We start from the raw sequence: 72,089 nt of genomic DNA on the forward strand, positions 1-72,089 counted from the left end.
AACACACACATAAATTCTGTGAAGTAACAGGATGCAATTTTAACCTACAAAAATCAATAACCATTTAGAAGACATAATGGAAAAAAAACTCCATTTATAACAACAAAAAATATAAAACACTTAGGCATAAACTTAAAAAGAAATGTGCAAAATCCATGTGAGGAAAACTTTAAAATATACCTGCAAGGCACAGTAGAAGATTTTAATAAATCGAAAGACATTCTTCATTTTTGAATAGAATGAATAAACATAAGAGTTAATTCTCCCTAGGTTATTATGTAAATTAGATGTGTTTGCTAGAGGAGCATTGGTGGGGGGGGGGGCTAAATGGGTGATGGGCATTAAGAAGGGCACTTACTGGGATGAGCACTGGGTGTTATATGTAAGTGATGAATCACTAAATTCTACTCCTGAAATCATTATTACATTATATGTTAACTTGTATTTAAATAAAATTTAAAAATTAAAAAAAGTTTTTTTCTAGTTATTTTTAATGTGATCCAATAAATATCCAACAAATTTTATTGCTAAAGCTAGAGAATTTCATTCTAAAGTTTACACTTAAGAATATACAAGAGAAGCTAGGAAAATTCTGAAAAAGCAGAATAATTAGTTTTACCAATTATAAACATATACACGTTTGTATAATTAAAATAGAGGGTACCATTGCATGAAAAGACAGATAAGTAAAAAAATAACATAGCAATTTTAGAAATAGACCCAAATACATATAAAAATTCAACATATGGAGACTTCCTGAGGAGATGGTGGAGTAAGAGGACCTACAATCACCTCATCCCATTGAAACAACTAGGTAACACTCACATCAGTTTAAGTAACCTAGAAAACTACCTGAAGACTGGGAGAACAAACCCTACAACTAAATTCAGGGAAGGGGCCACACTGAAGAAGGTAAGAAGGGTGGAGATGCAGTGATGAGCTATACCCTGTGGATCTGGCCATTGGAGGGGAGGAGCTGGTGGTGCAGAGAAGATCAAGAAACAGTATCACACATAGGAGCCTGCATGGGGAAGATGAAACCCCAGAGTATTAGGCTTTGAAAATTAGAAGAGATGAATTTCATGGGTTCTTACAAAAAGGGGGACTTAGGGGCACCTGGGTGGCTCAGTCAGTTAAGCCTCTGACTTCGGTCAGGTCATGATCTCACAGTTGGTGGGTTTGAGCCCTGCATCAAGCTCTGTGCTGACAGCTCAGAGCCTGAAGCCTGCTTTGGATTCTGTGTCTTCCTCTCTCTCTGCCCCTCCCTTTCTTGTGCTCTGTCTCTCTGTCTCTGTCTCTCTCTCTCAAAAATAAACAAACATTTAAAAAAACATTTAAAAAGTGGGACTTAAAGCCTGGAACTTTATTATTTTTTTTTAAATATTTTGATGTTTATTTATTTTCAAGAGAGAGAGAGACAGACACGAGCAGGAGAGGGACAGAGAGAGAGGAAGGCACAGAATCTGAAGCAGGCTCCAGGCTCTGAGCTGTCAGCAGAGAGCCCTACGCAGGGCTCAAACTCATGAACTATAAGACCATGTCCTGAGCCAAAACTGGACACTTAACCAACTGAGCCACCCAGGTGCCCCAAAGCCTGGAACTGTAAAAATCAGTGGCTTGGCTCTGGGAGAGCCCAGAGAGTGACAGGAAATTAAGTCCCTGCCCTTAAAAATATAGCATGACAAACAGCTCATGGAGATATAGTGTAGAAGGAGTAGTTTGAAAAATGCCTGGGGCATATGAGAGGGACAGTTACTTACTAAACCCAGAGTCCACTGAAGGAGTTCTCGAGGAACAAAGGAAGTAGCAGGCACCATTCCCCTCCCCTGCCTCCCCCCTGCAGGAACCAGTCCAACACCAGATTTCAGTATCTAGCTGACTTATACCATGCTTCTCCCCCTGCAGTTTGGTGGATCTACACCTTCCAGCCAGGCCTGCCTCAGCTCTGGCACTGCAGGTGTCCCCATTCTCCCCCTCATCTCCCCCCAACCCCACCAATCCAAGACCAGTGCAAACCTACCCATACTGCATCATATGACTGTGTGTTTTGCAAGGCTTTTGTCCCAGCAGCTGTAGCTGGTCACCTCATGGGGAGGACAGTGCACCTTGTTAAAACTGCATCCCTCATCATGCACTCTGCAGAGTGGCCCCCAACCATGATATTAGCAGCAGCTGTGTATCCCCTGTGGAATAGGAAAAGAGCTACCATCCCAGACTATGAGTCTGGAGTTCTCTCTTGTCCAGCAATAGAGTGCATGCAGAATTGAATACAAGAGAGGCTAATGTCCAGGAGGAGACAAGGGCCCTGAACAGGGGTTCTGTCTCCATATTTATTGAGCTCACAAGATATTACACACATGAACGTGGAAAAAACAATCAGACAGTAATCATTAACTTGGATGTGTAAAAAGCAAAGGGTCTGGGGGGCAAGTGGAGTTTGTGATCAAGGTACATTAGCACCAGATGTAAAGCAACTTCCTGCAGGTAATATAATAAGTTTCTCGCGATCCCATTTCAATATCTTGCTAACTAGCCTCAGACACTTTGACCCTGTGGTGGCGGTTTTCCTCCCTAAGTTTTTTCCTAACTCATTTATGTAAGTAGAACCTATTTCCCCACAAGCCACCTTGCTAAAAGTGCTTGCTAAAAGCCCCACCCACCACTTCAGGAGCAAGAGACATAGATGACTTTCCTAAGACACAGAAACACACACAAAGTTAGGCAAATGAGGGGGCAGCAGAATATGTCCCAAATGAGAGAACAGGACAAAAATCACAGCAAGAGACATAAATGAAACAGAGGTAATATGTCTGATAGAGAATTTAAAGTAATGACCATAAATATACTCACTGGACTTGAGCAAAGAATGGAGGACATTAATGAGATCCTTAACACAGAGATAACCAATCAGAGAGGAAGAACACAATAACAAATTAAAAACACACTAGATGGAATAAATGGCAGGATAGAAGGAGCAGAAGAATCAATCAGTGACCTAGAGGAGAGAGTAATGGAAAGTAATCAAGCTGAGCAGGTGACAGAAAAAATATGCAAAATTAGAATACACTTAGGGAAATCAGCAACTCCATCAAGCATTAACAACATTTGCATTATAGGGATCCCAGAGGAAGAAGAGAAAGAAAAGGGGGCAGGAAATTTGTTTTAAGAAATAATAGCTGAAAACTTACTGAGAATCTGGGGAAAGAGAAATTCAGATCCAGGAGGCACAGAGATTACACAAATAAATCAACCCAAGAAGGTCCATGCCAAAACACATAGTAATTGAAATGGCAAAAAGCAGTGATAAAGAATTTAAAAAGCAGCAAGAGAAAAGAAAAGTTACATACAAGGGAAACCCCATAAGGCTATCAGCAGATTTTTCAACAGAAACTTTATAGACCAGAAGGGGGTGGCATGATATAGTCAAAGTACTAAAAGGAAAAAATCTGCAGCCAAGAATACTCTATTCAGCAAAACTATCAAGGAGAGACTGAGTTTCCCAGACAAACAAAAGTTAAAGGAATCCATGACTACTAAACCAGCTCTACAAGAAATGTTAAAGGGAACTCTGTGAGTGGAAAGAAAAGACCATAAATAAAAGTAAGAAAAGTAGGAAGCACAAAAGAGGTAAAAATAAGTATACCTATAAAATTCAGTCAAGGGACTCACAAAATAAAAGGATGTAAAGTGTGACACAAAATACCTAAAATGTGGGGAGAAAAGGAGTAAAGAATGGGTTAAAACTTTGGTGACCATCAACTTAAGATAGAATGGTATGTAAAGAAGATGTTACATACAAACATAATTGTAACCACAAATTAAAACTAGTGATAGTAATGCCAAAAAAATAAAGAAAAACCAAAGTATTATCACTAAAGAAAGCCAACTTATTGGTGAGAGAAGAGAATAAGGGAAGAAAGGAACAGAGAAGATCCACAAAGACAAACACAAAATAAATAACAAAATGGTAATAAATATATACTTTGGATGTAAATGGACTAAATGCACCAATCTAAAGAATAGGGTGATATAATGGAGTAAAAATCAGACAAGACCCATCTTATGCTTCCTATTAGAGACTTGCTTCAGACATAAAGACACCTGCAGATTGAAAGTGAGGGGATGGATGGGGTGCCAGATGGTTCAGTTGGTTAAGCATTCTATTTTGGCTCAGGTCATGATTGCAGTTTGTGAATTCTGGCTCTGCATCAGGCTGTGTGTTGACACAGCTTGGAGCCTGAAGCCTGTTTGGGTTCTGTGTCTCCCTCTCTCTCTGTCCGTCCCTGCTCACACTCTGTCTCTGTCTCTCTGTCTCTGTCTCTCAAAAATAAATAAATACTAATTTTTTTTTAAAGTAAGGGAATGGAGAAACATTTATCATGCAAATGGATGTCAAAAGAAAGCCAGGGTTGCTTTACCTACATCAGACAAAATTGACTTTAAGACAAAGACAATGAAAAGAGACAAAAAAGGACATTATATAATCATTAAGGAACAACTGACCAAGAAGACATAAATTGTAAATATTTATATGCCCAAAATGAGAGCACCAAAATACATAAAATAGTCAATAATAAGTAGGAAATCATTCACAGTAATAAAATAATAGTAGGGGAAATGAACACCCCACTTACATCAGTAGACACATGGTCTAAACAGAAATCAATAAGGAAACAGTGGCTTTGAATGACACACTGGACCAGATGGATCTGGCAGATACATTCAGAACATTCCAACCTAAAGTAGCAGAACACACATTCTTCTCAAGTGCACACGAAACATTCTCCACAAGAGATCACATATTAGGTCACAAAACAAGTCTCAACGATTTCAAAAAGATCAAATTTATACCATGAATCTTTTCTGACCACAACTCAATGAAACTAGAAATCAAACACAAGAAAAAAATCTAGAAGGAGCACAAATACATGGAGGTTAAACATCATTCAGAATACAAGGAGAAGTAGATGCATGGGTCAATCAAGAAATCAAAGAGGAAATAAAAAATACATGGAGACAAATGAAAATGAAAACACAATTGTCCAAAATCTTTGGGATGTAGTAAAGTGGTTCTAAGAAGGAAGTTATTAGCAATACAGGTCTACTTTCAAGAAGCAGAAAAATATGAAACAACATAACTTTATAGCTAATGAAATTAGAAAAAGAACGAACAAAACCCAAAACCAGTAGAAGGAAGGAAACAATAAAGATTAGAGCGGAAATAATAATTAATAATAACGAAAACAACAACAAAACAGATCAGGAAACCAGGAGCTGATTCTTTGAAAAGATCAAAAAAATTGATAAACCTTTAGCCAGATGTGTCAAAAATTTTTGAAAATGAGAGGATTCAAATAAACAAAATCAGAAATGTAAGAGGAGAAATAACTAAATCCAGAAAAATACCAAGGACTGTAAGAGAATATTATGGAAAATTATATGCCAACAAACTGGACAACCTAGAAGAAATGGGTAAATTACCAGAAACATATAACCTAAAAAAATGGATCAGGAAGAAATAGAAAATTTGAACAGACTGATTACCATCAATGAAACTGAATCAGTAATTTAAAAACTCACAAGAAACAAAAGTACAGGACAAGGATTTACAGGTGAATTCTACCAAACATTTAAAGAAGAGTTAATCCTTATTTTCCTCAATCTTCTCCAAAAACTAGAAGAGGAAGAAAAACTTCCAAATTTATTCTATGCGGCCAGTATTACCCTGATTCCAAAATCAGATAAAGAAATAGCAAACCAAATCCAACAATACACTAAAAAAATCATTCACCATAATCAGGTGGGATTTATTCCCAGGATGCAAAGGTGGTTCAATATTTGCAAATCAATCAATGTGACACATCACATCAATAAGAGAGACGATAAAAACCATATGATCATTTCAACAGATGCAGAGAAAGCACCTGACAAAGTATAACATCCATTCATGATAAAAACCCTCACCAATATAGGTTTAGAGGGAACATATCTCAACATAATAAAGGCCATATGAAAAACCCACAATTAATATCATACTTAATGGTAAAAAACTGAGAGCTTTTCCCATAAGGTTAGGAATAAGACAAAGATGTCTATGCTCACTACTGTTATCCAACATAGTACTGGAAGTCCTAGCCACAGCAATCAGACAACAAAAAGAAATAAAAGGTATCCAAATTAGTAAGGAAGATGTAAAACTTTCACTGTTTGCAGATGACAAATTACTATATATAGAAAACTTGAAGGATTTTACCAAAAAACTACTAGAACTGACAAATAAATTCTGTAAGGTTGCAGGATACCAAATGAATGTACAGAAATCCATTGCATTTTTAGACAGTAATAATGAAGAAGCAGAAAGAGAAATTAAGAAAACAGTCAAATTTACAATTGAACCAAAAATATTCCAATGCCTAAGAAAAAACCTAACCGAAGTGGTGAAAGACCTGTACTCTTAAAACCATAAAACACTGATGAAAGAAATTGAAGACAACATCAAGAAATGGAAAGACATTCCATGCTCATGGATTAGAAGAATATTGTTAAAATGTCTATGCTACCTAAAGTAACCTACAGGCTTAATGAAATTCCTATCAAAATACCACCACCAGTTTTCACAGAATTAGAACAGCCAATCCTAAAATGTGTATGAAACCACAGGAGACTGACTAACCAAAGCAATCTTGAAAAATAAAAACAAAACTGGAGGTATCACAATTCCAGATTTCAAGTTGTACAACAAAGTGGTAATAATCAAAATAGTATGGCACTGGCACAAAATACCCACATAGATCAATGGAACAGAACAGAAATCCCAGAAATAAGCCCATAATTATATGTTTGATGAATTTTCAATAAAGGAGGCAAGAATTTGCAATGGGAAAAAGAGTGTCTTCAACAAACGGTGTTGGGAAAATTAGACAACTACATGCAAAAGAATGAAACTGGAACACTTTCTTACACATATGCAAAAATAAACTCAAAATGGATTAATGATCTAAATATGAGATCTGAAACCATAAAAATCTTAGAAGATAGTATGGGCAGTGATTTATCTGACACCAGTCATATCAACATATTTCTAAATACGAATCCTGAGGCAAGGGAAACAAAAACAAAAATAAAGTATTGGGACTTCATCAGAGTAAAAGGCTTATGCACAAAAAAGGAAACAACACCAAAACTAAAGACAACCTACTGAATGGGAAAAGATATTTGCAAATGACATATATGATAAAGGATTAGTATCTAAAATATGTAACAAACTTATACAATTTTTCATGCCCATTTTTGGGGGTATTGAGTTTTGTAAGTTCTTTATCCACTTTGGAGAACAGACACATGAAAAGATGCTCAACATCACTGATCATCAGGGAAATACAAATCAAACTACAATGAGATATCATTTCATACCTGTTAGCATGGCTAAAATCAACAACACAAGAAACAACAAGCATTGGCAAGTATGTAGAGAAAGGGGAACACTCTTTCACTGTTGATGGGAATGGAAACTGGTGCAGCCACTTTGAAAAACAGTATGGAGTTCCCTCAAAAAACTAAAAATAGAACTACCCTATGATCCAGCACCACCCAAAGAATACAAAGCATTCATTCAAAGGGATACATGCACCCTGCTGCTTACAGCATCATTATCTATAATAACCAACCTATGGAAACAGCCCAAATATCCATCGATTGATGAATGGATAAAGAAGATGTGGTACATATATACAATGGAATATTAGTTAGCCATGAAAAAGAATGAAATCTTTCCCCTTGTAATGACATGGATGGAGCTAGAGAGGATTATGTTGAGTGAAATAAATCAGAGAAAGACAAATAACATGATTTGACTCATATATGGAATTTAAAAAACAAAACAAGTAACCAAAGGAAAAAAAGAGAGAGGCAAACCAAGGAACAGACTCTTCACTATAGAAAATAAACTGATGGCTACCAGAGGGGAGGAGGGTAGGGGTATGGGTTAAATAAGTGATGGAGTTTAAGAAGCGCACTTTCTGTGATGAGCAGTGGGTATTATATGGAAGTAGTGAATCACTGTACTGTACACCTGAAACTAATATTACACACTGTGTATTAAGTAGAATTTAAATAAAAACTAAAGAAAAAAAGAACTTCTGCAACTTTAACACTAAATCCCCCCCCCACTTCCCCACAAATAATCCAATCAAAAATAGGCAGAAGACACAGACATTTGTCCAAAGACATCCAGATGGCCAACAGACACATGAAAAGATGCTCAACATCACTCATCATCACGGAAATGCAAAACAAAACCACAAAATGTGGTATCATCTCACACTGTCAGTATAGCTATAATCAAAAATCCAAGAAACAGGTGTTGGTAAGGATATGAAGAAGTAGGAACCCTTGTGCACTGTTGGTGGCAAGGCAAACTGGTGTAGCCACTGTGCAAGAGAGTATGGAGGTTTTAAAAAATTAAAATTAGAACTACCCTAGGATCCAACAATCATACTATTGGGTATTTACTCAAAGAATACAAAAACACTAATTCAAAGGGATTCATGCATTCCTATGTTTATTGAACTATTATTTACAATAGCCAAGTTATGGAAGCAACAACCTAAGTGTCCACTGATAGACGAATGGATAAAGATGTGGTTTATACATATATATGATGAAATATTATTCAAGCAAAAAAATGAAATCTTGCTATTTGAAACAACATGGATGGATCTAGAAAGTATAATGCTAAGCAAAATAAGTCAGTAATAAAAGACAAATACAAATACCATGATTTGACTCATGTATGGAACTTAAACAAAACAAATGAACAAAGGAAAAATAATAAAGACAAACGTAAAAACAGACTCTTAACTATAGAGAACAGATGGTTAGTAGAGAGGATGTAAGTTGATAAATGAATAGGTGAAGGGGATTGAGCACACTTATCTTGAAGAGCACTAAGTAATATTTGGAATTCTTGAATCGCGATATTTTACACCTGAAACAAATATAACACTGTATGTTAACTATACTGGAATAGTAATAAAAATTTTTAAAAGAAGAAAAAAATTCAACATATGATGAAGATGGCATCTCAAATCACTAGGAAACATGTAGCCTTTTTCATGAATAACTTAACAACTGATGATTATCATACTTCACATCACATACCAGAATAAACTCCAAGTAAGGCAGAGTGCTACTGTAAACTACGAAGCCATACAACAACTAGAAAAGAACAGGTGAAGGTTTTAAATAATGGCCGGGTGAGTTTTGACTCAAATCCAGATACAATAAAAGTTTGATACATTCAATTACATTAAGAAATACTTTTAAATTACCAAAACCACCATAAAGAAAGGCAAATAACAAATGGAAGACAAGGAGAAAATATTTGCTACCTTATTGTAGATAAAGGGATAATCTCTCTAATATATAAAATTTTCTTAAAATAGATTAAAAAAAAACCCTTACAACCTAATACAAAATAAGCAAAAATATAAGCAATCGGTTCATGGAAAAAAAATATATACAGAGGCCCTCAAATATATAAAAAGTTCAATAAGTTCTCTAAGAAAAATGCAAATTGAAACTACATTGAAATACTATTTATTTATTAGAACAAGACTTTAAAATCTCAATAACATATTTTGTATACAAGACTACAAGAAACAAGTTCCCAAATATTGCTGATGAGAATTCAAAATGATATAGCCTCTTTGGAAGGGATTTGGTATTATCTAGCAAAATTACTTGACACAGCAGCAATTCTCACATGTAGGAATTTAACCTGAAGATACACTTTCACAAATGTGAGGAAAAAAATATGCACAATGTTATTCATTGAAGCATTATTTGTAATAACTATTGGAAACATCCCAAATGCCCAACCACAGGAAAGTACTGGAATAAATTATGGTGCACTCACACATGGAACACTATTTACTGTAAAAACAAAAGATTAAGGAAGAATTCTATGATTTGGTATGAAATGATTTTCAGGCTACATTGCAATTTGGAAAAAAAACAAACCCAAGTATATACAGTATACTGTCTTTTGTATAAGAAAGATAAATGAGGCTATATACATACATTCTTATATTAATATAGATGTGTGTATTGTAAAACAAATACAGGAATGATAAGCCAAAAATTAATACAAAATTTTACCCATAGAAGGTAGGTGGGAATGCAGTGGAAGAATGTGAGCCTCCTCGGAATATATAAACTTTTGAATAATGCAAATGCTTTGTATATTCAAAATAAAATAAAATTTAAAAGAATTTTAAAAAGATAAATCTAAATGGATACAAATAGAAACACATGAACCTAACTGCATATCAAATTGGCGATGTAATCATATGGAAAAAAGAAATTCATTCAAGTAAATTTTAAACATATTACCTTGACTATATATCATAAATGGGGTTTTCTTGAAGTAAAGAAAAACTGGAAAGAAATCCTGAATGTTGTTTTGTTATTGATAATGGTATCAGTTTAGTAATACTATACATATTTTGTGTATATTGTAGAAAAGGGAAAATTAATGAATATATTGATGTGGTTGGGATCCAATATTTTCACTGTGAAAGAAAAAAGATACTAATTCGAAATGGGTTTAAGTGTTTAGATTTGGATTGTAGCTGTCAGTGTGAACTCCTGACTTAAACATATACATATATTTCTTAGTTCTGTCCACTAAATGGGTTTAAAGAACGACCTCCCATTTTCCAACAACACACCTTAACATTCCAATTTCAGCTTCTAAATACATTCCCAGCTAAAAGAAATCAAGAGGACTTCCTGCAGAAATACCTGATTGTGAGAAGGGATTAAGAAAGTGCAAGGTAAGTCTGGGACATTTTTCATCAGAATCATGGGGACTTATTAAAAGGACCTAAAGCTGTCTTAATAGAATCCCACTTGTCATGCCTGGGACAAATAGAGAACTGAAAAGAATAGCGTAGGTAATGGATTATAACACAGCTAACCAAAGAAAAACCCATGAATCCATAGTAATACCCATAAAAAGGCAGAAGGGTATGAAAGGCAATTCTTTACAAAAGAATGTCAGCTAATTAGTGTAGAAATAATAATAGAATTAGAAATTTTCCATTTTTAAAGCATCAATATAATAATTCATTCAGGCAAAAATCATGAATGGATGGTAAAACCATTGAGTGAAGATTTCTCGGGCATGAAATATTAACATAGACCTTCCAACTTATTATCTCACAGATGACATAGTAATTTCAAAATGTAAGAGATTTCTTTACAATGTAGACATCTGGGGAACACCACCATAACCAAATGGCCAACATTAACATTATCAATAATGGTACAAACTAACATTTTATATTTCCTGATGTGAAGCAGTGGGAAATATATCTCAGTAGTATCCTTGCGAAAATGTTTAACATGAATTATATCATAAAAAAAACAAATTGAAATTTGGGACACTTATAGAAGACAATTGGCCCAAGTTTTTTGTTTTTTTTTTTAAGTCAATGTCATAAAAGGCAAAAAAAGAAAACAACAACAACAAAAAAGGTGAAGGAGAATATCCTAAAGGAAGCTGAGTAGAAATGAAAACTACTGAACAAGTGATTCTTTTTTTTTTTTAATTTTTTTTTTTAACATTTATTTTTGAGACAGAGAGAGACAGAGCATGAACGGGGGAGGGGCAGAGAGAGAGGGAGACACAGAATCAGAAACAGGCTCCAGGCTCTGAGCCATCAGCCCAGAGCCCGACGGTGGGGCTCGAACTCACAGACCGCGAGACCGTGACCTGAGCCGAAGCTGGACGCTTAACCGACTGAGCCACCCAGGCGCCCCTGAACAAGTGATTCTTGATTAGGTCTTAGAAAAATAAAATAGGTATAAGAGACATTTTAGAATAAGGTAAGAAATTCAAATATAGATTTCAATTTTGATGATATTACTGTATCTGTAAATTTCCTTATGAGTGATAATCTTGCGGTATTGTGGTTAGGAAGAGACTATGGAAAGGAAGGGAAGTATCTGTTTGTAGGTGATACATGCTAAAGCACTCAGAGCTGAAGTGTCATGAAGTCTGCAACTTATTCTCAAATGGTTCCAGGTGGCTGTAGGGGAAGACATAAATAGCAAAAAAAGGAAATGGTAAACATGGCAAAATGTTAATAATTGGTAGATGTAAGTAAAGAATATACGTTTATTGTATTATGCTTTTAACGTTTTTTGTTTGCCTTTTTTAAATAGAAAATTGAAGTAATAAATAAAACAGCAAAAATGATTCTTTTTCTGAGTATGTTTCTACTCTATTGAGAATCCTAAGACAATTTTACAACATTTGCATTCAAGTGGTAAACATTCAAGCATAGCAACATTCCCTTAGAGAATGCAATCAGATTGGCCACATTCCAAATTACAGGAGTGGAATTTACATTTTCATTTTTCTGCTTCTATTTCTCAGTCCTTCACCTCTTCCTTCACAGAAATACTTCAATCTTAAATGCCCCATTCTAGCTAAGGAGGAAAACTGTGTAATAGGATTTCCTAAAGTCACAGAACCTTCCTTTCTTGTCATGCCTCCTAAAAGGTTTTACATTTTTAAGGAGACTATAGAAAACATAATAAATGATTCTTACATTGGAAAACTATTTTGAGTGGGGCTAACTCTTCTGTGTCTTGAAACAAAATACTCACATTTGAAGACTTATTGTAAGGCAAGCATTGATGTAAGTATTCTTGTATCTGACTTATTTTTTACCCCAGGTGCAACTAAAGGTGGCTAGATTAGTAATTTTCACTTCAGAAAATCATGAACTACTACCTGGCAATTTATGGTCTTTAGATAGCTTGCTTCTTTAACTTAATTTTTTAGGGTTTTTCCTTCAATGCTCTCATTACTTCTCCAAATGGCAAAATATATGACTTGACGTGTCAAAACTTATGCAAGCTTTATAACTAACCACTGACCAAGGCCAAATTTGTCTGGGGTGGAGGGGTGGGGGGGAAGTGAGCCATCATTTTGTAATTAGAGACCACTGGTCTGACCAGTAAGATGAAATACCAGGAGAGAGACCACACTGCAATTTTTTTCCTTTACCAGTTTTTCTGAAACTCAGTTCTGTTCATCTTCCTGTGAGAAATTAGACATTCAAAGCATTATTACTGTAGGGTAATGATTTCTATTCTGTTAAAGCTGACAGCTTCCATTTCTGTAAAATAACATTCCAAAGCATATGGAAAATGGAAAGAAAGTCTCTCTTATTCTCCCTTGTAATATTTATCTTTTTGTTCATGATGGTACCTAACTAAAATTAGAATGTCCATCAAGGCTGGTAGAGCTGTGTGGTCACCAGACACTGGTTTTCTAGGGCCTGAAATTGATATGATTTTTATGACCCATTTTAAGAAAAATCATAAAAAGTTAAATAGTCAAGTACAAATATGAATGTTATGAATGTTATGAATATTTAGAATGAGAAAGAAGTGATGTTTAAGAATAACTTTTAGGGGCACCTGAGTGGCTCCATTGGTTAAGTGACTGACTTTGGTTCAGGTCATGATCTTGCAGTTCACGAGTCTGAGCCCCACATCAGGCTCTAAGCTGATGTGGAACCTGCTTCTGATTGTCCTCTCTCTCTCTCTCTCTCTCTCTCTCTCTCTGCCCCTCCCCCATTTGTGCGTGCACTCTCTCTCTCAAAAATAAATAAAAACATAAAAAAAAACTTTTAAAAAGCTAATACCACAAACAGAAAAATCCTGAAAAATATATTTTTTATTAATCAACTGCCCAATGCATATTTTTATTTTTTACTCTAATCTCTTCATCACCTTTTACATGAAATGTCAATTTTGTGATAATTTTTAATAAATAAAATGAAAAGATAGTTTAGTTTTTCACTAAGCACTGCTGATTAAAATTTATAGAATACAATTTTTCAAAAATATTTCTCCTTCCATAATTTGTTATTGGTAATACCATGAAATTTGAGAATTGTTGTCAAATTTGGAAAAATCTCTACCAAGTTTTTTTCATATATGAATGATAGGATTTCAGATCATTATTAAGTACACTTTCAATAGGAGGCAACTGATTACTCAAGGAATCTTCCATGGACTAACTCATTTTTCCATATAGTTCAAGCTTCATTTCTCCTTCAGTACCCTCCTAGTTCTAGGACTAGGAATTGTGGGCACCTTTGTGTAACATGCTGAGTAGAGTGGGCGCAGGAAATGGTAGTTTTTCTGGGAACAAATTTTATGCAGAGTAGCTAGCAGTGATTTGACAATGCATGGAATTAACTGTGAATCATTGAAGTGTATTCCCCTGATCTCAACACCACATAGCTGCTCTAGGTCCTCCTGGCAGAAGGGATAGTGTGAGGGTGAAGCTGCTGTAGAAAATAATAGTCTTAACCGATTGCAATAAAATTATCTTACTTTTGCAAATTTTTCTAAAGCATATAACCCTGTGCACATATTACTTGGGATTAATCTTCATTAGTTTCATGGTAAATCCATCTCTGGCCATTACTACAATACAAACAAAGCTGCCCTTTTCTAAGTCTTTAGTAGAATCTGTTGAAAAGCCAATACAGGGATCATGCTTTGTTGCCCTCTCCATCCATCCCATGCCATGCACATCTAAGTAAGAGCAAGAAGAAAAAATATTTTTACTCTTTGGTTAGTGCATCTTTATATTTAAATTTACTCACATGCAGAGGTAGGGATGAATGAAATTAGAAAGCTTTTTTAGGTACATAGTGGTTATATGGCTTAACAGAACATTGTTCAGAAACTTTTAATTATAGAATCAGTTAAGTAAGTATCCAATAATTATACAGAAAAATATTTCAAAGAACATTTTCAAAAGTAATAAAGGTTTAGGATTTAACTGAAAACTTACTAGGTGGAGGGACTAATTATGATTTCAAAGGAAATGGGAGAGGTTAAATATGATGTCCACAAAGGCAAAAGTATATTAGCATAACACTAAAAAAATCCAACAGAAATATTTGTAAAAAAATAAATAAGGGTAAATACCATTCTGTGCATTCTCCCTCCTCCTAGGGAATTAGTTATTTAGGTAGGGCAGAAAATTTGGTGGGAGATTTCCTTTATGAAGGAGATAGCAGGTGGCTGTCTGTTGAAGGGTGAAAAACAAGTAGAATCATTTGGATGTAATTAAAAAATAATTAATCAAATGACAAAAAATACAAGCAGAAAATAATTTTCCTCTTCTCTTGGAAATTTCTCTATGCAGAAATTTAGGAAGATATTGGAATTAGAAGAGACAGTAAACTATGAATCTAAGAAATTATAATTGCTAACAAAAAAAGAAAAATTATTTGGTAATTTAGACAATCAAAAGATTTTTAACTTTCAAAATACATTCAATATAGTTTTCTTCTATTCTTATGGTTTTAAAAATCATTTATACACAAGTCTTCCAAGGAACAACACATGCAATATTGCAATATTTTCTAATTACAGCCCAAAGAAACTAACAAAGATCTTTTTTTTTTAACCTGAGCCCAGTAGAGTCTGATAAAAAAAAAGCTTTTTCTTTTCAAAATTTAATTTAAATTCTAGTTACTTAGCATACCATGCAATATTGGTCTCAGGAATAGAATTCAGTGATTCATCACTTACATACAACACCCAATGCTAATCACAAGTGTCCTTAATATCCATCACTCATTTAATCCATCCCCCTACCAACATCAGTTTGTTCTCTATCTTGAGAGTCTCTCATGGTTTGTTTCCCTTTCTCTTATTTCTCCCCTCCCATATGTTTGTCTGTTTTGTTTTTTCAATTCCACATGAGTGAAATCATATGGTATCTGTCTTTCTTTAATTTATTTCCCTTATTTTCCATTTTATTTCCATTTCCATTTTCCTTTATTTCCACACTTGTTCCATTCACATCCTTGCAAATGGCAATATTTCATTCTTTTTGATGGCTGAGCAATATTCCATTGTGTATACACACCACTTCTTTATTCCCTCATCAGTTGAAAGACAGTTGGGCTCTCTCCAAATTTTGGCTATTGTTGATATTGCTGCTATAAACATCGGGGGTGCATGTGTTCCTGTGAATCTGTATTTTTGTAACATTTGGGCAAATAGTGCACCTAGTAGTGCAACTGCTAGATCATAGGGTAGTTATATTTTTAACTTTCTGAGGAAACCTCATATTGTTCTCCAGAGTGGCTGCACCACTTTGCATTCCCACCAACTGTACAAGAGGGTTCCCTGTTCTCCGCATCCCAGAAAACACCTCTTGTTTCTTGTGTTGTTAATTTTAGCCATTCTGACAGGTATGAGGTGGAAGCTCATCATGGTTTGATTTGTATTTCCCTGATTAGTGATGTTGAGCATCTTCTCACGTCTCTGTTAGCATGTGGATGTCTTCTTTGGAAAAGTATCTATTCATTTCTTCTGCCCATTTCTTCACTGCATTATTTGTGGGGTTTTTGGATGCTGAGTTTGATAAGTTCTTCACAGATTTTGGATACTAACCCTTCATCAGATACGTCATTTGCAAATATCTTCTCCCATTCTGAATGTTGCCTTTTAGTTTTGTTGATTGTTTCCTTAACTGTGCAGAAGCTTTTTATCTTGATGAAGTCCCAATAGTTCATTTTTGCTCTTGTTTCCTTTTCCTCAAAAGACATATCTATTAAGAAGTTGCTGTGGCCAAGGTCAAAGATGTTGCTGCCTGTGTTTCCTTCTAGGATTTTGATGGTTTCCTATCTCACATTTAGGTCTTTCATCCATTTTGAATTTATTTTTTGTGTGTGGTGTAAGAAAGTGGTCCAGTTTCTTTACTCTGCAATGTTGCTGTTAAGTTCTTTCAACACCATTTTTTTCCATTGGATATTCTTTCCTGCTTTGTCGAAGATTAGTTGGCCATACATTTGTGGATCCATTTTTGGGTTTTCTATTCTGTTCCATTATCTATGTGTCTGTTTTTGTGTCAGTACCACACAGTAGTCTGGTGGTACTTGTAGACTTGTAGTCTTGGTAACTACAGCTTTTTAATATAGCTTGAAATCTGGAACTGTGATGCCTCCAGCTTGGTGTTTCTTTTTCAGGATTGCTTTAGCTATTTGGAGTCTTTTGTGGTTCCATACAAATTTTAGGATTGTTTGTTCTAGCTCTGTGAAAAATGCTGGTGGTATTTTTATAGGGATTGCATTAAATGTGTAGATGGTTTTGGGTAGTATAGACATTTTAACAGTGTTTGTTCTTCCAATCCATGAGCATGGAATGTTTTGCCATTTTTTTGTGTTCTCTTCAGTTTTTTTCGTAAGTGTTTTATGGTTTTCAGAGTACAGATCTTCTACCTCCTTGGTTGGGTTTATTCCTAGGTATCTAATTGTTTTTGGTGCAGTTGTAAGTGGAATCAATTCCTTGATTTCTCTTTCTGTTGCTACATTATTGGTGTTTAGAAATGCAACAGATATGCCTTTATGATGTTGAGGTATGCTCCATCTACCCTTACTTTGTTGAGGGCTCTTTTTGATTTTTTCAATGAAGGGGGTGTTTGTGTGTGTGAGAGAGCTTTCATACAATAGACTGAGAATCTGAAAACTTATGTTTTATTTCTACTTCTGTCACAAACTAGTTCCTTTGTTGTAGGAAAATTACTTAAGTTGAGCCTCAGTTTTTTTCACCTGTGTAATGAAGATTGGAATATATAATATCTAAGATTTCTTTAAGTTCCAACATTCTATGAGTCAATGTGTGTCTGATGCAATATTCTTTTACTCAGGTGAATGGATCAAACAGAATTTAGTCTACTGAAAATGAATTAAAAAAATCAATTAATAATAATAAACATAATAAAAAAATAAATAATAAAATAAATTAATATCCATGATATTAATGAAACTAGTTTGTGAGTACTAATGACCCTAAGATTATATTGGGCTTTTGCCTAATGCTGCCATAGCCTTTTTGCTGACAAATTCCAGATTCACATAACCAGTATAGACCCATTTGCACTCCAACTTGTGTAAGGAACTGACTACATAACTATTACTTGTATATTTCTCAGATATTCAAATTTAGGACATATAAAGTCAAATTCTGGACTCTGCCTCTACCCCTCTTAACTTGGAAATAACACATTCCATTCTACTTCTCTCTATGACCTACCTGATCCCAGTAGCTTGAATGGGAACTACAGCATCTGCCCTGACTCCTCTTCTGCATACCACTACCATTCAAGCCTGTGAGTCCTGTTTTTCCTCCCTCCAAACTATGTCATGAATCAGGTCACCTTTCTTCATTTCCATTGTGAGCATCCTAGCCCATACCACCCTATTTTCTCACTTGGGCTTTTGTAATGGTTTAGTGGCCTCCCTGCTTCTAACTTTATTTCTTCACAACTCCCATTCTCCTCCCAGCATTCAGAGTATGCAATAATATTATTGTTATAAAAGTGATAAAAGACATGAATTATTCAAGGAATACAGAAAGGTACAAAGAACAATGTAAAAACTCTCCTCAAACCCCACCATTTGGAAATATTGGAAGAATATTACTGTAAACATCTCTTTATACATCACTTTAGATAAATGAATAGAGAGAAATTATTTTATAAAAAGAGATACCATTTAATAGGATATCTTTCTACTTTTAGATTTTTAATTTTCTGAATTGGTTGGTCATGAGACTTTGGGTTATCTATGTTAAAAACTGTGTATCAAAACGGGGAAGATGGCAGCGTAGGAGGACTCTGGGCTCACCTCATCCTGCTGATGGCTTAAATTCCACCCACATCTGCCTAAATCACCCAGAAAACTGCCAGAGGACTAGCAGAATTGACTCTCCAGAGCCAAGCATAGACAAGAGGCCCACGGAAGAGGGTAGGAAGGGCAGAAAGGCGGTGCACACTACACGGGCTGGTGGGAGGGAGCCAGGGTGGTGGAGGGGCAGCCCGCCCAGCAAGGCAGAGCCCCTGAGTCTGGCTTGCAAAAGCAGAGGGGCTGGACTGTGTGAGTTCTGGCAGCCAATGGGACTTAACATCTGGAATGTTAAAAGTCAACAGCTCTGCTCGGAGAGTGGGGAGGGCGAGAGGACACTGGGAGGGAGAGTTGCTGAGCCCTGGAAGAGAGCTCAGCTCGGCAGGGAACAAAGGCACTGGCAAGCACCGTCTCCCTCTCCCATCCTCCAGCTGAAATTCCAAAGGGAACTAGTTCCCCTCACCAAACTTGCTTGCACCATGCAAACACCAAACGCTGTGCTTCTGTGGATTCATTTCTCCCACAGGTGTGCCTCCCTCCTGGTGCTGCAGGGCCCCTTCCGCAGGGGAACAGCGATGGCAAAGCGAGCTAAGCCTGCCCCTTCCACCCCTGTGCACCTTGCGGATCCACCCCTACCAATACACCAGATCCCATTGAAGCAGCACCACAAGCCAGGCAGTGTGCAAGTAGCCCAGACAGGAGCCACACCACTCCACAGTGAGTCCTGCCCCTGGGAGAGGGGAAGATAAGGTACACACCAGTCTGACTGTGGCCCCAACGGTGGGCTGGGGGCAGACATTGTGTCTGACTGTGGCTCCGCCCACCAACACAAGTTACTCCAGACAGCACAAGGGAGGTGCCCTGAAGTTTGGAGCCACTGAAGGGACTACCCAAGATGATGAAATGGAAGAACTCTCCTCAAAAGAAACTCCAGGAAGTAGCGACAGCTAATGAATTGATCAAAAATGATTTAAGCAATATAACAGAAGAAGAATTTAGAATAATAGTCATAAAATTAATCGCTGGGCTTGAAAAAAGCATAGAGGACAGCAGAGAATCTATTGCTACAGAGATCAAGGGACTAAGAAATAGTTATGAGGAGCTAAAACACGCTATAAATGAGGTGCAAGATAAAATGGAGGCGACCACATCTCGGATTGAAGAGGCAGAGGAGAGAATTGGTGAATTAGAAGATAAAATTATGGAAAAAGAGGAAGGTGAGAAAAAGAGATTAAAAAAATCCAGGCATATGAGGGGAGAATTAGAGAACTAAGTGATGCAATCAAATGGAACAATATCTGTATAATAGGAATCCCAAAAGAGGAAGAGAGAGAGAAAGGGGCTGAAGGTGTACTTGAATAAATCATAGCTGAGAACTTCCCTGATCCGGGGAAGGAAAAAGGCATTGAAATCCAAGAGACACAGAGAACTCCCTTCAGACATAACTTGAATCGATCTTCTGCATGACATATCATAGTGAAACTGGCAAAATACAAGGATAAAGAGAAAATTCTGAAAGCAGCTAGGGATAAACAGGCTCTAACTTACAAAGGGAGACCAATAAGACCAGTGGCAGACCTATCTACTGAAACTTGGCAGGCCAGAAAGGAATGGCAGGAAGTCTTCAATGTGATGAACCGAAAAAATATGCAGTTGAGAATCCTTTATCCAGCAAGTCTGTCATTTAGAATAGAAGGAGAGATAAAGGTCTCCCCAAACAAACAAAAAAAACCTGAAGGAATTCATCACCATAAACCAGCCCTACAAAATATCCTAATGGGGATTCTGTGAGTGAAATGTTGCAAGGACTACAAAGTACCAGAAACATCACTACAAGCATGAAACCTACAGACATCACAATGAATCTAAACCCATATCTTTCAATAGTAACACTGAAGGCAAATGGACTAAATGCTCCAAGCAAAAGACATAGGGTATCAGAATGGATAAAAAAACAAGACCAATCTATTTCTGTCTACAAGAGACTCATTTTAGACCTGAGGACACCTTCAGATTGAAAGTGAGGGGATGGAGAACTATCTACCATGCTACTGGAAGTCAGAAGAAAGCTGGAGTAGCCATACTTATATCAGACAAATGAGACTTTTAATTAAAGGCTGTAACAAGAGATGAAGAAGGGCATTATATAATAATTACAGGGTCTATCCATCAGGAAGAGCTAATAATTATAAATGTCTAAGTGCCAAATACGGGAGCCCCCAAATATATAAAACAATTTATCACAAACATAAGCAACCTTACTGATAAGAATGTGGTAATTGCAGGGGACTTTAATACTCCACTTACAACAATGGATAGATCATCTAGACACAGGATCAATAAAGAAACAAGGGCCCTGAATGATACATTGGATCAGGTGGGCTTGACAGATATATTTAGAACTCTGCATCCCAAAGCAACAGAATATACTTTCTTCTTGAGTGCACACAACATTCTCCAAGATAGATCACATATTGGGTCACAAAACAGCTCTTCATAAGTATACAAGAATTGAGATCATACCATGCACACTTTCAGACCAAAATGCTATGAAGCTTGAAATCAACCACAGGAAAAAGTCTGGAAAACCTCCAAAAGCATGGAGGTTAAAAAACACGCTACTAAAGAATGAATGGGTCAACCAGGCAATTAGAGAAGAAATTAAGAAATATATGGAAACAAATGAAAATGAAAATACAACAATCCAAACCCTCTGGGATGCAGTGAAGGCAGTCCTGAGAGGAAAATACATTGCAATCCAGGCCTATCTCAAGAAACAAGAAAAATCCCAAATACAAATTCTAACAACACATCTAAAGGAAATAGAAGCAGAACACAAAGACACCCCAAACCCAGCAGGAGAAGAGAAATAATAAAGATCAGAGCAGAAATAAACAATATACAATCTAAAAAAACTGTAGAGCAGATCAATGAAACCAAGAGTTGGTTTTTTGAAAACATAAACAAAATGGATAAGCCTCTAGCCAGGCTTCTCAAAAAGAAAAGGGAGATGACCCAAATAGATAAAATCATGAATGAAAATGGAATTATTACAACCAATCCCTCAGAATACAAAAAAATTATCAGGGAATACTATAAAAAATTATATGCCAACAAACTGGACAACCTGGAAGAAATGGACAAATTCCTAAGCACCCACACACTTCCAAGCGCAAACAGGAAGCAATAGAAAACCTGAACAGACCCATAACCAGCAAAGAAATTGAATCAGTTCTCAAATATCTCCAAACAAATAAGAGTCCAGGACCAGATGGCTTCCCAGGGGAATTCTACCAGACATTTAAAGCAGAGATAATACCTATCCTTCTCAAGCTTTTGCAAAAAATAGAAAGGGAAGGAAAACTTTCAGACTCATTCTATGAAGCCAGTATTAGTTTGATTCCTAAACCAGACAGAGACCCAGCAAAAAAAGAGAACTACAGGCCAATATCCCTGATGAATATGGATGCAAAAATTCTCAATAAGATACTAGCAAATCGAATTCAACAGCATACAAAAAGAATTATTCACCATGATCAAGTAGGATTCATTCCTGGGATGCAGGGCTGGTTCAACATTCACAAATCAATCAATGTGATACATCACATTAATGAAAGAAAAGAACCACATGATCCTGTCAATCAATGCAGAAAAAGCATTTGACAAAATTCAGCATCCTTTCTTAACAAAAACCCTCCGGAAAGTCGGGATAGAAGGAACATACTTAAACATCATAAAAGCCATTTATGAAAAGCCCACAGCTAATACCATCCTCAATGGGGAAAAACTGAGCTTTTTCCCTGAGATCAGGCACACGACAGAGATGTCCACTCTCACCGCTGTTGTTTAACATAGTGTTGGAAGTGCTAGCATCAGCAATCAGACAACAAAAGGAAATCAAAGGCATCAAAATTGGCAAAGATGAAGTCAAGCTTTCACTTTTTGCAGATGATATATTATACATGGAAAACCTGATAGACTCCACCAAAAGTCTACTAGAACTGATACATGAATTTAGCAAAGTTGCAGGATACATAATCAATGTACAGAAATCAGTTGCATTCTTATACACTAACAATGAAGCAACAGAAAGACAAATAAAGAAACTGATCCCATGCACAATTGCACCACGAAGCATAAAATACCTAGGAATAAACCTAACCAAAGATGTAAAAGATCTGTATGCTGAAAACTACAGAAACCTTATGAAGGAAGTTGAAGAAGATATAAAGAAATGGAAAAACATTCCATGCTCATGGGTTGGAAGAATAAATATTGTCAAAATGTCAATACTACCCAAAGCTACCTACACATTCAATGCAATCCCAGTCAAAATTGCACCAGCATTTTTCTCGAAGATAGATCAAGCAATCCTAAAATTCTCATGGAACCACAAAAGGCCCCGAACAGCCAAAGTAATTTTGAAGAAGACCAAAGCAGGAGGCATCACAATCCCAGACTTTAGCCTCTACTACAAAGCTGTAATCATCAAGACAGCATGGTATTGGCACAAAAACAAATACATAGACCAATAGAGTAGAACAGAGACTCCAGAATTGGACACACAAAAGTATGGCCAACTAATCTTTGACAAAGCAGGAAAGAATATCCAATGGAAGAAAGACAGTCTCTTTAACAAATGGTGCTGGGAGAACTGGACAGCAACATGCAGAAGAATGAAACTAGACCATTTTCTTACACCATTCACAAAAATAAACTCAAAATGGATGAAGGACCTGAATGTGAGACAGGAAACCATCAAAACCCTAGAGAAAGCAGGAAAAAACTCTCTGACCTCAGCCGCAGCAATTTCTTACTTGACACATCCCCAAAGGCAAGGGAATTAAAAGCAAAAATGAACTATTGGGACCTCATCAAGATAAAAAGCTTCTGCACTGCAAAGGAAACAATCAACAAAACTAAAAGGCAACTGACAGAATGGCACAAGATATTTGCAAATGACTTATCAGACAAAGGGCTAGTATCCAAAATCTATAGAGAACTCACCAAATCCCACACCCAAAAAAACAAATAATGCAGTGAAGAAATGGGCAGAAAACATGAATAGACACTTCTCTAAAGGAGACATCCAGATGGCCAATGGGCACATGAAAAGATGCTCAACGTCGCTCCTCATCTGGAAAATACAAATCAAAACCACACTCAGATACCACCTCATGCCAGTCAGAGTGGCCAAAATGAACAAATCAGGAGACTATAGATGCTGGCGAGGATGTGGAGAAACAGGAACCCTCTTGCACTGTTGGTGGGAATGCAAACTGGTGCAGCCGCTCTGGAAAACAGTGTGGAAGTTCCTCAAAAAATTAAAAATAGATCTACCCTATGAGCCAGCAATAGCACTGCTAGGAATTTAGCCAAGGGATACAGGAGTACTGATGCGTAGGGGCACTTGTACCCCAATGTTTGTAGCAGCACTCTCAACAATAGCCAAATTGTGGAAAAAGCCTAAATGTCCATCAACTGATGAATGGATAAAGAAATTGTGGTTTATATACACAATGGAGTACTATGTGGCAATGAGAAAGAATGAAATCTGGCCCTTTGTAGCAACGTGGATGGAACTGGAGAGTGTGCTGATAAGTGAAATAAGACATGCAGAGAAAGACAGATACCATATGTTTTCACTCTTATGTGGATCCTGAGAAACTTAACAGAAGACCATGGGGGATGGGAAGGAAGAAAAAAAGTTAGAGAGGGAGGGAGCCAAACCAAAAGAGCCTCTTAAAAACTGAGAACAAACGGAGGGTTGATGGGGGGGTGGGAGGGAAGGAAAGGTGTGCAATGGGTATTGAGGAGGGCATCTGTTGGGATGAGCACTGGGTGTTGTATGGAAACCAATTTGACAATAAATTTCATATTAAAAACAAAACAAAACTGTGTATTGACATCCTGCCATGGTAAATGAGGATTTAGCTCAGTTACTCTTCCCTAAACTCTCCCCTCTCCCTCCTGCCATCATAATTATTTCACTACTCTTCTTCATTCCTCTTTGGATCACACTTGTGCCCCTCAAAATATACATTTTCCTTTTATTTTTGTCCAGTAGTAACAGATAATCTATCTTGACTCCTTACCTTGTAAAGTGAGGTCTTCAGTTCCTTACTCTTGGAAGCATCACTTTTACTTTCACATTAACAATACCAAAAAAAAAATGCCTTCTGAGCTATAACCACAGTTAAGTTTCCCATGCTTTGCCTTTTCTTAGGTCTTAAAAGTTGAAAAATCAATAAGCATTGCTTTGCATTACCATAACTATGCAAATAAAGTTCATTGCTGAACCAAGCAGTGATTACATGATAGCATGTACTTTTCATGTTCAGTGTACCTCTTAATAAAATTTCTAATTGCTTTCTATTTTTTTCTTTAGTCAATCCTCAGGTTTGTTCTGCATTTCAAGGATACTATCCAGTCTATGGAACATACCCCACTGCACATACCTTTTATCTTTTTTACTGCATACTTATTTCTGGACCTCACTTTGAGAATTATTTTGCCACACATTAGTAGTGTTAGGTCTTCTCTTCATTACTGTCCGAGGTTAGATTGTTTCCAATATCCTAGGTCTTGCTCATTCTTAGTTTCTTGTTTTCTCTGACCCATCTTAAGGAATCTTGTAAAGATGGATGCATATGAGAGAAATTTTCTGAGTTCTTGGATATTTGAAAACACTTTTATTCTATCATCATACTTGGTTAATAATTTGGCTAGGTAAGGCTTTTAAGTTCAAAATCAGCTTTCATCAGAATTTTTAAGGCAATTCTGCCTGCATTCTAGCAGTCTGTACTGTTACTTTTCCTTTCCGAAAACTTCTAGGATCTTTTCCCTGAACTTGTTGTGGTAAAATCTCTCAATATTATGTTTAGAAATGGATGTTTATTGCACTCATGCTGTACATTTCCTGGCTTCTCTCAATCTGAAAACCTATATCCACCATAAACTGTGGTATGTTCCTTTCTATTATTTCTTTGATGTTTTTCTCCTCTCAAATTTCTTTGTTTTCAATAGTCACAAACTAATTTTCCAACTGTACCTTCTTGCTATTTCATTGTTCCCTTTTCATAGATGCTATTCTTGCTATATGCATGTAACATCTTCTAACATATTAGTATAATAACTAGAATATTTAAAAGTTCTTTTCCATTCCTTAATTTATCTTTCTTTCTCTTGGGGTATCTTACCAGGTTTATCTTAGTCTTATTCTTTAAATATTTTCCCTCAAGTGTCATGTAATTCATAGCTATTCATTGTTTTAGAATAATGGAAAAGAGAACTAGAAGTTATACGTAAGTGGCTTCCTTAAAAAGTGAGTGAGTAGTGATCTTGCCCTTAAGTTGAAGAATCCTAAAATGAGAAGATAGGTTTTATCCAAAAGTGTCAACATTTCTACTTTAGGTTTTCCAAACTATTAAATTTCTTTAGAAAAGAAATGTTTAGTTTTTATTTTCTTGGTGTGGGAATGCTAAGAGTAGGTGAGTGACTACTTTTTCTTTACATATTTTTTTTAAAGTAAGTCTTTATTGTCAAGTGTTTATTTATTTATGTAGAGAGAGAGAGTGAGTGAGTGCAGGGGAGAGGCAGAGAGAGAGAGAGGGAGAGAGAATCCCAAGCAGGCTCTGCACTGTCAGTGTGGAGCCATACGTGGGGTTAAATTTCACGACCATGAGATCATGACCTGAGCCAAATTCAAGAGTTAGATGCTTAATCTACTGAGCCATCCAGGCGCCCCATACATATTTAATTAATTCTTTTAATTTTTTTTAATCAGCCCTAGTTCTCTATCCCACCCCTGTCATACCTGGCTTCTTCATAGCCAGAGCTCTTTCTACACTTCCACCCTTCTATCTGCTTTTTGGACTCCAGAAACTTACTGAACTATTTTGTCAAACACTGTCCCTTTCCTTGTTCCCCTGGATCTTATACTTGTACTATCATTTTAATCCAGTCTTGGGAGAAAGAGTTGATCAACATATGTTCTCTGTCTGTTGTCTTGAACCACTATCAGGATCTACATTCTGTTTTTCATAAAAAGTAACTTAGTTTTGCTTGACATTAAGACACTAAAGTTAATCATTTAAGAGCTTTATGGCATTTATATTTTGCTTTGTAACCTTAGTTCTGTTTTCTTTGTTCTATGTTTAAATGGATTTAATGTCTATCACCATTTTTTTTTATTAGTTTTTCATTCCTAAGTTCTAAATTTTGATCCCCTCTTGTATGGATTTTATTTCAAAGGTTTATTAAAAAAAATACTTCTAGGTGCTATATTCCCTAAGTTCTTTCACACTAGAGCAGACAATGTGTCTATTGCCTTTCAACCTAAAGAAGCACTTAACTGATTATAGAAAACGTAGGTCACACTTTGTTGTAATGCTGTGACATTACTGTCTTCTGGTATTCAACATGGCAGAAGTCACCATATGCCATGGTGTCTCTATTCATTTGATTGGCTAGATTCCATTCTTGAGTCATTTTTTTGCCCCTCAAGAAAGTGAATGCATGTTATTATTTTTTTCCTTTCACATTCAAGAATATCTGTTTGTAGCCTTCAGAGCTGAATGGAATATTAACTGGATGCAATATTTTTGGATCACATTTCTTTTCCTTTACAGTTTAGTAGACAGTGCTCCATTGTCCTCTCCCCTGGAGTGTTGCTCTGGAGAAGATTAAGGCCAGTCTCCTTTTGTTCTAGATTATAGCAATTTGTTTCTAGATGCCTAAAGAATTTTTTCCTTATCCTCTAAATTCAATAATAACAGGAATATGATTTAGAATGGATAGTGTTCAATATTTTTGTCCTGGAATAGTATATAAACTTCTGAGTCACAGAGCCTCTTATTCCTACAGTTCAGGATTATATTTCTATTTGTTATTGAAACAGGTTTTCTGATTCATTTTTTTGAGTTCTTTAACTCAGAGACACTTACCATCCTTGTGTAATGTCATCTTTTTCACTCTTCCATAGCTATTATCTTCTATTTCCATTAATCTTTTTATCTTTTTCTTTTGATTTTACTGTGCTTACCTCAAGCCTTTTCTTTGTGTAAGTAATTTTTCAGCCCTGTCCATTCAATTTCTTTCCATATGTAATTTGTTTATTAGTTTTGTAATGGCATTATTTTACTTTCAGTTTGTGTCATTTTTTTCAATTTTATTTCATTCTGTGTTATTATCTTACATTTAAGCTCTTATTTTATTTATGTTCTTAATATGCTTTTCTATGGTATGAAACACTGGTGAGACATTTTCCTGTGTTTTTTAGACTCTGGTTGCTATAGAATTTCTTTTGTTATTTTTTGTTCTGTTTGCATAGTTCTTATGTCATTATATTTTTGTGTTGTTTATATTTCCAATGAATCCTGTATGTAGACTTTGTTTTTGCCCTGGTATAATCTGGTAAATTCTCCAGAAGTCTATCCGATATTCTCTGAGTCTTTCCCTACAAAATATGGTTTGAGAGCTGGTTATCGAATTATTCTTACTTCTCAGTGGCCTGAGGATTTTGGTGTGTGCATTTTGGAAGATGGATAGGAATTGGGAGACAGCTGAGCTGGGACTGGGTATAGCCTATTTGTTCAATTATTCTATACTTTTACTATTTGATTCATGGTTTTTGTTGAAGTGTTCACATCTACTACCCTTCTGGATTTGTCAATTTTACTTTGTAATCCTGTCAGTTTGCTATGCCCAATGGAATGTTACATTATTAGGTGCCAAATTGTTTTATTGTCTTGGGAATTATTCTCTATTTTTTGTAATTCAACTTACTATGAAATCTACTTAGCTTTTGAAAAGTTTATGTTCAAATTTTCTTTTTGGTTTGGTGTTAGGTATACCTTTTATAACCACATGTATCTGAATTTATATCATCGTTACTCCATCTGATAATCATACTGAGAATAAACTGAGAGTTGATGGGGGAGGTGGGTGATGGGCATTGAGGAGGGCACCTGTTGGGACAAGCACTGGGTGTTGTACGGAAACCAATTTGACAATAAATTTCATACCAAAAAATAAAAAATAAAAAATAAAAATAAATGATAATTTCTTTTAATGGGTGAGCTTTATTTATCACATTCACTTTGATATCTTATGCATTTGGGCTTATTTCTACCACCTCCTTTTGTATTTTCTGCTTACCATTCATTTTCCTTGTTTTTTTTTGTTTCCTGCTATCCTATCTTTTGTTGGATTGATAAAGTGTTCTAAATTTTTCTTTTTCTTCTTTTTTTCTCTCTTCTTTTTCCTCCTCCAAATCCTCCTATTTGCCCTCCTTTTGATTCATCTAGTTTGGAAGGTATTAAGATTGTTTCTATTTATAAATTGGTTATCTAGGGTTTACCTTTTAAATTTTATGTAGAGCAACATACAGAAATGAGCACATGCATAACAGTACACCTCAATGAATTTTCACAAAGTAAATATACCTGTGTAAAAACCCAGATCAGGAAGTAGAACACTACCAGTACCCCAAGACCCCTATTAATGTCCCATCCCAATTTTCTCTTCTTCCCTTCCTAAGTTTAACTACTACTCTGTCTTCCTTACCATAGATTAGCTTTGTCTGTTTTGAACTTTATGTATATGGAATAATAAAATATAACCTCTTTGTGTATGACTCCTACTACTCAATGCTATGTTGTTAGACCCATCTATGCTGTTGGATGTAATGGTGACTCATTTGCTTTAATGTTGTAGACTACCCCATTGTATGAATACACCACAATTTATCATCCATTATGCTGTTGCTGGCCATTTAGATTGTTTCTAGTGTTTGGCAATGATAATTAATGCAATTTTAAATATTCTTGCTCCTGTCTTTCAGTCATCATTAGGTTGGGTATGTTTGTAGTAGTGAAATCTGAGATTGTTAAGTTATAGGCTACACATGCATTCAGCTTTAATAGTTACTACCAGTCTTCTGAAGTGGTTGTACCAATTTATATTTCCATTTATAGTGCATGAAATTTCTTGTTGATCCATATCCTCACCAATATGTAATATTACTAATTTCTTTAGATTTTGCCTATTCTTATGAGTGTGTAGTTATAGTTATACAATTTTTCAATTCCCTGATGACTACTGATGTTAAGTACTTTATATGCTTGTCATCCATTTATTCTCTTTCATGAGTTATTTGTTCAGTGTTCAAGTTTTTGCCCACATTTTAATGGACTTTCTATTTTTATAATGCTTCACAGGAATATTTTACATATTTTGGATAATAATCTTTGTCAGATAAAATATAAAAGTATTTTCTTTAGTTTGTAGTTTTCTCTTTTATTCTTTTGCTGGGGTCTTTAGATAAACAGAAGTTCTTAATTTTGTCTCATTTATCAACACTTTTCTTTAGAAAGTTTTTCCTATCCTGAAGGCATGAAGATATTCTCTGTTTTCAATGTGATGGGTTTTTGTTTTGTTTTGTTTTTTTGGTTATCAAATGATCCTTTATTGAAATATTTTCCTTTATAGGTTTTAACTAGCTGGGCATTTCACTACACCACTACTGATGTCATCTATGATATCACAAGGGTGGCAACCATCACATTGCAGCCCACAGACTGGGAAATTCTCAGGATTTCTTTAATGGTTCCAGAGAGTTCTCTGGTTAGAGATTAGTGCCACATCTGTTGACAACCCCATCAAAAGTGGTATTTCCACTGTGTTTAGCATTTTTCCACTTCTTTCTGCCTCTTGGCAGTTCCTTGAGGGCTTTGATAATCAGGGCAGAAGCAGAAGGCACCATTTCAATCCAGGAATGTTTGTTCTGAATGGTCACTTTCACTGTAATCCTCAGACCCTTCCAATCATCTGATGTCTTAGCAATATCATCACCAACCTTCTTTGTAGACAGGGCCAGGGCAGATGGCGCTCCCTATGAGTACACCTCTAGTATATGACTTTGATCTCATTGGGGTCAAATTTAGGAAGCATGGTGGAGGCACCTGGTGTCAGATGAACCTACTGAAGAAAGCTGTACCTTCGCCTCCCCCTTGGCTGAAAGCCTAGAGTCTATGTGATATTTTATTATTACCATTCACATGGACATATATACCCCACTTGCCCCAGAATTGAGTTTTGTATCTTATGTGAAGTAGGATGTCAAGAATATTTTTTCCATACGGATAACCAATTGACCTAACATCATTATTTAAAAAAAATATTTTTCTCATTATTTTTTATACTTTATAAGAAAACAAATGGTCTTGCATGTGTCTATTCTCTTCCGGGTGTCTATTTGTCTAATCTTGTGCTAATACCAAACTGTCTTAACTACTGTAGCTTTGCAATACACCGTGATAACCCTTAGAGCAAAGTTCTCCAATTTTGCTATCCTTCAAAATTGATTTGTCTTGTCTTAGTCCTTTACATTTCTATATATAGATAAATTAGATAATATTTTTTAATTTCCACAAAAATACTTTAACATTCATAGCATACAAGTTATAAATTAAGCATAGATAAAATTAACTAATTATAATTAAATTATAACAGGCATTAACTCCTCGACATTGGCCTTTGAAATGAGTTTTTGGATTTGACTCCAGAAGCAAAGGCAACAAAAGAAAAAATAAACAAGGAGGACTATAGCAAACTAAAAAGCTTCTGCATAGCAAAGGAAATCGTCAACAAAATGAAAAGCTAATGTACTGATTGAAACAAAATATGAACAAGCCGTATATATGAGAAAATATGTGCAAGTCAAAATATCCAAAATATTTAAAGAACTCCTGTAACTTTGAGCAGAGAATTTGAAAAGACATTTTTTTTCCAAAAAGACATGTAGATGGCTAACAGGCAAATGAACAGATGCTCAATATCACTAATCATTAGGCAAATGCAAATCAAAACCACAATGAGATATTATTTCACATCTGTTAGAAAAGCTAGTATCAAAAAGACAAGAAAAGGGGCACCCTGGTGGCTCAGTCGGTTAAGTGTCCAACTTCAGTTCAGGTCATGATCTCATGTTCGTGAGTTTGAGCCCCATGACTGGCTTTGTGCTGACAGCTCAGAGTCTAGAGCCTGCTTCAGATTCTGTGTCTCCCTCTCTCTCTTCCCCTCCTCTACTTCTGATCTGTCTGTCTCTCAAAAATGAATAAACATTAAAAAAAATTAAAAAGACAAGAATTAAGAAGTGTTGGTGAGGATAAGGAGAAAAGGGAACCCTCATGCCCTGCTGATGGGAATGTAAACTGGTATAGCCACTGTGAAAAACAGTATGGGGATTCTTCAAAAAATTACTAAAACTACCATATGATCCCGCAATTCTACTTCTAGGTATACCTGAAGGAAACAAAAACACTAATTTGAGAAGATATATGTACCCTCGTGTTCACTGCAATAGTATTTATAATAGCCAAGATATGGGAAAAACCTCTATGTCCTTTGATGGATGAATGGATAAATAAGATGTAGTATATGTATACAATGGAATGCCATTCAGCCATATATAAAAGAATGAAACCTTACCACTTGTGACATCATGGATGGACCTGAGAGCACTAATGCTAAGTGAAATAAGTCAGACAGAAAGACAAATATCATGTGGTCTCACTTATACATGGAATCTAAAGACAAAACAACTGTGGGACACTTGGGTGGTTCAGCTGATTGAATGTCTGACTCTTGATTTCGGCTCAGGTCATGATCTCACAGTTGTGAGATCAAGCCCCATCTTGGGGCTCATACCCCATGATCATGAGATCATGCTCAGCATGGAGGCTCCTTAAGATTCTCTCTCTCCCTCTCTCTCTGCCCCTCCCCACTCTAAATAAATAAAATAAAATAAAATAAAATAAAATAAAATAAAATAAAATAAAATAAAAAAAAAATCAGCCAAGGAAACTAACAAACAAAGACCAAGCTCACAAATACAAAGTCTACTGTGGTCACTAGACTTGTGTGTGCAAGGCCATTTGTGCTGGTCTTCTGTGGAAGGGCCCGCTGCTCTGGTTTTCAGGCATACTTGCCCATGTAAAGAAGCACTTGCAGAGCACAGGGGGGTGGGACTTAGTGTAGGTGGCTCCAGCCTCCACTGTGGGCCCTGTGATGCTCACTGAAGTCTGTCAGTGCTGGTAGGTGGGGGAGAAAAATGCCATTAGCCAACTCTCTCAACTCAGAGAGGGGAGTTTATGCTTCCACTGTTCAGGAAGCCCTCACAGAAGAACAAACAACCTCCCCTTTCTCATGTATTCCAGGTATCCCTCAGTTCTCTGCCTTCACCCTGTCTGTATCTGGGTCATCTGCCCACCCAGCAGCACAGTGAACCTGTGTTTTATCTCAGGCACACAAGCTAAGTTTCAAAACTCTGAACTTCAGGGACCTGGCATGGCACAGACCCACACTAACTCTCTGGGGAGGGTCTTGCTGTGCTGGGGCTGGTGCCAGTTTGTCCAGAAGGGCAGTCACACCAACATGTAGGTGCTTGGAGTTTAGAGTAAAGTGCAGCAAAAAGCTGGTGTCCAGGTTAGCTGCCCTCAGCAGGTGTCTCTGCCCCTATGCTAAGAAACTGGGTAGCACAATAGCACTTGCTGACTCTTTTGTCCCCTGAGATACAGTGCCATCTCTCCCAGATGCACTCCAAGAAGGGAGAACCTTCTCTCCCAGTGCATCCCAGCAGATCCTCAGATTACACCTTCCACTCCTGGGCCTCCACCTTCCTTCTCCACAGGAGCACCACTGCACCCACTGGGCTCCACACTGGCCATGGTACAGACTTCTAAAACTTCAGTCTTTGAGCCCCAGTGGTTGTAAAAATTCGCAATAATCAGCCCCTCTCATTTTTCCTGTCAATGGTTTTGGAGAAGTGTTTTTATTGTGTGATCCCCTGTGTGTTGTTTGCTCTCTCTCTCTCTCTCTCTCTCTCTCTCTCCCCCCCTCTGTCCATAATCAGGGCTCCCTCCCCTCTACAGCACCCATGATTCTTTTCTCCCCCAAATCACATCTCCACACCTTCTACCTTCCATGATGTGGCCTTTTCTCTCCTTCTAGTTGTACAATTTGATCTCTCAGTCCAAGAAATTGGACATCAATTTCTTGGGTGTTCAGAATGATTTGATATTTATCTGTGTCTCAGGGTTGAGGCAAGCATAGGGTCCCCATACTATTCCACCATCTTAACTCCTTCCTCTACTCTTTTTTTTGAGGTATACTTGGCATATAACATTGTATTAGTTTCAGGTGTACAATATAATGATTCAATATTTGTATACATAATGACTGATCACCACAATAAATCTCATTAACATCCTTTATCATACATAGTTATAACTTTTAATTTTTTGTTTTATAATGAAGACTTAAGATTTTCCTCTCTTAGTCACTTATAAATATGCAATACAGTATTATTAACTCTAGTCACCATTCTGTACATTATATCCTCATGACTCATTCATTTTATATCTGGAAGTTTGTACCTTTTGACCCCCTTCACCCATTTTAACCCCTGGGCCCCACCTACACTAAGTCCCGCCCCCCTGTGCTCTGCAAGTGCTTCTTTACATGGGCAAGTATGCCTGAAAACCAGAGCAGTGGGCCCTTCCACAGAAGACCAGCACAAATGGCCTTGCACACACAAGTCTACTGACCACAGAGTGCTGCAAAGCTTCTGCTCCAGTAGAAATAGAGTTGGGGCTTTTTTAACAAGCAGACAGAGCACAACTAGTTAAAATGCTGAATAAGGTCCAAACACTCTCCACTGCAGGAAAGTCCTCTACTGAGGACTGACTTGAGGGAAGGAGCAGCCAAAACACAGAATCAGAGCACACACAGCATACACCAGAAACGCTTCCTAAAGTGCCAGGACCTGGACAATATATGACCTTTTCTTCGGAAAGCCATTACTCTTAGGAGAAGGAAATATAACAGGCTTTCCTAACACAGAGAAGAAGATAGAGAGCTAGACAAAATGCCAAGATGGAGGAATTCATCCCAAAAGAAAGAACAATAAAAGATCATGGCCCGGGATCTAATTGAACCAGATATAAATAATATCCCTGATCCAGAATTTAAAACAATAATCATAAAGATACTAGCTGGGCTTTAGGAAAGCACAGTAGACTCCAGGGAACCCCTTACTACAGAGATAAAAGACCTAAAAACTAGTCAAGCCAAAATAAAAAATTCTATAACTGAGATGTGAAACCACCTGGATGTAATGACCACAAGAATGGAAGAAACAGGGGAGTGAGTGCATGATACAGAAGATAAAATTATGGAAAATATTGAAGCTGAAAGGAAGAGGGAAAGAAAAATATTGGATCATAAATGTAGACTTATAGAACTGAGTAACTCCATAAAGCATAATAACATTTGTATCATAGGAGTCCCAGAAGAAGCAAAGAGGGAAGAGGGGCAGAAGATTTATTTGAGCAAATTAGAGCTGAAAACTCCCCAATCTGGGGAAGGAAACAGACATTCAAATCCAGGAGGCACAGATAACTCCTATCAAAATCAACAAAAGCAAGATAACATCATGACATATTGTAGTAAAATTTGCAAAACACAGACATAAGGAAAAAATCCTGAAAACAGCAAGGGAAAAGGAATCTCTAACTTACAAGGGAAGACAAATAATGTTAGCAGCAGACCTATCCACAGAAACTTGGCAGGCCAGAAGGGAGTGGCATGATAAATTCAACATCTGAATGGCAAAAATACGCAGCCAAGAATACTTTATCCAGCAAGGCTGGATAGAAAATTTGAACAGACCCATAACCAGTAAAGAAATTGAATCAGTAATCAAAAATCTCCCCCCAAAAAAACAAAAGTCCAGGGCCAGATGGCTTCCCAAGGAAATTCTACCAAACATTTAAAGAAGAGTTAACACCTATTCTTCTCAAACTGTTCCAAAAATAGAAATGGAAGGAAAACTTCCAAACTCATTCTATAAGGCCAGCATTATCTTGATTCCAAAACCAAAGACGCTACTAAAAAAGAGAATTACAGGCTAATATGTCTTGTGAACATGAATGTAAAAATTTTCAACAAAATACTAGCAAATTGTATCCAACAGTATATTAAAAGAATCATTCACCATGATCAAGTGGGATTTATTCCTGGGCAGCAAGGGTAGTTCAATATTTGCAAATCAATCAACGTGATACACTGCATTAATAAAAATACTTTCTCAATGGCTTTTTTGCATCTACTGGGAGGATCATATTGTTCTTATCCTTTATTTTATTAATGCATTGTATCACATTGATTGATTCTTGATAAAAACCCTCAATAAAGTAAGAATAGAGGGAACATACCTTAACATCATATACAAAAGACCCACAGGTAATGTCATCATCAATGGGGAAAAACTGAGAGCTTTTCCTCTATGGTCAGGAACAAGACAGGGATGTCCACTGTCACACTATTAACAAAGTACTGGAAGTGGTAGCCTCAGCAATCAGACAATAAAACAAAATAAAAGGCATTCAAATCAGCAAAGAACAAGTCAAACTTTCACTATTTGCAGATGACCCAAAAGATTCCACCAAAGAATTGCTTGAACTGATACAAATTCAGCAGTCACAGGGTACAAAATCAATGTGCAGAAATCTTTTGCATTTCTATACATCAATAATGAAGCAACAGAAAGAGAAATGAAGGAATCAATCCCATTCACAACTATACCAAAAACTCTGAAAACTATAAAAAAAAACTTATGAAAAAAAACTGAAGAGAACACAAAAAAATGGCAAAACATTCCATGCTCATGGATTGGAAGAACAAACACTGTTAAAATGTCTATACTACCCAAAACCATCTACACATTTAATGCAATCCCTATAAAAATACCACCAGCATTTTTCACAGAGCTAGAACAAACAATCCTAAAATTTGTATTGAACCACAAAAGACTCCAAATAGCTAAAGCAATCCTGAAAAAGAAACACCAAGCTGGAGGCATCACAGTTCCAGATTTCAAGCTATATTAAAAAGCTGTAGTTACCAAGACTACAAGTCTACAAGTACCACCAGACTACTGTGTGGTACTGACACAAAAACAGACACATAGATAATGGAACAGAATAGAAAACCCAAAAATGGGCCCACAAATGTATGGCTAACTAATCTTCGACAAAGCAGGAAAGAATATCCAATGGGAAAAAGACTGTATCTTCAACAGATGGTGCTGGGAGAATTGGACAGCAACATGCAGAATGAAACTGGACCACTTTCTTACACCACACACAAAAAATAAATTCAAAATGGATGAAAGACCTAAATGTGAGATAGGAAACCATCAAAATCCTAGAAGGAAACACAGGCAGCAACATCTTTGATCTCGGCTGCAACAACTTCTTACTAGATACTTCTCCTGAGGAAAGAGAAACAAAAGCAAAAGTGAACTATTGGGACTTCATCAAGATAAAAAGCTTCTGCACAGTGAAGGAACCAATCAACAAAACTAAAAGGCAACATTCAGAATGGGAGAAGATATTTGCAAATGACATGTCTGATGAAGGATTAGTATCCGAAATCTATGAAGAATTTATCAAACTCAACATTGAAAAAACCCACAAATCATCCAGTGAAGAAATGGGCAGAAGACATGAATAGATACTTTTCCAAAGAAGACATCCAGATACTAACAGACACATGAAAAGATTCTCAACATCACTCATCATGAAGAAAATAGAAATCAAAATCACAATGAGATACCATCTCACACTGTCCAAATGGCTAGAATTAACAAGGAGGCAATAGATGTTGGTGAGGATATAGAGAAAGGGGAATTCTCTTACACCGTTGATGGGAATGCAAACTGGTGCAGCCGCTCCGGAAAACACTAGGGAGATTCCTCAAAAAGTTAAAAATAGAACTACCCTGTGACCCAGCAATTGCACTATTAGGTACTTACACAAAGAACACACAAATACTGTTTCAAAGGGGCACATGCACCCCAATGTTTATATCAGCACTATAAACAGTAGCTAAATTATGGAAACAGCCCAAATGTCCATTAGCTAATGAATGGATAAAGAAGTTGTGGTATATACACACAATGGATTATTATTCGGCCATCAAAAAGAATGAAATCTTGCCATTTGTAATGACATGGATGGAGCTAAATAAGTCAGTCAGAGAAAGACAATTACCATATAATTTCACTCATATGTAGAATGTAAGAAACAAAACAGATGAATGTAGGAGAAAAAAAGATGGTGACAAACCATAAGCGGGACTTATAACTATAGAGAACAAACTGAGTGTTGCTAGAGGGGAGGTGGTGGGGGATGGGCTAAATGGGTGATGGGTATTGAGGAGGGCACTTGTGATGAGCACTGGGTGATACATATATATAAATGATCAATCACTAAATTCTACTCCCAAAACTAATATTACACTATATGTTAACTAACTAGAATTTAAAAACTTGAAACATCAAAAAACACACAAAAAATGGTATGACTCATAAATAAAACTGCTAAAATTTTTTTAAAAAGAAAAAAGAGTAGATACAATTTAGACCCTGAAACCATGTCAATAAACTTTGCACTCTTAAAAGTTAGGCAAGTTATAATTTATTTCTAAAAATATCTGAAGTTAACTAGTATTTAAAAAATTTTTTTATATTTACTTATTTTTGAGAGAGCACAAGTGGGGGAGGAGCAGAGAGAGAACGAGACATAGGATCTGAAGCAGGCTCCAGGCTTTGAGCTGTCAGCACAGAGACCGATGTGGGGCTCAAATCCACAAACCGTGAGATCATGATCTGAGCCGAAGTCAAACACTTAACCTACTGAGCCACCCAGGCGCCCCTGAAGTTATCTAGTATTTTTATCCACTTCTCAAACCCGAGAATCTAACTACACATCAAGTATGGGTTGATATCTATTTTCCAACACCTTGGGTTTTTTTTGTCACCAAGTTATCTGACTATAGTATTCTAAATTGAAAGTTCCCCTCATTACATTGAAATTCTCTCTCTATTGTTTAATGAATGGCATCTATTGTTGCTGGATAGAAGTCTGCTTGGTTCAATGTTTAATTACCATTTTTACCATTACCATTTAGTAATCTGTCTTTTCTCCCAGTACCTGACACAAGTGTCTCTTAATTCTTGATTTTTCCTAGTTTAACTATGATGGGTCTAAGTGTGAATATGTTTTCAATAATCCTTCTTGGTTCTTAGAGTTCACTTTCAATTTGAGGATGCATGTCTTTATTCAGTTTTCAAAAATTCTTAATTTTTTTCTCTTTCTTACTTTTTTGTGATTCTATTATTTCCTTTTGGAAGTCTTATTTGCCTTTTAGTCTATCCTATATATTTCTTAAAATATATTTTTTTGTCTAAATTAGGGCGCATTTGAGAGCTAAAAGGAATGCCGCTGATAATTACATCATTTAACATTTTTTTCAGATTTTATTCCTTATGCTGTGATCTTGGTGAATCCTCAGTAATACTTTCCAATTTATTATTTTCTCTTTTATTGTCTCTGTTCCAAAGTTTACCAAATGCTTAGAATTTTTATTTCAATCAATAGATTTTTAATTTCCAATGTCTAGTCCTTCTACTTTTAACTTATCTGACTTGTTTCATTCTGGTTTTTTACTGTCTTTATATAATTTTTTACTATATGTGTGTATATATATATATATATATATATATATATAAAATTAATTTTCATTTTAATCCTTAAGCATTCGAAGCATGTGTTTTCTAAAGCTTTGGCTGGATAGTTTCATAAAATCTCACCTGGAATGAAATTTTGTTACAATTGTTGATTTTTGGCTAGGTCACATTCATAGCATTAGAATTCTCCTTGTTTTGAAATTTTGTTTTGCAGCCTCATTTTGAATGAGATATCCATCCCTCTTTCTTCTTTTTCCTCACACTTCTCTGTCCAGTGGTTTTGGAGCTTTGTTCTCTCAACTTCCTGAACCTCAGCTTTAACCCAGATACTGTACACAATTGCAGAATACCTGCCTGTGGTCTCAGTAGGGACAGGACATCAGGTCTCTGGTCATGGGCCTTTGGCCCAGTTCCTTAGGTGCATGGAGTGTTTGGTCCTCCTTCTTTTGAAGCAGTCTACGGTCATCACCCCAGGTAGTGGGGGGCTGCACATTTCCAACCTCCGTTCACCAGAAGGAGCCTCACCTTGCTCCTGTTTTCAAACCTGGTTCCAGTCTTCGGATTTCCATGGAACACCTTCAGTTTTCCTTCACTGAACTGCCAGCTGCCACTGCCTGCTTCAGGACTAGAGCCCAGCATGCCTGTGACCTCGGATCTAACCGGCTCTGCGTTTTTCTTCTATTTCTGTACACAGCAATGCTTAACAGGTTTTGAACCTGTGTTTTAGGTGCTTCCTTTTATATCTTTATATACTCTTGCTATGTATTGGATCCAGGGGGTACATTAAAGCAGGAACTAACTGTTCTATTGTGACCAGAGTAGATACAATTTTAAAATAAAGAAGTACATTGTATTTTTCTTAAGCTAAAACAGGTGATGGTAAAATATCCAGATTTACCAAATTTGGAGGACATTCAGAGGTATGTATTCTTTGTGTAAGTCGCTGAAACATTTTTATAAATGTGCAAAAATGGTAGTACTAAATGGGATGAACAGAACCTTTTGTCCATTGGATTGTTTAAAATATTTTTTGCCAAACTGCAGTTATTTCTTTCCTAAATTATATCATATGGAAATCCTTTCTATTAGCAGAAGCACTTCCTGGTACTATATGACATTGTGACTTGTCTATTTTGAGATGAGACCTATATTACTCAGTTAGAAAGACAAAAGATTAAATTTTCCATGGAAAATAATTATGGACTCTGCAGAAAAAAAAAGGACAGAGGAAAAAGCACATTCACTCCAGTGTTTTGAATAGTGCCTGGCCCTTAGTAAATATTTGTGGAAAAAATGAAAGGATCTGAGACTCACACCATTGCTGGTTAGCACTATGGAGTCAAGGGATTCGGGTAGGGAACACAGCATGGATGGGACAGAGATGAGCACAGAATCAGGGCTCACAGATTTAAGGTAATGGATCAGGTAAGAGGGAGAGGTGAAGTGAAGCACAAAGTTCGTATAATTGTCAGGGTGTTTGTTGTTTTATAACCTGGTTGTAAAAAACAGTGATTTTTTTATTTTGACATTTTTATGTGGTTGTGAGTTTTCTGAGTCACATCAAAACCATTATGTCAACTCAGCCATGTCTAAATGTCCTGCTTCCCATTTTGAGCCTATTTTCCTGAGCTCTACTCGTCACTCAGAGATGCGGAGACAGGCCACAGTGTGAGGTTATATACAGATATCCTCCATACTGTGAGGGGAACACATTTGGAGGGAAGAAGTACATGAGTCATCCCCAGCTGCAGTCTCTGGACTGTGGAACCTAAATAGAAGGTCCATTCAAGGCTATATTGGAATGAATAGCAGTTTCTAGCAACACAGCTTTACCAATCTTTATCTCAGCCAAGCCCCTATAGGACAAACAAGAGAATAGGTTGGATCTTACGGAATCAGCCAGGAGTGGCTATGGTTGAGTCACGGTAGCCTCAGCTCCGGCTCTGCTACCATCTCAGCCCCTGTGCACAACAGCAGCGGGGTTTCGGCCTCTGAACTGCTTATGTGGGAAACAGGTAAGGATCTCTCTTTGAATTACTTATTCCCAAGGCCCATTCCCAAGAGAAGAACTCTTCAATAGCTACTGACTCAACTACTTTATCATATGAAAGGAAACTACAGTATGTGAAAATACTTTAATGCACAGGTCTCATTTAGCAGTACAAAGTTTTCTCCCCGTCATTGTATATTCTAAGTGACAACATACTCTACAGCTGAACACAAATATGTTCCCTTTAATTCTTCCCAGGTTGACACTTGCTCTCAACTTATTAGCCAAAGATTGATGATGATAGTAAAGAGAACTTTGAGCAATCTCCTGAATAGGTGGGGAAACCAGTTCCAGCAGGTTAAAATGACTCCTACTTCTTAGACTGGTTTCTAGGGACTCCGAATCTATATAAACACTGTGAGGAAGTTGGACCAAGACTAAATCAATCAGAATTAAAGACTGTACAAGAAAGACGGGGAGGGGAGTTACACCACAAATTCTCATGTCTCTTGGCTTTATTGCCGCAGTATTTCAAAAGGGTCATAGTTGCGGGGCACCTGGATGTCTCAGTTGGTTGAGTGACTTCGGCTCAGGTCATGATCTCATGGTTCATGGGCTTGAGCCCCATGTTGGCTCTGTGCTGACAGCTCAGAGCCTGGAGTCTGCTTTGGATTCTGTGTCTTCCTCTCTCTCTGCTCCTCTCCATCCCCCTCTTTCTCAAAAATAAAAATGAAACCTTAAAAAAAATTTTTTAAAAGGGGTCACAGTTGCTTCTTTAATTTGTGTCATTGAAAAGGATCAGCCAGGGCAATGGTGTATTCATCCCTGTGATTCATATATTATCTCAACAGAGAGGCAAAGCATTTATGTTTGTTTAGTGCTTTGTGCATGGGATTTTCCTTCCACTATCTCAGTTTTCCCTCACATTTTCCCACACAGCTTATCATTTTACATATAAGGAAATTACAGATGAGAGGTAAATAACTTGGCCAAGGCCATCAGCTTTAAGTATGAGAGCTAGTACTGAAACTCAGGAAGGCCATATAGTATAATGGGTAAGAGGGTGGAATGTTGAACCCAGCTTTCCATTTAGTCACTTCTGTCTGGCTTTTGTCAAGCTACTCAACCTACCTATGCCTCAGTTAACTCAGTTTTAAATTGGAAATAATAATCATACCTCCTCCTGAGGTTGTTATAAGTTAAGAATTTATAGCATAGTTTGACACATAGTCATTTTTGCTTATAATTGGTGGGAGTATAAATGGGTATTTCCTCTTTGGGAAGGCAATTTGGTATTTGCTTAAATGGGAAGTCTAATACATCATCATTATTATGGTTGTTAAAATTGAAATATGATTGAGAAATATATGAAAAAACTTATCCTCCAGATATACTCACACACATGCATAAAAGTATTTATACAGGATGTTCATTTTGGCACCATTAGTAATAGCAAAAATTGGGAAAAAAGAAACGTTAATTCGGAACAGATTATATTAAGATACACAAAATGTACTATATGACCTCCAAGGTATATTGCTAACTGAAAGAAAAGGTGGCATATTATTTGCACAATTCTGCCATTTGGATTTGAGTGTGTGTAATACAATATCAATACTTATATGTACATTAAGTATATCTTGAATTATATACAAGAAACTCTTTACCATTGGTAGGCTTTGGAAAAAGAGGTTGAAGAGTTAATTTTTTATGCAATTTTTTAAATACAATGGAACTAATTTTTAAAAATACTACAGTATTGCATTATTAAACAAATGAGAATTATTAGTTACTCATGTGCAGTTGGATTGACTTAATCCCCCAATCTTGGTAGGCAAGACCCTTTTAGTGAAATGTAGGGGCTTGTAAGAACCAGACTGTCCACGTAAAGCAGCTATAATCAATTCTGAGATCCAGAGGATGCCTCTGAGTATCAAAGAAAGACTGGAACTCACTATACTTTTGTCAGCACAATTAGGATTTAAAATAAACATCTAGCATCTGTATTTTTTTCATATCTTATGGCTCTTCTATCTAAATTCTACTATTTCTTCTGCCTCATCTCTGTATTAGTCGGCTCAGACTGCTATAACAAAATATCATGACTGGATGGCTTAAACAGCAGGAATTTATTTCTCACAGTTCTGGAGGCTAGCAAGTCCAAGATTGAGGAGCTGGCTGATTTAGTTTCCTGAATTCTCTGGTGAGGGCCTTTTTTCTGTCTTGCAGATGTCTGCCTTCTCACTGTTTCACATGGGGTGGGATTAGATGAAGCTCTCTCACATCTCTTCTTATAAGGGCACTAATCACATCAAGTGGCCACACACCCTTGTGACCTCATCTAAACTTGATTACTCACCAAGAGTCACATCTCCAAATACCATCATATTAGGAGTTAGAGCTTCAATATGTGAATTTTGTGGCGACACAATTCAGTCTATAGCACTTTTACTTGAGCTAAAATATTAAGCTTATTAAGTTTTATAGTAGGATACTGTCTTATCAGCTTATTGTTTTCTAAAATTTATGCAATTTCCTTAATCAGCCATACAGAATGCCTGTAATCCAGGTCAATTGCCTAGAGCACATACTCTTAAACAATATGTGCTTAAATGGTGCATACTGAAACTCTGGTAGAGAAGTGGTTAAGGCAGATTGTCTTGGGTTATGCATCTATTCACTACTGTATATACGCCAAATTCTCCTAATGCTTTTCCTTAAAAAAGGTCTTCCCTCACACTAGATGAAAAGAAGAGGACATCCTCCACCCCTTTAACTCTTGATAGGTCTAAGAAGAAAATTAACACTGCTATCACAATTTGTAACTATTTTATTTTTGTATCTTTTTTACTTTATTTTATGACTCCTGTACAAACTGTAAGCTCCATGAAGGCTGGGACTATGCCTATTTTGTTCACAAGTGTGTCCCCAAGCCAGCACAAACACTCGCTAAATATGAACCAATGTTCTTGCATCAAGTTAGATCATAAGAAGGCTACATTTTCAGACAGTGACATGTCATTGCTTTTGTAGAACTGTCTCTCAGTTGTTGGCCATGGATTTTTATCTTGGGTTACTTTCAAAACTAACCACGTAAATTTAGCTATTCATTGTGAAACCAATATTGATGTTGTTTTTGATATTCTATTCCTGCTATTGTCACCCAGGAGACAGGTTTCTCCCAGGAAACTTTTATCCCCCATTTATAGGTGATTATTTTACATTATAAATTATAAAACACTCATTAAATATAATTAAGTTTCCATCCTTATCATGGCTAGGAGAAAACTCCACGTTTTATGCTCAAACATAGCCACCTTGTGGACTCTTATTGTAGGCTTCCCTCTCCCACTTTAGGTACTGTTTTATGAGTCTTATTGTAAATAACTCCTCCTTTGAATAATTCATCTCAAATGAAATAAAATGTAAGTACACTACATTGATGAAAATAAGTTATATTATATTGGTTTTATTTGTGTTATCATTTTCCCATTTTACTAGGTTTTTGCTGCTAAGATTTGGGTCCATGACATATTTTGGTTTCTGGCTCAATACTATCAGCATCTGGTCTCTCTTTGCCCTTACTCTTTTCTCTATTTTCTCCTGTTCCCTCCCACCAAAATGCTGTTACCAAAGACATCTTTCTTTCCCATTATGCCACTGTGGCTGCCACCTCCTCTATCATGAACTGTCCCATAAGATCCTACAGTGTACCACGTGCACTTGCTTCCTTGGGGTGTGCCTGCTTCTTCTTTGTCCTATTTCTAGCGTTCTCTTGGTTTCATCTTCTCTACTTTACAATACCTCTAATGCTCCCGTAACACAAACTGTTACCAATAGAAAATCCATGTCATTTATTTCTTCTGTAATAACCCTTGAAATCCACTTACTGATAAAAATAATTTTAAACCTTAGGAATAATACTCATCTATCACTATCCAGATTTTCTATATTCATAGATTAGATTATAATTATAGTGCTTTATTTCATTAGTTGTATTGATAAATAGTTCTATGTAATTGTAAATCAAGAATTAGAAGTAGTCCCTTAACCATCTCGTATCCAAACCAAAACTATATATTATTTGATATGTAGTATATATATACTATATAGCACGAAGACACATGCATATACACTTTCCTCAAAATCCTTTCAGAATGACATAAAATAATAAATTTACCAAAAGACAAAATGATGAGAGGGAATTAGAAAACTGGGAAAACATACTGTTAATTTGGCAACTGATTAACTACTTTTCTGTTAAGTATAAGGTAAGAATTCAAGTCTGAGAAGAACTAAGTTTGAATCTTTCACATTAAGCTTCCTCAAGTGTACAGGTATAAAAATGAATTATAATTGAGCATAGTGTTCCAAATTCATTACTTAGAACATAACATAGCAGGTACTAAATTGAATTGAAGAATGAAACTAAAGAAGATATCATAGGAAGATAAACTAGAATCTTGTAAAATTAAAGACCCTGTTTTTCATATAAATTGTTTAGTTGAACTTGCTTAACTAGGAGTGTGGAAGAAAATCGCAAAGTGTCTTTACTTTAGACATGGTTGTATTCACTAACATGCTTCAACCTGGTAATAAATCAGCCTGGGAAACTTTTACATAAAGGGATGTCAGTATAAATTAGCTTTTACATTTTATCGTAAGTAGTATCATCATAAAATATTTAATCAAGACACTAAAGCTGTCAAAGTAGGTAGATAATTTGAGACCTGGTATGTTAAAAAAAAATCCAATTCTTTCATGTCGGGATTTTTCCTAGTTATATAAATTTTGATCTGTGACTTTACCAGAACTTGCCACAGTAACAACAATAGATAACTCGTTTACAAATTATAACTATAACAAATGTTTGGCAATCAGAGATGCTAATTAAATACTTTGGTTAGAAACTAACAAGAACAGACTGAATTTAAGGAAAACGAACACCAAAATGCTTTGTCCTATTTTGTTCTGCAACAACAAAATATTCTTACCATATAGATGGTTTTTTCTATTCTTTCTTTTTTATTTAGGTTATCTTTCCATATATTTTTCAATTGTTTCATGGATTTGGATAATAATAATAATAATAATAATAATAATAATAATAATAATTTGACTTTACCGACAAGATCAACATTGATCTTTTCCACACTCTTCTTAGGCAGGGAGACAGGAAACAGATGAAGAAACTGAAACCTAGAAAGGTCAATGGGTGTCCCTTCTGTCCTGGCTTCATATATTCAGAAAGCAACAAGTGCTCATCTTTTGGCTGCTTGTCCGCCATCTTGCTTGCCTCTTTCTAGTGGAGGATCCTTGTTTTCCTTTTCACTGGCTCTTTGACTCACAGGCTGCACCAGTTAACTGTTTCCTGCCTGGGGCTCTTCTTGCCTTCTTCTATGACTGTTTTAGCTCTGCATTTCTGAGTATGATCTTCAACTTTAATATTTGTTCTTTGCCTCCATACAACCACAGAGGCCCTGAAAGCCACTTCCTGCCATCTGCCCAAGTTCCTTGAGACTGTGTCAGCCAGGTCAGCTCTGTGCAGCCTCCAACCATGAGAGGAAGATCAGATTTCCTGCCATGGAGCAATGAAATCTGGATGATAATGCCATTGAAAGCACTTTTGGAAAATGCCATTCAAATTGTTGAAAATGACAGCCATCACAAATTCTTGACTATTTTCAGTCATTACCAGCCTGGCTACATTGATCAAACAAACATATTGTGAAGGTAGATGTGTGAATTCCTCTTACTTTTTAAAACTGAAGTAATAAATTCCCCAGGTATAGACTTCAAACATCTGTTGACTTAATTAGAGAAGAAATGCTTCATGGATGAATCCTTTTCTTAAACTTGGTTGCCTTTTCAACAGATGATACAGCTAAAACAATAGGTAGGGAGCAGGTGTGTGGTAGTCTGAGTCCTAGCTCGCGATTGGCAAAATTCTGACTACAGAGTGAAGTCATTAAAGATGTTGTCAGTGAGATTGATGATGTTACACATTTTGAAACGGTCCTTGACAAATTATATAAAATGCACACTTCTTCTCCAAAGACACATCATGAAATGTAGCAAAATGCAACACATAATACACCCTTTTTTCAGGGGCAAGGATTTTATTAGTTAACTGAGGCACATTCAGATTGAGTGAAGACAGGTTCTGAAATAATTCTACTAAAATATGTCATTGTAAATGGTTCAGAGTCAAATGGAAAGAGAAGCATGAATGATTTAAAAGGGGGGTGTTTAGCACACAATCCTCCTCCAGAGTATGATTCCCGTTCCATGTTGGAGTGGGGAAGGGAGGCCTTGCAGAAACAGGTCCCAAGTGTTGTGAGATCATGGATAATAAACCTGCCTCCAGAGTGCCTACCAGTCCATGTGTTGATCTGAGTTTCTTAAGCAGGAGTGATATGCCTTGTCATGTGAAGAAATCAGAGGCATATCTTCCCAGATGGATTGGGTCACATTTTACCTCCTCTGCCTCCAACAGTTGGTGACTTAAAATATTATTTTGTATTAAAAGAGAAAGAGAGGAGAGCCGGGTTGGCTCAGTCAGTTAAGCATCCAACTACAGCTCAGGTTATGATCTTATGGTTCGTGAGTTCGAGTCCTGCATCTGGCTCTGTGCTGACAGTTCAGAGCCTGGAGCCTGCTTTGGATTCTGTGTCTCCCTCTATCTCTGCCCCTCTCCCGCTCACACTCTGTCTCTCTCTCTCTCGCTCTCTCAAAAATAAATAAACATTAAAAAATTTTAAAAGAGAAACAGATATAGGATATATAATTTTAAGTTTCCATGTACTTTTAAAATAAAGAATAATAGGGGCACCTGGGTGGCTCAGTCGGTTTAGTGTCTGACTTTGGCTCAGGTCATGATCTCATGGTTCGAGGGTTCGAAAGTTCAAGTCCCACATCAGGCTCTGTGCTGACAGCTGGAGCCTGCTTTGGATTCTGTGTCTCCTTCTCTCTATGCTCCTCCCCTGCTCATACTCTGTCTCTCAAAAATAAATAAACATTAAAAAAATTTTTAATTAAAAAACTAAACTAAAGAATAATATTCAAAGAAATCTTGTGCTTGCATTGATTGACCATCTCTTCAACTAACGGGATGCATTTACCTTTGATTTAAGGATACCTATACAGACATGCTGAAAAAGAATGGAAAGATATTAAAAAAAACTGTGTATCTACATATGGAGTCAGAATGGACAGGTAAAGAACAACCTTAGGAAGACTGGAGCAACTCTAGAAACCAAGGCTGAAATCCATGCAAGTCTGAATAAATAAGCTAGTTCTCTTCCTTATTTCCTACCTGCCTCTTTTCCATAGAACGAAAGCAGAGAGTCATTGAGTCTCAGGGTTCAGAGAGACTTTTTAGGGCCATTGAATCCAATCTTATTACATAAACATTCCACAAGAGTCTTAAGAAGTGGTTTTCAAGTGTCTTCTGGAATACTTTCAAAGACAAAGAACTCATTACTATTTAAGGAAGCTCTTTCTACCTTCCAGGAATGGGAATTGTTTAGAAGTACAGGGTCCATTGAACACTGGTTTCTAAAGTCAGATAGCAAGAAAGAAAATGGGCCTAAGAAATCTATTTATCCTGCCTTCTCATTCAGTGCTGTATTCACAAAACTTTAGTAGAAATACTTGATTATAAATTGGTCTAAAGGAAACTGACTTGGCAGCTGTAAGGGAGGTCCTAATTCAAGCCAGAGAGAAAAGAACAGATGACATCATAGGAAGTTATGAAATCTAATTCAGCAGAGAAACAGTCAGAGTATTGACCACAGCCTCAGACAACTCACTCCACTAGTGGCTCATAGGGCTTTTTTACTGAAGAATATTTCCTCCTTTGTTCCTCATTTTCCTCTCCTGGGTTCAAGAGTTTGCAGGTGTCCCAGATACACACCAATACCTTGTTGGTGGGGGGGTAATATTTTGAAGTTATTGTCCTATTTTTGAATCAACAAAATTAAAGAATCTACACTAAATCACAAGCAATTCTGGCATTCTACAGAAAATTCTACAAAAAAACAAAAATTACAGTGATTCTATAATTACCCTCAATTCTAGAGAGTAAACTGCATGTCACTTTCAAGTAAAAAAAAGGAACTTAGGACATCATTTTGAAGTGATAAAAGCATTGCACTTATAATTAAGCCATGGATTCTTCTCTCTTATCAAGCACAGAACTTCTTATAAACATTTTATTTGTATTTTATACATTTGTTTCATAATATCCACCACTCTAGGATATCATCACCAGTCCCTTTTAATGCCATATTAACTGGAAGTCTATACAAAGATAGGATATGTATGAAAGCCAACCAAATTTGGGGATCTACAGACTGACATTTAGCTACTACTTACCACCAACTAACATGAAGGCTTACAGAGGAATGTGCCTGGGCCACGAATATGCATAGAATTCTCCATCAAATCTCTTCCTATTAGTGACACCACGAGGAAAATCATCCTATTCAAACAATAGCAGAAGAAATTCTAGTGATCCAAACCTTTTTAAAGCATGACTAGACATCCTAGGATAAGGAGACATGTGAGAAATACCACCAGCATTAAAGAGAACAAGCAAGGCCAACATACAAAACACTGACTTGAGGAATTAATAATAATCTGAGGTATAAACTATCTTGAATTTACGTATACTAAGTTCTCCATTCTAACAGCCTTAAGAGGTAGATACTGTATTACCTCATTTTATGGAAGAAGAAATTAAGGTACGGTGCAGCCACAGGCCTGGCTACACATGCAGGGAACAGTCTGTTCCTTCTATGAAGTGTCCCCTGTGCGAACCCCTAGGCCCACCTGGCTAGAGTGGCTCCAGCATGTCTAAGAGAAAAGAATTCAGAATGGAATTCAATCATCTCAGCTTCAAAACAGAAAGCTGAAAGCTACTGGGAATGAGAAAGCTAAGATAATGCTTAAAGCAGAAAATTTTTTGAAATCAAATTATTAGCAGAAAAAGATAGTCTTTTCTACAACCAAAAAAAAAAGAGACTATTATTGAGCATATTGTAGTGGAAGAATTGGAATATAAATTATTGGCAGGAAACTAGGAAGAGCGAAAATCTAGCAACAATTGGCCCAAATGCATAATAATGTAAAGAGACTCCAGCATTAGTGAAAAGAAGTGAAAATTACATGTAATTTTATTGAAAGCTCAGAGAAATAATGGAAACAGTTGAAAATGCAATGAACACTCTTAAATAAGAGCAGAGGTTGATATATGAAGAGCTTATTAAAGAAGAGAAAACAACCAATGACTTGAGTGCCATATCCAGAAAAACTGACACACAGCCTTTGGATCACTCAGAAACACAGAGTTTTCACAGCCACGTCCAGAAAAGTTCCTGTAGACAAAGTACCATCACACGCTTTCAAGAGAAGTACAGATTCTGAAAAATTCTTTCAGCAAACCGGAGGATGACATGGGCACTGGACAATTATGATTACCAGAACTTTGTAAAAGTGAGAAACAAACATAAACAGAAGCCAACATTAAAGGGAGAAGTTCCTTTTTTTTTTTTTTTTTTTAAATTTTTTAAATGTTTTTATTTGAGAGAGAGAGAGATAGCACATGAGCAGGGGAGGGGGAGAGGGGGAGAGAGAGAGAGAGAGAGAGAGAGATAGAGAGAGAGAGAATCTGAAGCAGTCTCCAGGCTCTGAGCTATCAGCACAGAGCCCGATGTGGGGCTTGAACTCATGAAATATGAGATCATGACCTGAGCTGAAGTCAGATGCTTAATTGACTGAGCCACCCAGACTCCCCTGGGAGAAGTTCTTAGAACACTACCCTGGAAGAACATAGTATGAAGTGGAATAGCAGAAGAAAATTATAGAAAAATTCTGTTTCTAGAAGAAAGAGAAATAAAGTCTGTTAAGAACTGTAAAACTAAGGGGTGCCTGGGTAGCTCAGTTGGTTAAGTGTCCGATTCTTGATTTCAGCTCAGGTCATGATCTCATGATTTGTGGGCTCCAGACCCATGTCAGGCTTTGGGCTTACAGCACAGAGCCTGCTTGGCATTTTCTCTCTCCCTCTCTCTCTACCCCTCCCCGGCTCACTCTCTCTGTCTCTCAAAATAAATAAACTTAAAAAAAAAAGAACTGGAAAACTGCAAAAAGGTAGGGAGTTTTCAAGTTAAAGACAGATGATATACTTCTGCTTGTTCGTGATAAACAAGAAGATGATGAAAGTAAAAAGAGGAACAAAGAAGAAACAAATTTCCAGTTGAAGCTTGCAAAAAACAGGAACAGGAAAGTATATAAATGTCAATGAAATACATTTTTCATGTTTAAAAGAAGAGAATGAGAAAAGTGTAGCAGAAAGAGCATGGATGCTCATTTAAACTAAAGTTACTAGTAGAAAGTTACACCCAGGAGAAGAAAAAATAGGAAGACTTTTGAGGCTTGAAAAGGAGATATGGGCAAAGGCAGAAAAAAGGAAAACTGCTGCCAGGTTTCAAGAAAGAGATTTACATAAACTTGAATAAAAATTTCTAGAGAGGCAGGGCGCCTGCGTAACTCAGTCAGTTGAGTGTTCCCCTCTTGATTTAGGTTCAGTTCATGATCTCAGGGTTGTAGGATCGAGCCCCATGTCAGGCTCTGCACTGAGTGTGAAGCCTGCTTTGGATTCTCTCTCCCTCTCCCTCAGTCCCTCTCCCCACACACACTCTCTCTCTCTCTCTCTCTCAAATACAAAAAAGAAAGAAAGTAAGAAAGAAAGATCTAGATAGGCAAAGGAAGAGGAGAGGACAGAAAACCAAGAAGACTGGAAAAATTAATAGTGAAAACATGCTAGTAGATATCCCTCTAGGCTTTACAAACTTATCAAAGTTTGGAAAGAATGGACCAAATATATAGGACCAAGTTCTGGGACACTTCGCCTATTCCCCACTGGGCACAGGATACTGTGAGAAAGGAATAAACAGAGACCCAGAAAGAGCTCCTAAGTGTTAAAAATGCAAATAAGTTCTGGCACAGACACTCAGATCAATGGAACGAAATAGAGAACCCAGAACTGGACCCACAAATATATGGCCAACTTATCTTTGACAAAGCAGGAAAGAATATCCAATGGAATAAAGACAGTCTCTTCAGCAAGTGGTGCTGGGAAAACTGGACAATGACATGAAGAAAAATGAACCTCGACCACTTTCTTACACCATACACAAAAATAAACTCAAAATGGATGAAAGACCTCAGTGTAAGACAGGAAGCCATCAAAATCCTCCAGGAGAGAGCAGGCAAAAACCCCTTTGATCTTGGCTGCAGCAACTTCTTACTCAACACGTCTTTGGAAGCAAGGGAAACAAAAGCAAAAAATGAACAATTGGGACCTCATCAAAATAAAAAATCTTCTGTACGAGTGAAGGAAACAATCAGCAAAACTAAAAGGCAACTGGCAGAATGGGAGAAGATATTTGCAAATGATATATCAGCTAAAGGGGTAGTATCCAAAATCTATAAAGAACTTATCAAACTCAACACCCAAAAACAAGTAATCCAGTGAAGAAATGGGCAAAAGACATGAATAGACACTTCTCCAAAGAAGACGTCCAGATGGCCAACTGACACATGAAAAAATGCTCAACATCACTCATCATCAGGGAAATACAAATCAAAACCCCAGTGAGATATCACTTCACACCTGTCAGAATGGCTGACATTAACAACTCAGGCAACAACAGATGTCGGCGAGGATGCGGAGAAAGAGGATCTCTTTTGCATTGTTGGTGGCAATGCAAGCTGGTGCAGCCACTCTGGAAAACAGTATGGAGGTGCCTCAAAAAAATAAAAATAGAACTACCCTACAACCCAGCAATTGTACTACTAGGCATTTATCCAAGGGATACAGGTGTACTGTTTCAAAGGGGCACATGCACCCCAGTGTTTATAGTAGTACTATCCACAATAGCCAAAGTATGGAAAGAGCCCAAATGCCCCTCAATGGATGAATGGATAAAGAAGATTTGGTATATATATACAATGGAGTATTACTCAGAAATCAAAAATAATGAAATCTTGCCATTTGCAACAGCATGGATGGCACTGGAGGGTATGATGCTAAGCGAAATTAGTCAGAGAAAGACAAGTATCATATGACTTCACTCATATGAGGACTTTAAGATACAAAACAGACGAACATAAGGGAAGGGAAGCAAAAATAATATAAAAACATGGAGGGGGACAAAACATAAGAGACTCTTAAATATGGAGAACAAACACAGGGTTACTAGAGGGGTTGTGGGGGGGGGGTGGGCTAAATGGGTAAGGGGCACTAAGGAATCTACTCCTAAAATCATTGTTGCATGATATACTAACTTGGATGTAAATTAAAATAAATAAATAAATAAATAAATAACATCAGATAAGAAGACATACAACAGAAAACAATAAACAGAACAATCTTGTGCACGTAAAAAAAAAAAATGCGAATAAGTTCAATAAAACAATATAAGGACCAGAAAACTATTTCCCAGAGCTACCAAGATAGTGAGTAGTTCCAGGGGATTCCGTTTACGCATTCAGTCATCTGCGGTGACTGAATCTAGCAGTTACTAGAGCCGTTCCCATGGTTAGGGAGTCAGGTTGCTGCTGTTGCAAAGGGCCTGCAGTGACAGCTACCTCTGGTCCCTGAGCTCACCTAAGAACACAACCTGACAGCACCGTGCCTGCTCCCCTGCAGCACCTTTTGCCTCCTACTCTGGGGATTCCTTGTGGTTGCTGAGGAACAGGAACTTCTTGGCACCAACAACTATACAACCTGCAATTATTGAGGGGTTACCCCACGGAACAGTCCTTGACCAAAAGGAGAGGGGACTGGGCAAACACTGTTTCCCTTCAGAGGGACTGTGTGGAGATGCATACCTTTCAGTTTCTTTTCTGAAGCTATGCTGTGGGACCTAGGACCCAGCACTCGGCTTTCATGAAGCTGTGGCCTTCTCGGTAATACTCTTTCCTCTCTTGCCTCACACCTGTTGCTCTCACTCCTGGTTCTCTGGTACTGCACTCCCCAGTAGTAAGATTTTACCTCAGGTGCTGTCTTCTAGAAAATCCAGTCCAGGGGCGCCTGGGTGGCGCAGTCGGTTAAGCGACCGACTTCAGCCAGGTCACGATCTCGCGGTCTGTGAGTTCGAGCCCCGCGTCAGGCTCTGGGCTGATGGCTCAGAGCCTGGAGCCTGTTTCCGATTCTGTGTCTCCCTCTCTCTCTGCCCCTTCCCCGTTCATGCTCTGTCTCTCTCTGTCCCAAAAATAAATAAAAAAAAAAAAAAAAAAAAAAAAAAAGAAAATCCAGTCCAACACAATATAGTCTTCAAGAAGGGCAGAATCGGTCCTGAGATGTTACAGTCATGACCACTCTTCCCGGAAGAAACTGCATCTCGTGGGATCTCGGGAGTTCTTCTGAGGTAGGCTGGGGAGTCTTGGGATGAGAAACACCTGAGTGCTGGGTGCCAGAGGCACCTGAGCTCCTCCGTAAGGCATCTGGCTCACGCCACCTATCAGCCAAACCCCAGCGCTCCGGGAAGCATTGGCTCCCCCTGCCCCTTTAGAGTCACAGTGCAGTGGGCCTTGCCCCAGGGGCCTGGCCATCTGTGGGGGAATAGGCTCTTGCCCAAAGGTGGTGCAGGAGCCAACCACTGAGGCCAGACGTAGGGCAGCAACTGTACATATGTGGGCTGCAAATCCATAGATTTCCAGGAAGGCTCACCATGTACCTAGACAAGGAATGAAAAAAGACCATTTCTTAGACCTATCAGCATGACATTTCAAAGCAATAAATAAACAAAAGATTATAAAAGTTTCAATGGAAAAAAAAATAATACATCATTTACAAAGGAACAAGTCAATCTGGCATAGCACCCCTAGAGGCTAGAAACAGGGGAGAAATGCCTTCAAAGATTACAATCAGCCAAACTCCCAGCCAGGGTGAAAGCGAAACAAAACAAAGAAACAATTCAGACGTGCAAAGAATTAGATAATTTACCCCATACACATCTTTTTAAAAGAAGTTACCCAAGAATGTATTCCAGGAAAACAGGCATATTCAAGAAAAAGGAAGACAGACTGAGAGGACAGTGATTTCAAGTTGGAAGGGCAAAAAAGAGTTCTAGGATAACAGATAAGCAGACCGCTAAAAAACAAAACCAGCCAGACTGGAATAGGAGAACGGAAGTCTGGGGGGAAAAGGGAGCTGCACGGGCTAGTATGATGTAAAGTCTGAAAATGTGAAGAAGCTGGTCAAGGCAAATGCCACAAGAAATCAAGAAAGCAATTTGAAATTCTAGGCAAAATACCTAAGAAAGTCATGACCTAAAAATGAAGGAGATTATGATGTTACATAATTTTAAGTAATTGGGGAGTATAAGAAAAGTTAATCCATTTGACCTTGATGCTTGGAATTGTCCAGCAGTGGCATATGGGTCAGGAAATCAGGGAAGGAAGTGTAATTCCAGCCCACTATTTGGCAACATTGTAATTTCCTTCACAGTGGGGGATGTTTACAGAGTAGCAATAATAGAATGCTGTTTGTTGGTTTCCATGTTTTAGCATGAATGTATATATAAAGCAAGAGGTTTGGTTACAGTGGAAGGGATAAAATGTAATGATAAACTCTGAGTGTAGTTGATGGAAGACTGGAGGTAGAAGGAGAGGGATGGTAGGAGTGTTCATATTCTTATCTCACAGAATGGGGAAATAAGAAATACTCTTGAAGGTGTATGGAAAATTCAGCCGAAAGAGTCAGATGACTTTGGGATTAGAGTGCAATGAAAAGTGAAGAGCAAAACCTAGGATAGAATCCTAAAGAATATCAAAAGTTAAAAAGGGGCTCCTGGGTGGCTCAGTCAGTTAAGTGTCTGACTTCGGCTTAGGTCATGATCTCACAATTCGTGAGCTCGAGTCTAGCATTGGGCTGTCTGCTGTCAGCACAAAGCCTGCTTTAATCCTCTGTCCTCCTCTCTCTCTGCCCCACCCACCCCTCAAAAATAAATAAACATTAAAAAAAAAAAACACAGGTAGCACAGTAAGGACACTGTGAAGGCACAAAAAGGGAAGCAGAAGAGGAAAGGAAGAAGGTGAAGGAAAGGAAGCCTTGGTGAGAGGAGGAACTCAACTGTAACAAATACTGCTGAGGTCCAGCCAGATAAGGACTGGGTGTGTCCTTTGGATTTGGCCGCAGGGTGAAGAATGATGGGAGCTGTAGCCAGGAAACAGTGTGTTGACTAAGAAAGTGAGGCACAGGTGCAGCAGGTTTGGGTGATGCTGAAGTTTGGGAGTGAAGGAAAGTAAAAGGGTAGCAATCAGTGACACTGGATCATAGGACCATTTTGGAGTTGTCAGATATAGAGGGAGATGGACACTTTCAAATGCCGTTAGGAAGGTGGCGGTGGAGAGGGAGGGGTGAAGCCGGAAGGATGTGGGCTGATGGACTCCAGAGACCAGAGAACAAAGTCCACAGGAAAGGGCACTTCCTCCTTTGCAGCAGGAAGATGGAGGGATTGGCTGATGTAATTATAGTTAGATGTGCAGCAGCAGGAATTTGGGGAAGTTCCGGTCTGACAGCTTCTGATTCCTCTATGAAGGAAGAGGCCTGCCCAGGTCTGCTGAAAGAGAACAAACAAGGGGCGCCTGGGTGGCGCAGTCGGTTAAGCGTCTGACTTCAGCCAGGTCACGATCTCGCCGTCCGTGAGTTCGAGCCCCGCGTCAGGCTCTGGGCTGATGGCTCGGAGCCTGGAGCCTGTTTCCGATTCTGTGTCTCCCTCTCTCTCTGCCCCTCCCCCGTTCATGCTCTGTCTCTCTCTGTCCCAAAAATAAATAAAAAACATTAAAAAAAATTTAAAAAAAAAAAAAAAGAAAGAGAACAAACAAGCAGATTAGGGCTTGCTTTATTGCGTGACTTTTTCTTCAGCACTCAGCAGTCTAGGGTGAGGCAAGGCAGGTGGAGAGCTGAGTCCATTCAAGAATGGGGTTTTGCCAGGTGGGTGTAAGAGGCAAATAGATACTTTCTGGGAGCACAAATGGGGGAAGGCAGGGGCAGGCCAATTAGCAAAGGCTAATTGTCAAAAGCTAATTCTGCAAATAGTGAAAAGAACTTCAATTATGTACTGAAATAAACTTTTTTTTAAATGGAAAGCAGGAAACAAGAGGGCTATAAGATGCAATTTGAATAATGAGTCTAACACAAATAATGTTTACATTTAGGACTTATTAACCTAACTTGAGCTGGAGGAAAGCTCTGAATGCTTTCAGGGACAACTGAAAAATTCCAGAATGTAGGGTTTCTCTGCTACTTAAGCTCAGTCTTAGCAGACAATCGAGAAGCATCCTAGAGAGATAGGCCCAGCCCACCTCATGTTTAGGTGCCAGTTAGGTCAGGAAACATCTGATTGTAAATTTCTATGGAACTGTTCCACTGTGATGGGAAAGATGCATGCAAATGTGGACCATTCTGGAAAAGGGCTTGATATTCCTGAAGGCAGCCAACTGGGCATTGTGTTTCCCTGGCCTCAGCTCTGCTCAGCTTTTCTGGAATGGCATTTTGGCAGCTCAAGTCCCTTCTTTCATCAGGCATCTGTGGGACTTCAGTGATGGTACTGGCTCAGGAAGAGAGCCCTGCCAGGTGATGGGGAAATCCAGTCCAATGGCACAATCATTTTGCAATGACTGAAAGAGCTGCTTTTGACTCAGGTCAGCTCAGAAGGTCTAGCAGTCGGGATTCTGTGGCATGAAGACAAAGAGCTCCCCATATTAGGGTCTTTTGGGAGATACGAGGCATTTCTGAAGGAGACTGAGATGCGAAGTGTTTGGGCACTGTTGCTATATACCCCATAAAATAGACCTGACCAAAGTCTATTATTAGAGACTAGTTTCAGCCTCTTCTCTTTGCTGCTGTTGCCTGCAAGCTCAGAAGCATCACTTAGCAATACACTGACACATGCTTTTTGTGCCAGAGGAGGCTGAGAGGAGAAGGAAAGTGGGGACTGTGTCTGAGTGACCCTGGCTGACAGAAATCCCAGGGGAGAGTATGTGACAGCTTTAGCTTTGTGCTTCATACTAGAATGATTGCTTGGTTTGGACTGCATCATCACTCCTTTGCACTCTCAAGGACATACAAAGATGCACATTCCTTTGTTCATTTATTTATTTGAACATTTGTTTAGGATTTTTATGTGCCATGCACTGTGCTAGAAATCAGAGATGGAAATCCTAATGAAAACAACATCCTTATTCATGAGGGTTCAGGGCCTGTTTCCTTCTTTTTCCTCTGAAATCCCCACAGTACATTACTTGGGTCTCCTTTGAGACTTTCATTTCCCCTCACTTTGAGCAATAGTTATTTATTTAAATGTCATCCCCTTTTATACTTCTGGCTAAATTTTGCAAAATGGCTGTGGTGCATCTATTTGACCTGCAGATTTGGTTTTTTTTTTCCTTTTACCTCATATAGAACTTAAAAAAACACACAAAAAAACCCCTAGAATTAGTTACCAGATATAAAATTTAGAAGAATTCACCTAAAAATGTGGATTTATAAGTTCTCTTAAAATATCAGAAGATCTGCAGCCCTGGGTACAGTTTCCCACATCCGAAACTGGGTCGTAGCTGCACTTTAATGAGCCTGCACTTTCCAGGACACCCAGTCACTTTGCCTACTTGTAGTGCCTTTTTTGCCTCTGGAAATCTTGAGACTAGTTAGGAAAATATGATGGTAGACTAAGTGTGAGTCAGTAAGAACTTGGATCTGCTCCAAGTGGTGGCTGGGAAGAAAACAAGGAAAGAACACAAGAAAGAAAATGTAAAGGAAGAATGTTCAAGATTTAGTGACCAATGCAGTGTGGCTTGAGGAGTTTTGACCCAGAGTGGTCAGCAGAGTGATGATGTTTATGATAAGCATGGTTGGTGGCCAGTCAGATGCTTTTTACCAGATGGTGCATATATCCTGCAGCTGCTTTGAGAGTTGGCTGGTAATGACTTGTAGTTGCCCCCTCCTCCAGAAAATTGCCATCTACTGAAGGAATGAGAGCACAAACACTGAGAGGTTACACATCGCGCTCTCTGGGGGAAACAGCACACAGTCGGTGATTCATTGACAAGGATGTACAAAAGACAATCCTTCTTGCTTCATGGTGGAATCAGCTCAGTGGTACAATTTATGCTTCACAGTTCCCCACAGATCAGGCTGAAGCTGGATTCCAGTTGGGACCACTGCCTTATTTAGTTTCCTTCTCCTCCATAGATCACTTGCTTGGCTCCTTTTATCCGGAGAGTGCTCTCTCAATAAATCATGAACACCAGAATCTCAGTGAATCTTGTATTCTTGGGAACGCAGGCTTAGATAGTGTTCATAACAGAATTATGTAGTTTAAAACCTGGGAAATGGCTGATGGTGGGGAGATAAGATCTAGGAGCTCCTCCCTGTAGGGATTCTTTTATAATCATGGTTTTATCTCCAGCTCCCAGCACAAGGCCTGGTAAATACATTGTGCAGCAAATTTTATTTTGTTTGTCAAATGGATTTGATTTGGAGTCTATTGAGTTCGAAGGAGCAGCAGGACATTCAGTGTGAGATATGGTACACGGGCACAGGAAAAGGATTGTGGCAGCATATTTTAGACTTTCACAGGGAAAGAAACAATTCAAGAAAGAGGCAGTAATTAGTGTCAAGTCCAAATAAAGTCTTGAGTCTTTTCAACGTAAAGCAGCCAATATTTGTCTTTATTTCAATTAGGTACATAACTCCAATTACTCTAGATCAATGATTACAGTCCTTTAGTAATGTTTGGGCAAAATTCCAATTAGTGAGTTTTGCTCCCTACTAGTAAGTAGGTCCAGTGGAAAAGATTAACATTTGATTGGGGGAGTACTTGTGGATTTTGTTTATTTCTTCTGTATTCTATTGCCAAACAATTGAGCAAGCCACCTGAGATTCTTTTAGGACAAGGGAGTGTGCAAAATAAATAAAATAATCAAGTGTTTGTTGTACTTACCCTTAAGAGATTTATGCCTGTCTCTCTTCACTACATCGATTATGTTTTTTAAAAATAGAAATTAAAGAAAAACAGATAAGAGCATTCAGATATCCCAAAGATGACACTATTTATATTTTCAAATACAAGTCTCCAGTAACCCAAGAAGAGTGGTTTTGAATGCTTTACATCTTGGTTGTCTAATTTCATCCCATAAACTGTAATTATAGCTCTTTATAACATGCTAAATAATTCCTCCCCTACTGGATGTTTATACCTTTCAAATATTTATAGACTGTCATCACTCCTTAGTCATCTCTTTGCAAAGTTGCACATATTTTGTTCCTATAATGTTTTTCATAAATCAATTTCCTCAATACTAAGCTGCTTTTCTTAGTTCTCCATTCAATTTGTCTCCATCTTTTTAATATAGTGCTAATCAAAGTTAAATGAGATATTTTGGGCTCAATTTATCCTAAGGCTGTTTGAGAGGGTTTCAAATTTCCTCACCTGGATTAGAGTTCCTCATTTATATATAGCTCAGAATAGTGCTGACTTTATCGGTGTTTTTATCATTTTACTTCGAAGAGTCATAATTAATTTCCCATGTAATGGCACTCAAAAATCTTTGTGCCATTACTGTTTCTTCACTGATCATTGAATATGCAGGAATTAAATGAGTTCAGAATAAATTTCTATAATTTGCTTCTTATTATGCAATATTGAATCACAGTTCCAGCTTCTTAATATCCATAAACTATTATTATTTCTCATTGTCCTTCCAAATCAGTAATATCTGGAAACTTAAAAAAATATTCCTTTCATTCTAGATTGTTAAGAAAGATATTAAATTCTTCCTTGCAACTACATTTTTAGTCTTTCAACATAATGATTTCTTTTCAACCAATGTTTCAGTTGCCCTGGCTGTGTCATTATTATGATAATTTATTAAGACAATTCCCTTTGCTAATTATATCTTAAGTATATCCTCCTGCTGATGGGATACTATACATACACCCTGAGTGTAACAGATGTATAAAAATAATATGAAATGCTCAATATTATCTTCTTCAAGTAACATCATTCCTCAACAACCATTTCCTATATTTATATATTTCAAGTTTTAAAACATTTTCACTTCCCTTTTTCAGGTTAAAAGCCTCATGGGAGGGGTACCTGGGTCACTCAGTCAGTTAAGCCTCTGACTTCTGCTCAGGTCATGATCTCCCAGTTCATGGGTTTGAGCCCAGCGTCCAGCTCTGTGCTGACAGCTCAGAGCCTGGAGCCTGCTTTGGATTCTGTCTGCCCCTCCCCCACTCATGCTCTGTCTCTGTCTCTGTCTCTCTCTCTCTCAAAATAATAAATAAGCATTTAAAAATTAAAAAAAAAAAAGCCTCATGGGGCACCTGGATGTGTCAGTTGGTTAATCATCCAACTCTTGGTTTTGGCTCAGGTCATGATCTCATGGTTTGTGAGTTCAAAGCCCCACATCGGGTTTTGCACTGACAGCTTGGAGTCTGCTTGGGATTTTCCATCTCCCTCTCTCTGCCCCTCCCCTGCTCACTCGTGCTCTCTCAAAAATAAATAAATAAACATTAAAAAAAAAATAATAAAAGCCTCATATGAGTTCCTAGTGCCACATGGGTAATAATGTGGGTGTGGCCCCTGAAGGGCCCACTCACTCTGACCCCACTCCACCTCCCTGTTCTCAGCTCTTTTCACTCAGGCTCCAGAGCCCTATGCTCCACCACACACAATGGATTTCTTTGAAGACTTTAGAAGGATCTCCACAGAATTCATTGTTCCCTCTCCCAGTGCTTATTACCTTAATTTGTACCTCTATAACAGCCTTTGTTTCACTCAAAGCTTTACTGTTATTTGTTTGTATACATTGTTGTCTCCCACACATCATTCTGTGAGTTTTATTTTTCCCTGCCTAGTGCCTCATAGGAGAAGTACTGAAAAAGTGTTGAATAATGGCGACTCCAGATTTTCTACCTAGGGTTTTGGGTCATAGTCTAGTTGGGGGGGGGGGGGGATGTTGGAAACTAGAAGACCTGTCCTGAAGCTGTGTTGGTAGAGCAAACACATGGCATTTACTTAGATTGCTTATTTGGGAGTGACTCTGGATGACTCGATAGAGGTCATAGGGGGCTACAAACCTCTGTGCACCCTTTGATGTTGGAAACAATCAGGGAGGAAGGAAATGAGGACAGTAAGGCTCAGAATGGTGAAAGGACTTGCAGAAGTCACCCTGTGATAGACTGGATTAAAAATCATGGGCTTGGGTTTTCACTCTTGCTTGTGTTCCCATGATTCATTATTCTGTTTTACTTGGGTGTTTCTCTTAATGCCTAATTCCTGACTCATAATGACATCTGACAAAACAGATGACATTTTTCTACCCTCATGTAATCTGTTTGGAAGATAGAATCACCTTGTACCATCCTGACCCCATATTAATCAGTGTCTGGTCAGGGAAACAGAAACCACTCTAGGTTCTTCAAACAGAGGGACTTTATACAAGGCATTGGTTTCAATGGTGTAGGAAAACCTGAGGGAGCAAAAGGCGGAAGGTGGGGTAACCAAGAGTTAGTGATTGTAAGAAGTCACCACAAGCCCTGGCTGGAGGAACACAAGGAAAGACACAGTGTTGCCAGACCCAGGATGATTCTCACAGTGGGCGTCGCTGGAGGCCAGAAGCCACACCACTGACAAATCCATTGTCATTGCTGCTGCAGCTGCTGAAGGCCACGGAGGGCACAGCCAGCTGGCTTCATGGCTGCTTTTGTGCTGCTTTAACTGTGAACAGTGCCATCAGCCCCAGTCCACAAGGCCAAAAGGCCATTGAAGCCTGAGACCATCCACTGCTGTCAAAAACAGAATTTGTTTAGAAAAATAAAAATAAAATTTCCCTTTTCCTTCATCTTTCCGATCTTCTGCTAGTGCCTCTTTTTGGAAGAAGTGATCCAGAAGTCATCTGGCTAAGAAATCAGGGAAATTTAATTTTCAGTGTTTCAGGCCTAGAATGTGAGAAGATAGAACAGAAACTAACAAAAATGGGGAAATGAGTGTCACACACCCCTAATTCCACCAAATCTTTGGCATAATTCCAATCTTCTACTCTCCCACGCATGAAATAATAGCAGCTTAAATTTAAATATTAATGCAACAAACTTTATAACCTGGTAAAAGTAGTTTTGGCATGTACAAAATTTCCAGTTATTTCTTTAGATCAGTGTTTTCTACAATGTATTCTACAGAATACATCCTGAAGAAAGATCTATTGGTCCCATGAGTTTGAGAAACTCTGCACTTTATACTCACCCTTGGAATTGCATACTTCATTTAGTACACGACGGTCTCTGAGAAATGTATCAGTCTTAATCGAATTTGACGTTTTTGACTTTGTAATTGCTATGCATTAGTGGCAAAAATTGTCACAGTCTCTGCCACCTGGAGTTTAGGAGAGAGATGCAGGGAATAAAGTAAGCAGAGAAATCGTGTGTGTATGTGTGTGTGTGTGTGTGCGCGCGCATGTATGTGTAATTTAGGTCAGGGTTATGAACGAAACAAATAGGATGCAGTAATAGAAAATATTACAAAGGGTGATAGACCGAATTAGCTGGTATGTTTGGTGCAGATGCTGAGGAAGTGACATTCTGGATGAGACCTTAAAGAGCAGGTGGAATCAATCACAATGCAGAGTATGCCACCACAGGGCCACTAAATAGCCTATGGATCATCCCAGTCAGCAAATTTCTCTGGAACCCTAGTAAAATCTGTTCAGAAATTGAGAATAAGCATTCGAAACATTTATAGTAATTTGATAGACCACCTTTATGTCTGTTAAATCTAAAAATAAAACATATCTCTTTAAACATTTTTTCTAGTTGTTAATTTTTATGCTATTTTAGAAAGTATAATTCCGTGATAGATTGAAGAAAAGATCTGATCCTTTACCGCAGATAATTTGAGAAACTCTGCTATAGCAGAAGTAAACTTCGGTTACAAAATCTCTAAAGAAGGAAGTGATGGCTGAGTTTGAGCAACTGACAAGAGGCTCATGTCTGGAAGTGTAGTTGTGTGTAGAGCTTTGAGGACAGAAAAAAAAAATAAAGTGACTTGATTTTAAGTGCAGTGGGAAGCTACTGAAGAATTTTTAAAAATTTAAACAGATGCGTGATACGATTTAGATTTTTAAAAATTCTAACTGCTTTATGAAGAACCAGCTAAAATTAAATGAATAGTGTAAAACACGCTGACCAGCCTGGAAGCTTTCAGACATTTTGGGAGCAATGATAATGGCTTAGACTGTGGCTGTGATAGACAGGCAGAGGCTAACTGGGGGAGAATTGGAAGAGAGCTGACACATGACTGAGGATTTGGAGACAAGTGGAGAGACAGGTCTGGGAAAGGGGGAACAGGAAGATGCCAGATTTTCTCTGAGGAGAAGATAAGACTAGATGTATATACATTCAGGGATCAGCAGCATTTAGTTTTCATAGCATAAGGACTAGGTAATATTGAAGAGAATGCAAAGGAAGAGTGGAGGGCTCAGGACAAACCCTGAAGAGTATCTTGGCTCTTGAAGGCTTTGAGGAGTCCAGCTTGAGCAGAACTAATTGCCTCAAGGGCATGTTGATTCTTAGACATTCAGATTTGTGTCTAGATATCACCAACATTAGATCCCATTCAGTAAATTTACTGAGCACCTGTGTTATTTAGAAGCCGATGGAGGTGTTGAAAAAGGTAAAAGACAAACAAGACTCTTAAGAGTTTGCTATCTGGAAGGACATCTAGGATAGCTACACAAATGTAAGACTTAATACTGTAAGTACTGTAAGAGAATTATAAATGGAAATGGGAATCTGCAAAGGGAAAACTGGAAAGCTTCATGGAGGAGGTGGCATTGACCTGGTTTAAAGGAGATGCATGAATTTGAATCAACAAAAAAAAAGATAATACGTGTATATACATATACATGTATGTATAATATATAATATTAGCCCCATGCATATACACACATTTATATTTATTTCCACACCTTTGTTGGTACACAAATAGTGTGTGTGTGTGTGTCTATATATATTTATATATATATATATAACTATACTAATAATAACATACTAGTAACTATATATAGTGTATATATAAATACTCTAAAAACTATATATACCAAAAGTTACATGTATAGTATATAGTACACACACACACACACACAAACCTATGAGTTCATAGCTCCATTCTAATTTCAATTCAATACTACAGGGTTTAATCTTTCTCTGACAGAACCTTGGGTCTCAGAGTTTACCACGCATTTCTTTTTTGTTGTTGTTCAATCTTAGAATACACTAGTAGTTTCAGAATTGCTAACTCATATCTCTGTAAGAAACACATTCACTAACTAGAATATAGTATACTTTTATGATAATTTTTGTCTTTACTCTTAATAGTATTTGATCAAAACATTGCTTTCTAAAGTTTCTTAGGTTAGTTCTTTTCTTCTCCACCTGTGTTAGTGTGGCAATGTTATTCATAGGTTAGGTTAGTAATATTTGTTAGAGCCTGTATTCCATTTTGGGATACCCCCACATCCTATTATATTTTTTTCACTTTACATTGAGTAAAACTAACTCATTTGGGGGTATAATTCTTTGGGTTTTGACAAATGCTTAAACCCACATATTCACCACCAGACATGATACAGAGTACTTTTATCACCACCTAAGTTCCTTTACATTGCCCTTTTGTAGGCAACCCCTCTTCCAATTCCTGGCAATCTTTTTTCTGTCTCTATTTTAGCCTTTTTCAGAAAGTTATATGAAGAGAATCATATAAAACTGGCCTTTTGGGTCTGGTTGCTTCCACTTGGCAAAATACACTTAAAGTCCATGATTTTGTTGGATGTATCAACAGTTCGTTCCTTTTTATCACTGAATAGTATTCCACTGTGTGGATGTGCCATGCTTTGTCATCTCTTCAGTGATTAAAAAATATTTGGGTTATTTCCAGTGGGGTGATTATGAATAGAGCTATGAGAATCATTCATGTATAGGCTTTTGTGTGAACACAAGTTTTCAATTCTCTAGGGTAAATACCTAGGAGATTTAAATTTTTTCCCCTCTGTGTTTCAACTTTAAGTCATGTCTAGTGACCAATTCTCAAGTTCACTGTTTGTTAAGTCTACTGAGGGCCACTGAAAGCATTCTTCACTTCCGTTACAGTAGTTTTCATTCCTTCCATTTCAATTTGATTCTTTCTTACAGCTTCTACCTCTTTGCTGAAATTACTCAGCCAATATTGTATGTTGTCCCCCGTCTCCACTAGAGCTTTATCATAATACTCATAGTTATTTAAAATTCCCTGTCAGGTAGTTCTGATGTCTCTGTCATATCTGAGTCTGGTTCTGTCAATTCCCTTATTTTTTGACAGTGTGTTGTTTTTTCTCACATTTTCATATGCCTCATAATCTTTTGTCGAAAGCCAGACACCTTGTTCAGGTAGCGATGAGGCAAATAGATTTTTATGCCTGGAAATGCATATACCTGTCCTTCTGCTAGACTTTTAGCATGTGAATTTGAGTTAGGAGTTGGAATGAGTTTGACATTACCTTCCTCAGCTGCAGTGCTTACTCTCAATGTACCACAGGAATGAAATTCCTTTATTGACTCCTTGTGTGTCAGCAGGGGGATGGTTTGCTTGTAATCCCCCCCCCCCCCCACAGTGTTTGCTCCACCCTTAGAGTTAGGTCTTCCCTTTGTGCTGTGCCTCAGAGAAGGTCTGTCTCCACTCTCTTGGCCATTTTCCAGCAACATCCATTGTCACTTGTTACTCTGCTTGTGAGCCTGGTGGTGAGGGTGGGTGAGGAAATTCTCTGTTATTATTAAGACTTAGTCTTAGGTAGGCGCTGTGTCTGTAGGGTGTGGTCCTCTGTCCGCCTGTTCTTCTCTTCACTGTAGTTATGGATCCAAGAGATATATTCTAGAGACTCACCTACGGTTAGGATGACTACCTCCTCCCAGTGTGCCAGGGACTTACCCAGTTTTTAGTGATGAAAGCCCAATGTCCATCCTAGGCAAACTGGAACTAGAGGTAGAAGGTTATTTCCTGTTCCTTTCCCCAGTTGCAATGGGTTCTCACCAGTGTCCTATAGATGACAGTGTTTGTTATCCTCCTCCTTAATAGCGTAAGGCTTTTGTTCCATAAGCAGCATAAAGGAGAAAGGTCCTACTTGGGGTTTCTTATCCCCATAGCAGATACTGCTATTTAGCTTTTCAGTTCTCCAAGGTCAGGGCTGCATTCCTAGTGTGCTCTAGGTGGGATTCATGGAGAAGAGTCTGCAAGAGAGTGTAAACTTCTCCAACAAGCTCTGCTTGGGCTCTACTGGTTCATGAACTATCCTGGCTGAGTTCTTCCACAACCAGTCTGATTGTGTCTGTCCCAGGTAAGCAAGTGGCCATGTCTAGTCTCCCCTGCAAATGTCCTTATATTTGGGGCTTATTGGTTATCCTGTGACCTCAGTTCTCTGATAGGTTCAAAAAAACTGATGAACTTGCAGTGAGTTTGACAGGGTTTTTTTTGTCATGAATGACAAACAAACGACATATTTTTATGCTATGTCCCTGAGCCAAATCTTTCATTTTTACCATTTTTAGTAACTAAAAGAATATCAACTGTGTACACATAGCGCGCACACACACACACACACACGCTCTATACAGTCAGGTCATAGCTGCCCTAGGTTGGCAAGTATACTCATACTGGGCCTGTTGGATGTCCAGCTTAGAGCAGACAGGTTTGGTTACAGATTCAATGGGCTATCCTGAAAATGTGTCATTTCCATATCTCTTTTGCATTCAATTCAGGAATATTATGGATGTTTCTTTCGCACTAGAATGTCAGCCACCAAACTGACATTCTATCTCCCTGCATATCAGGCCTTCTATTTTCTTCACAAATTGGATTTGTATCATTTACTTAGCTTTATTTTTGCTGTAGTAGATTAATTAAAATGTATTTAATAAAGACATATTGAATGTCTTACAGAGAATAAGGCATATTAGAGACATAAAGAGTATGTTGAGATTTTATGGAAAATCCCAGTATCTTGTCTACTTAGAGCTCAAAGGTGTTTTATAAATTGATATTTTGTGATTTTCAACTTTATACAAGTCTCTGTGTTGGGAAAATCCGTATAAGCAGATTCATACAAAGCCTTCTGCTAACTGTATCACCTGGCATTTCTCCATAATGGCATATTCTCAAATATGTACAGGTTATCTTTATAATCTTTACCCTCCCTGAATGTTTAACACAGCATTTTAAACCAACTAATAAGATGGTCTTTATACCTACAATTGACTTTTTAATTTATATTAACCACTGCCATAATTACTGTTTTATTGCCTAGTACTATGCACATTGTTTCTGTCTCATAATTATTATCTTTAACCCATAAGTATTACAAATATCATGTGTTTCATTTTGCAGCTACTCAAAAAAATGTTTGTTGAACATTTGCAACTCTTTTGCATTCTTTATCCCTTATCAAAGACACTAAAATTATTTATAAAGAATATATCCTTTAAAAAGGGGACTATATCATTTGTTACTACTGTAAGTATAATTTTTATTAAATACATTCATTAGCATTAGTTTCCTGGCTGTTTTTAATAACAGAATAGTATAAGAAACCTAAATGACAATAGAGATGGTTCTGGAACTATATATAGCCACATAATTCAAGTTTTTATTATTTTTTATCGCTATTAACATTTTGTTAAGTTAACAAACCATAAAAATAACTTATTTTTGCTATGTAATTCTATATGTTTTAACATGTGTGTGGATTCAGGTAACCACTAACACGATCAGTATGCAGAATGGGTGCATCGCCACTATAATTTCCCTAGTACTATCTCTGTTTATCCATAACTCCCTTTGCCCCAGTCCCTGCAATCACTCATCTGTTCATCCCCCTCACAGTTCCGTACTTTTGCCTTGGATATACTGCATCTTGCTTATTCATTTACCTATCGATAAACATTTAGATTGTTTCCCGGTTTTGGTGATTATAAATGAAATTGCTGTAATTATTCATGTACAGGTTTTTTTCTGTGAACACAGTTTTTATTTCTCTAGGTTAAATGGGATTGCTGGGTCATATGGTATGAATATTTGTAACTTTGTGAGAAACTGCCAACCTGCTTCAGATTGTCTGTACCATTTTGGATTCTATGAGCAGTATATGAGAGTTCCAGTTGCTCTGCATCCTCATCAGCACTTTGGTATTATCAGTGGTTTGTTTATTTATTTTTGCCATTCTTGTAAGTAGGTAGTGGTATCTTAAATTTAATTTGCATTAGCCATAAATGGGTAATGATATGAGACATCTATTTATGTACATATCTGCCATTTGTCCATCTATATATTTTCTCTGGTGAAGCATCTATTCAATATTTTGCCCATTTAAAAAATTGTGTTGTTTGTTTTCTTATTGTTGGATTTGGAGAGTTCTTTATATATTCTGGATATGAGTCTTTTTTTTTCTTTTTGGATATGTAATTCGCTAATATTTTTCCCGATCTGTAAATTGTCTTTTTGTTCTTTTAGTAGTATCATTTGTAGAGCAGAAGTTTTAAATTTGGATAAAAACCAATTTATGATTTTTTAAAAGTTTTATGGATTATGCTTTTGGTTTCACATCTAAGAATTATTTGCCTAACCCAAGGTGTCCATAAGAAGACAGACCTACTGAGAGTAGGTATTCATAAGCTTGAGTGAGAGAAAACGACCAGCAAAGCTGACCTCTCCTCTTATCAAGATGGGGGCACACTACAGGTGTTGAGCAGAGAATGAAAGGATATTTTCAATGGACTTTTATGGATGATTGGTCTGGTAAAGGTATACTACATGAACTGAAAGAAGGAGAGGGGGTAGAATCATAAAGAAAAACTGTAGACTACTGAAGTAATCTAGGTGTGCAGTGTTAAGGACTTAAACTAGTTTGTGACACTAGTCCATGGAAATAAGAAGGAACATATGGATGGGACAACCATTTTATTTATTTCTTTTTTCTTTTTTTTTTTACCATTTTATTTAATTTATTTTTTAAATTTACATCCAAGTTAGTTAGCATATAGTGCAACAATGATTTCAGGAGTAGATTCCTTAATGCCCTTTACCCATTTAGTCCATCCCCCCTCCCACAACCCCTCCAGCAACCCTCTGTTCTCCATATTTGTCTCTTATGTTTTGTCCCCCTCCCTGTTTTTATATTATTTTTGCTTCCCTTCCCTTATGTTCATCTGTTTTGTATCTTAAAGTCCTCATATGAGTGAATTCATATGATACTTGCCTTTCTTTGACTAATTTTGCTTAGCATAATACACCCTAGTTCCATCCATGTAGTTGCAAATGGCAAGATTTCATTCTTTTTGATTGCTGAGTAATACTCCACTGTGTGTGTGTGTGTGTATGTGTGTGTGTGTGTGTGTGTGATCCATTGATGGACATTTGGGTTCTTTCCATACTTTGGCTATTGTTGATAGTACTGCTATAAACATTGGGGTGCATGTGCCCCTTTGAAACAGCATACTTGTATCCCTTGGATAAATACCTAGTGATGCAATTGCTGGGTTGTAGGGTAGTTCTATTTTCATTTTTTTGAGGCACCTCCATACTGTTTTCCAGAGTGGCTGAACCAGCTTGCATTGCCACCAACAATACAAAAGAGATCCTCTTTCTCCGCATCCTCGCCGACATCTGTTGTTGCCTGAGTTGTTAATGTTAGCCATTCTGACAGGTGTGAGGTGGTATCTCATTGTGGTTTTGATTTGTATTTGGGACAACCATTTTAAAAAAAAAAACTTAACTCCATATATAAGATCTACCAAAATGAAAAGTAAACAGAAAAAATTAATCAAGTGTGATTCTAAGATTTATAACTTGGGTGATTAAAAGAACAGCAGGGAAGTTAGTAAGGCCACTGGTTGTAGAAAAAAAAAAAAATCATGAGTGTAGATTAGGATATCTTAAAGAGGCTTTATGTATCCCAGCACCTAGAACAGCACCTAATACTCAACACATGTTATTCTTCAAATAAATGACCTGGAGACTTTGAGATGACAGGAAGGAAATGAGAAGAGAACTAAGGAAATATCTGGAGGTAATGTGAGGAGAACCAGGGCAGTGTGGAATCTTGAAAGTGGTTGAGCAAAGGGTTTAAAGATGGAATATGTCATCCAAGTGGTAAATACAGTGAGCAGGATGACACATTACAGAGATCATGAAGCTTATGCAATAACTTCTAGAAGTTCCAGTAAAGCGGTGGGGAATGGAATGTAGTTCTGGAGGGGGTGAATAATGAGAGACTGGAAACATATAGATCACTTGTCATTTGTAGAAGTTTGGCAATGAATGGAAGGTGAAAAAAAACAAAGAGTAGACATGGAAACATCTGGTCAAGTTTACTTTTTTTTTTTTTTAAGCTAGGGAAGTGTGTGTGTGTGTGTGTGTGTGTGTGTGTGTGTGTAAAGGTAGAGCCAGTGGCAAAGGTGAAATTAACAATGTTGGAAAAAGAATGGTAAGTATTAAAGAAACGTCCCTTGGGACTTGGCTGGAAGGAGATTACAAAATTCTCTTTCCCACGTCAATCTTCACTCTTACCTTCATCCTCTGGATTTGTAACCAAACTGCACAACTCTTAGAGCATTTATATTTTTCTGAAAAACTACTGAACTACTCTGGGCACAACTAACTTATTAAGTGGTGCTATTCTC

The 72,089-nt window shown here is 37.5% G+C and overlaps 2 pseudogenes; one reads left to right on the forward strand and one right to left on the reverse strand.

Moving 5' to 3' along the window:
- Window positions 1–30,064: 30,064 nt before the first annotated feature.
- LOC131513459 (large ribosomal subunit protein uL11-like) lies at window positions 30,065–30,704 on the reverse strand (annotated as a pseudogene).
- Window positions 30,705–48,510: 17,806 nt separating this feature from the next.
- LOC131515425 (coiled-coil domain-containing protein 112-like) lies at window positions 48,511–51,391 on the forward strand (annotated as a pseudogene).
- Window positions 51,392–72,089: the final 20,698 nt, after the last annotated feature.

Source organism: Neofelis nebulosa, chromosome 6 (genome assembly GCF_028018385.1).
Source record: "Neofelis nebulosa isolate mNeoNeb1 chromosome 6, mNeoNeb1.pri, whole genome shotgun sequence".
Classification (NCBI taxonomy): Eukaryota; Metazoa; Chordata; class Mammalia; order Carnivora; family Felidae; genus Neofelis; species Neofelis nebulosa.